This window comes from Chenopodium quinoa, unplaced genomic scaffold (assembly GCF_001683475.1).
Source record: "Chenopodium quinoa cultivar QQ74 unplaced genomic scaffold, ASM168347v1, whole genome shotgun sequence".
Lineage (NCBI taxonomy): Eukaryota > Viridiplantae > Streptophyta > Magnoliopsida > Caryophyllales > Amaranthaceae > Chenopodium > Chenopodium quinoa.
In genome coordinates this window covers 706,855-760,074 of record NW_018744290.1, presented here as the reverse complement: position 1 = coordinate 760,074, position 53,220 = coordinate 706,855, and the positions used below count along the sequence as shown (strand labels likewise).

Here is a 53,220-nt window from a genome sequence, read left to right as displayed (position 1 = left end):
AGGTCCCTTTGGGAACCTAGGAAGCACCTTTAATCTTGTCGAGTCCAAAATTACTCTCCGAAAGCCAAATTTAAAGGCTACAATAATTAAAATCGGACCAGTTTCGGAGGTTTCGGAACCTAATGTCGAAAACTCACAAATTCATAAGGGGCACATTTCATGGTCATATAATATTGTTTTGAACCATACACAACCATAAGTCGATCACATTTAAGCTCGTGGTGGCCTTTAGCCAATGAAAGGAGAGGCATACCATATACATTTGAGAGAAAAATAACCATACCATATTAACCGCTCACTAGAGCATGTAAGTTTCCTTTTCTTAATCATCTCTCCGTGCTTTCTCATGTGCTAGGCACCAAGGGCCATTTTCAACTTATTAGAGAGAATAATCAACCAAATAGGGAGAGCTAGTACATTATACACTTAGACATACTAAACATAAGTGAATTTACAACTAAAACTTAAAACTCTTGTGTATCTTCTTAAATATAAAATCATTAACTCTGTCTTCAAGAACAAAAACTTATAGTGTAAGTTCACCGAGGTTTGTAAAAAACCAGTGCGTGTCTCGGTTGTTACTTTGAACAATTGTATTTGGATAGTTAGATTCATTCTTTTTTCTTTGTTTTTTTTTTTCCCCTATTTATTTTTATAGTAATTTTTCACAACACCTATAGCTACATTTGAATTGCTAAACAACGCTCCCATTTTACAGGACATCGCTCCCTTTTGACATGGAAGGACGATATTGCCCTTTGTGTAAGTTGTAGTATATAATGGTATAATATCATTCCCGACCCCTCCACTTCTACCACGTGGTAAAAAAAAAAAATCCCGACCCCACCACATTTGATCCAACACTAAAAATCCGATTTTTTTTAAAAAAAGTTTATTAAGCTTTAGCGATGGGTTTAGGACGATGGACGACGACAACGATCGTACATTGGAGGCATCGTCGGAGTATTGTGTAAGTCCTCATACTTTTTTTATTTTTTTTTAAATAAAAACATCCGCCTAAAATACGCTTAAAATTTCCGGAACCACCAAGGTAGATCCGGAAATTTAAGGCAGATCTCCACATCCGCCTAGAATTTCCGAATCTTCCTAGGTGGATCTAGAAATTTTAAGCGGATCCACCTAGGTGGATCCGGATCTTCCTAGGTGGTTCCAGAAATTTTAAACAGCTCCACCTGATCTTTTATTTTTTTGAATTGATTAATTAATCAAATTTATTAATGTAATCTTTGTATTATTATTATTATTTTTATTGTGATTATTATTAATTTTGTGATAAATTGAGTAATTAGTATTATTATTGTTGTTGTGATCAATGTTGTAATTATTTGCTTATGTTGTTATTATTTGTGGACATTATTTGCTCATTTAATCTCTCTAAAAAAAAAAAATCAAATTAAGTAAAATCTGGAAAAAAAAAATTAAAAAAAAAAAACAAAAAGTAGAGTTCCGCCTGAAAATTCCGGAAGTACCAAAGAGGATCCGGAATTTTCAGGCGGATCCACCACCGAACATCCGGAAATTTAAGGCGGATGGGTAGATCCACCTAAAAGTTTCGGATCCTCCTTGGTACTTCCGGAATTTTCAGGCGGAACTCCAATTTTTTTTTTTTTTCCAGATTTTACATAATTTGATTTTTTTTTTAGAGAGATGAAATGAGAGTGAAGTGAGTTGTGATTTCAGAAATGAGTGTTGTGAGTATTTATTTACGAGGGGTAAATACGGAAGTTCATAAAAAAAATACGAGCGGTGCCTAGTAAAATGGGAGCGACGTTTAACAACCCCCTAGTTTAATTGCTTGTGAATCGTATGGTTTTGAGTAATTTTACTCTTATACTTATCCTTTTTTTTTTTGTTGTTGTTGTTGCAGTTTTAGGCCTAATTATGTCATAATTCAAGTACGTTCAAGTTTCAATAACTATTGAGTATAGTCTAACTACTGATAAACATGCTATATTTTATATTGATATATTCAAACCAAAGACATAATCATCAAAATAATTAAACAACTAAAGTTATTTTATAACAATATGTTATCTGCCTTGTAATTTATTATCTCAATGAGTATTAGCTAATATAGTAATAGAATTGATTTTATAAATTAGTAGTAATCGAATTCTCTCCAATCCATGCATAAAAGTGTATACATATTGCTCTCGAATCAAAATGGGCCATTTGATTTCCAGATCAAATAATTTTTTTTTGAAACACCAGATCAAATAAATTGGGTAAGTTCCGTTGTCGAATGTTTTATTTTCCTTATTATATTTTAGGATAATTTGTCAGGAAAAATCTAATAAAAGACACTTTTTGTCAGGAAAAACCTAATAAAGCGTTTTTGGCTCAAAAAAACATAATAAAAATCTTTTTTTGTTCAAGAAAACCAGACTCCCTATTCCGACGTTGACTGAACGTTTTCCGGCGTTGACCGTTACATGTGCCATGCACATGACCCTAAATTGACTATTTTACCCTCATTTGTTATTTACCCCTTTCCCTAATAACCTTTCTACCCAAATTAAATTCCCCCCTTTTTTATTCACTGTCTTCATCTCTCTCCTCACTCAATCTCTGTCGTCCGTCATTGTCTGCCATGATTAATATATTCATTGCCTTACACAGATTGAGTGAGGAGAGAGATGAAGACAGTGAATAAAAAAGGGGGAAATTTAATTTGGGTAGAAAAGTTATTAGGGAAAGGGATAAATAACAAATTAGGGTAAAATAGTCAATTTAGGGTCATGTGCATGGCACATGTAACGGTCAACGCCGGAAAACGTTCAGTCAGCGTCGGAATAGGGAGTCTGGTTTTCTTGAACAAAAAAAAAATAGTAGGTTTTTTTGAGCAAAAAACGCTTTATTAGGTTTTTCCTGACAAAAAGTGTCTTTTGTTAGGTTTTTCCTAACAAATTATCCTATTTTCTATTATTTTTAAAGGAAATTGTGTTTTCCATATGAATAAAGCTTTATTTATTTTTTGTAAGGATAAAATCAATGAAATAAATTTCCTAATAAGAATAAGAAAGAATATAAAACTAAAAAAACAAAGATGAAATTAGGAAAGTTTATTAAGGAAAGTTTATGGTGTGCGTGGATCAATCTTATTGGCTCACACACGTCTTCGCTTCCTACTTGACTTAGAATTACGAGAACTAAAATTTCACTACATAAACCGTAAAAACGCAACGCAGCTGCAAAACATTAATCCTTCTCACAGATCTATAATTCTCCAAAAAAATCCCTCTTTTTTGAGTTTCAATTTTCTCTCTCCTCAATTTCATCTTCATCAATGGATGCCCTAGATCAAGTTTTCGATCCTTTGAGAGATTTCGCTAAGGACAGCGTTCGTCTTGTTAAGCGTTGCCACAAACCCGATCAAAAAGGTATTTTGATTTAATTTTCTCTCTCTTCGGTTTTTTTAGGGTTTTTTTGTTTTGGATCTTTTGATTGTAATTTTGATTTTTGAATTTGGGAATTGTAGAGTTTACGAAGGTGGCTTTCCGTACTGCTGTTGGATTCGTTGTAATGGGTTTCGTGGGTTTCTTCGTCAAGCTCATCTTTATCCCGATCAACAACATTATCGTTGGATCTACTTAGATTGATTGGTAATTTTACTTTTCTTTTGTCAAAATTAGATTTGAATTCAATTTTATTTTCTTGTTAAATGTGGTTGAATTTGATCGATTTCTATATAATCTGGTATTTGCATGGATTTTGCAAGAGGATTTGGGTTAAATTATGTGTTCTAGTTTTATATTGATGCTGTTGATTGTGAGAAATTAAATGAGAATTGGGAAAATTTGGAAATTTAGTTGTAACGAATAATGATGTTTGTGTTAAATCATTGACTTATTGTATATTATGGATTTGTTTGATCGTGTTAGAACGTGGGTTTTGAGACGGATTAAGGCTGTTCTAGGAAAAAATTACTGACCGAAAGCTTCCAAGATTTGTGATTAAGCTATTGATAGATGTTTGGAAGTTGGAATAATATGGTTTCAAAAGCGGAATTGTATTTTAAAAAGCTTTATCTTAACATGCATCAAGCTTGAATGTTTGGCGGTAGCAAAGTAAACCATTGGGGTGTACTATTTCATCTACTCGTTCAAGAAACTAGGGTGAACTATGGCATCTACCCCATCAAAGAAATTGCATTGAATAATGTCATCTACCTATTAAAAATATTGGTGTCTTAGCTTGTGAGTTGAATTAGAAGTTCCAAGGTATCTTGGATGTTATTGCTTTAATACTCGCAGACTAGCTTCTAATTTGGGTCGGAATGGATTTTGTTGATGTTTTGGTTAGAGATGGATCCTTAAGAAAGCAGTAATGTTGTTTGTTTTGTGCTATATTATCTTTTATGAAGGTTTTTGTTGGTACATTATTTGAATTTGGTTGATGATTTTCTCCCCTATTTTCTTTTCAATTATACAGAATGCTAGTTTCTGGGAGGCCATTGACTTTGAAATATAACATTAAGAATTGAATCCATCTTAGGGTAGTTGAACATACAATCTCTTTTATCTTATTGGTGATTTTGACAAAATCAGATGGGAACCAGAATGCCATAGGACAAAAATTGTAACTTTTGCATGTAGAAAAGGATTGAGCCTGATTTCAACGAAGTGAAATATACTAGGAAAGAGCTTTCCAATTATGCTTCTTTTATCCCCAGTGTTAATGTATTATTCGCATGCCAGGGAAACTGTACCTGGTTCATTTAACTGCTTTTCATGAAAGCAATATATATTATAAATAGCTGAGGTAAGTGTTTAAAAGATGTTGAATATTACTCAACTTCACCAGATGATTCTTCCCACTCCATGCAATACTTGTACTGCTTTTTATAAATCCAATATGAAAAAGATCTTCGAGCCCAGGTAGCTCTACTGTCCTTTTATATAGAAGAATGATGCGACTTTCCCCTTATATCCCATCTCAGTATTTTAAAGCTTCTGTCAAGAATTTCATTGGTGTGACCTGGTTACATCTGAGTAAATTCTATGACCTGGGTGTGAAGAGTCTTTGTACCAATGAATTTTTTTTGTTGATGTTCATGTTCGAATTAGCTAAAATAGATCTACATGCATAAATACTAATTTTTTCTATGTGCTTATACTCTGTATTATACTGGTTTTAAGTCTTTTAACTCACCCGAGGTGTCTCTTCTACTTGTTCTATGCACCATACAGCTCTCTACTTTGCTGATTATTCCTTTGTAAATTAACCCCTTTCTCTTGTGCAGGTCATCTTGCTGCAATTTTGTCTGTTAGAGAGCAACAAATGAAGAGAGAATGGACATCAAATGCTTCAAGATTTATTTTGACGTATATGTTAATGTAGAGTAAACAATTTCATTAAGTAGAACTCGTTTTACAGTAAGGATATATTATGTACTTTTGCCAGGCTATTCAGTTCCTCAATGCCAGTTCAACTTTTATGACCTACTTCGTATGCTGTTACTCTGTTAGTATCTGACTTTTGTGTGCCTGGAATGCCCAGTTTCCTCCTTTGCTCAAGTTTGCATTACAATGCTGTTACTCTGTTAGTATCAGACTTTTGTGTGCCTGGAATGCCCAGTTTCCTCCTTTGCTCAAGTTTGCATTACATGTTATTAACTCGGCTAAATTTTCTGGTGGGATCCTAAATTCTCAAAATTAAACTAAAATCATGGTTGTAAATTGCCACTTCTGCCATATGCAGGGCAAACTGAAGATTAGTGCCATATCAATGTATGGTAAAGTGTTAAACTTGGCTGGGGAATTATCTTCAACAGTTCTAACTTCAATAGTATCAATACATTGTGAGTTGAGAAGTCTTCAAGAACTTGCAGAATAAATGTAAAACTGAAATCATTGTAATGTGATACAATAAAAGTGCTATACATTTCAGTAATTAAGATCCAATGTTCCAAAAACCTCTTAATTGTCAGCTGCCTTTCCATTTAGAATTGGCAAATACTAAATTCTAACAGCTTTATGTCAAAGTAGTACATATCTGCATTTGTGCAAAAGATCTACAATACATTGGAGGGTAAACTTTTGATGTGGTGACAAACTTAGTTACAACAACTAATTGAAAAACCATGCCAAAAAGAGGGAAATAGGATGCAAAACCAAGTTTTAAACCGACTAAGTAGGTCATCAGCAGACTGGATTTTCATCAGCATTTTCAGCGGCAGCAGATGCCAGAATTAGCTGTGGTTCAATAGAATATCCTTCCCTTCTTGCCTTCTTCTTCTCACGCTGAAGCCTGAAAGCCTCTCTTTTCCTTGCTCTGTAACTGTTGGGGTTTTCAGGCTGTACTTCTCGTGGGTAAACACTCACCTGGCACAACCTTGATGTCAATTGTGTGAACTGTGAATGTTACAGATCATACTGAAAATTGCTAAAAACTAACCTTTTTCTTGTCAGGACCAAACTTCTCAAACTTCACTAATCCATCGATTAGAGCAAAGATTGTATGGTCCTTGCCGAGTCCAACATTCTTTCCCGGATGGAACTACAAATAAAATCAATATTGTGGCATACAAAAAGTCTATAGTCAGCATATAAAGAATTACAGTCGCACTCAATGACAGTATTGCTCTTATGATTAGTTACTGTCTTACTATTCATAAGGATTCATCTTTGTGTTGTTTAATTGGTGCGCTAAAGAGTTTAAAAATGCTAGCTGGGTAGACACTGTGCAAGATAGGATACATTGCAATAAACATAGCACCGTGAAAGCAATTTCACAATGCTTCCCTAACTAAGATCCTACAAATCAACAATAAGAAAGTGTTATTCACCTCACAACAGGACACCACCTACACAGCAATTTTTTTTATGGGCAAATCACTTAAATTTTACACGTCGGTTCTTAACAGACTATTCCTACAATTACGAATAACTAATTAACTCCAAATTATAGTTATTCATAGTTCAAACCAGCAAAAGAAGTGCCAAACCTCCTAATGAATTGGTATTTTCCCTCAATCTCTCAGGTTGTAAACTCAGAGGTGTGTGAACTCTCATGAAGTTCTTGCAGAAAGATATCCAGAACCATCTTCCAAATTCTTATGTATAGAATCTGCCTTGTGCTCAGTGATTACAATACTCAGAAATGCTATAAGTTATGCCTATATGGAGTACATGAAATGTACTATAAGAACCTATGGAAAGACAATAAACTACTACTCATCTTCACAAAGACAACATACCCATAGAAAGAAGCAAAAGCGATAACAAAATTTTACTGCAGGACGATTCGTGAATTTAGCATCATAGAAGCTATGGCAAGATAATAATCCACTCATCTACACCGAAACAATTCTGCAAAGCTAAGTTCTGCACTATCCAATAATCTCTCCCATTTTCGCCTCCACAGACTCGCATACAAAATATGCAGTAAATTATTTGATGGGAAAGTCTTTAAAAACTATCTCCTCTTTTCACAGCAACTTGAATTAGATCAAACAATACAAATAACTCAATAAACCATCACAAATTCACAATCTCATCAAGAGCTATCCTATTTCCAGATATTTTGATACTAAGCAAGAACAACAATTATATATTACTCCATCTCACTACTATACCATAATTGCTACTAAAAACTTACAAAGTACTAACCTAATCATTATAATTTCCAGAACAATTCAATTGCCAAATCAATAAACCAATCAATATAAATAGCAGGAAAATTTACAGGTTAACAAATTCAGTTTAAATATGAAAAATTGCAATATAATTGAACTCAGATAAATTGATTAGCTATATATCGCATCAAAATTTACACAAAAACAACTCGCAGTATCATAATTGAGCAATTTCAATGATAATTCAACAAATTTATTCCTCCATTATTAATTATTCAACAAAATTAGGTCAAAACAATTCACCTTAGTTCCTCGCTGACGAATAATAATGGCGCCAGGTTTAGCAACTTGGTCACCATAAATCTTGACACCAAGCCTCTGACCTTTAGAATCTCGACCATTCTTAGTACTTCCAGCTCCTTTTTTGTGAGCAGATTCAATCGTCAGTGGAAATGGCGAAACTGAGAGAGGAGATTTTTTAGGAAGAGAAAGAGAAGAAGCTCCGAATTCGCCTTTAAGGAAGGATGATGAAGAGCTTGAAGTCAATGAAATTCCTCTGAAAGAAGCGATTAGATTGAAGCTCATTGCAGTAGTGACCGCCATTGTTGAGGTGTTTGAAGCTCAAAAATTGAGGTTAATTTGGAGTGAATTTCATCAAAGAAGATGAATGAACAGATGATGAGAGAGAAAGCGTTACCTTATCTTTGTGGCCCTTATTAAGGGATTGTAGTTTTGAGGAAGGCCCGTTTATTTGTGGGCTAATATTGGGCATTGGCACCATTTTGAGGTAATCAAGCTCATTGATCAAACATTTAAACATAAATTCAAAGCTTACAAAGTTACAAATTATTATTTTCTCCTCTATCCCTTATTTTTTGTCCCATTTGACTTTTCACGGTTTGAGATGATTCTAACAAGACCCCACATGAATATATTATAACTTATAGATTATCGAGAATTTATGGTCAAAGTTTTATAAGTTTGACCCATAAAATTACAATGGGGCAAAAACTAAGGAACGGAGGAAGTATGTATTAATAAAAATTTATACATTGAAACGAATTTAGCAACATCTAACATGATTTAATGAGAATTTTTGGTCAAAATTACTTTTTTTTTATTTTTTTATTTTATTTTTTATTTTTTTATTTTATTTTTTATTTTTTATCTTTTACTCTTTCAATTTTGTGCTACATCATACGTAAAGATAACTTTTTTTCTATAAACCATAAAAATTCAATCATGTAACATACAACTAAAGACACGAGAAAACAATAATTTTATTGATACTCCGTATTAATTAGTTTAGGGTTAAAATTCTCGTAACTCTTTTGATTAATCACTCTATCTCTCTAAATAACTAAGGTTTTGATATGGATTAACGTCACGAGATTTTGTTGGCTTATTCCATAATAGGAGTATGTTATACTAAAGTTGTGATATCATCTTTATAGATAGATTTGACACCTAAAAATAGGATAAAATTTCAATTATATCATTTTTGTGTATTCTGTTTGACCTGATAAAAGCATATCAATTTGAGTCTCAGAGGATCACGGTGAAGATTCAGCCATGTAAAGATCAGAAAACCCAACCTTATAATTTGCTCACTATCATAGCTTCTTCAAAGATGCGGAAAATTGGAAATATTCTTAGTATATACTATATAGCATGACATAAGTTTTAAGATATGGAAAAAACTCCTTAGCATATCGAATTAATATATATATTAACCTCAATAGTACTAATTAAATATAAAAATGGCTGCTTAATGATCAACAATAAATAATCATACCAACTTAAAAACCTCCAAATAAAAAAACAAAGAAACGCTTGAACTTCCACACAAAAAACTTAACAATTAAAATGTCAATAGTTGCTTCTAACTTCATTCCCACAAAACCACAATTAAACAAAAACTCTCCCAATTATAAAATAACCCTTTCTAGTTATCTTTACAACTATAATTATATCACAGTTTCTTTAGCTAACCCCAAACCAAAGCCTTTTAAGGCCCACTAAAACGTCTATTTCCCCCATTACCATAGCACCACATCACCCCCTTGCCCCAAGTGAGTCCCGAAAGGCGGCCGAGGTTCTTATCGAAGCACTCGAATGGGAGGGGGTGACCCATGTGTTTGCCTACCCGGGTGTGGCGTCAATAGAAATCCATCAAGCATTGACAAAATCCAAGTCCATCAAGACAATCCTCCCTCGCCACGAGCAAGCCGGGATCCTAGCAAGTGTAGGCTATGCACGTGCCTCCGGTAGGCCAGGCGTGTGCATAGCCACGTCTGGCCCCAGGGCGACTAATCTCGTGACTGGACTAGCTGACGCAATGGTGGACAGTGTCCCTATTGTTGCTATCGCTGGTCAAGTGCCTCGTAAATTGTAAGGCACCGATGCTTTTCAAGAGGTAGCAATGATAGATATTGCGAAAAGTATTACTAAGCACGTTTACCTTGTTCTTGACTCGAATGACATACCTCGAGTCGTTAAAGAAGCCTTTGTTATTGCCACTACGGGCCGCCCTGGACCCGTTTTGATCGACATTCTTAAGGATGTTCAACAAGAGATGATAGTCCCTCGATGGCTAGACCATAACATGCTCCAAGGGTACATTTCTCGATTACCAAAAACACCTAAAATTGAGGTGGTGCAGAGAATAGTAGACATGATTTTTGAGGCTAAGAAGCCGGTGTTGTACATAGGAGGGGGTTGTGTAAATGCATGCGAGGAGCTAAGGAGGTTTGTTGAATTAACCAGTATACCCGTTGCAAGTACATTGATAGGTTTAGGCGTTTTTTCGTCGTATAATAATAATAATAATAATAATAATAATAATAATAATAATAATAATAATAATAATCGTGAAATGTCATTAGGAATGCTAGGCATGCATGGTACAACGTATGCTAATTATGCTGTTGATAACTCGGATTTGTTGTTGGCTTTTGGAGTAAGGTTTGATGATCGAGTGACAGGCAAAATCGAGGCGTTTGCAAGCCGAGCTAAAGATAGTTCACATCGATATCGATGCTTGTGAGCTAGGAAAGAACAAGCAGCCCCATGTCTCAGTGCACAGTGACATTAAAGTAGCATTGCAAGCAACCAACACCATCTTGGCACAAAGACAAAAAGCCGCGAAAAAGGACAATTTCTTAGAGTGGAGGAATGAGCTACAAAAACTAAAACTAATTAACCATCCTAGCTCATACAACACAAACAATGATAATGTATACGAGACACAATACTACGACCTCAATATGCCATTGAGGTCCTAGATGAATTGACCAAAGGGAACGCAGTAATAACCACAGGAGTCAGGCAACACCAAATGTTTGTCGCGCAATATTACAAATTTAAGTCCCCTCACCAATTGCTAACCTCGGGTGGAATGGGTACCATTGGGTACGGCCTTCCAGCAGCAATAGGAGCCGTGATTGCACAACCAAGGAGCTGAGCCTAGTCATAGACGTCGATGGGGATGGTAGTTTCTTTGTGAACTGTAAGGATTAAAGTGTTCAACTAACTTGCAATCAACCCACAATAGCAATGAACAAACAAGCATAACAATCAAGAACAACTTTGAAGGAATTAAAGCAAGTAAAAGGAAGACAATGTTACCGTGGGAAAACCCGAGAACCGGGAGAAAAAACCCACCCTTGCACTATGGAGTAATATTGATGATGAATGAACTCAAGAATTACAAGCATGAATTGTATAGAATTCAAATGCTCCTCACAAACCCTCTCAAAACCTCTCTATGTGTTTAAATGTTTGTGAATCATCAACAAAGAGGCTTAGAAAAGGTATATATAGTCTAGGTAGAAAATACAATCCAACGGCTAAGATTAAAGCAAATCGCACAAGCCGAAAACGAAGCGACGAAATAGGGAGCATGGAGGTTCGGCCGAACCTACCCAGAGTTCGGTCGAACCTGGGGTGGTTCGGTCGAACCTCCTTGGGTTTGGTCACTCCTCCTCTAGAAATGAAAACTAGTGCACCTACTGACTTAAAACCGGGTTCGACCGAACTTTTCACAAGTTTGGTCGAACCTTAACAATAAGGCAGCTTCTATGCAATCTCCTTATGTCTCCATGTATTTATCTATCTCCACACTAATCCTAACATGAACATCCAAGAGTTAGCTACAATACATGCTGAAAACTTACCCGTTAAAATTATGATCCTTAACAATCAACAATTAGGCTTGGTGGTTCAACAAGAAGATGTGTTTTACGAAGGGAATCGGACACTGACTTTTTTAGGGAACCCGAGAAACGAGGGTTACTTGTTCCCTGACATGTTTAAATAAATTTGCTGAGGCGTGTGATATTCCGGGTGAGAGGGTGAGCAAGAAGAGCGAGCTACGCGAAGCAATCAAAAGAATGGTGACAACTAAGGACCATACTTGCTTGATGTTGCTATTCCATACCATGAACATGTATTACCTACGATTCCTAGTGGTGCAACGTTCGTAGATACCATTACCAAAAGGGTAAGAGCCTAGGAGGAGCTTCATATACTTGAAGAATGGTTACTAGCTAGTCAACCTCAATTTTTTAAAGCTCGACTTATTAACATGTGAGATCTTATTTAATTTGTTTCAATGTAAACTTATTATAATTTGAACTTATTATAATTTTTCACTCATATCATTATACGTGTTGAAGACATTACTTTTGATGTTTTTTTTTTTAATACAACACTTTAATCTGACCGAACTTTAATAAGCAATTAAAAAAGCATTTTTAGAGAGTAAATAACACCAAAACTTAATTAGAGAAGGAAAAAAAAAAAAAAAAAAAAAACCTAACGTGTTGATCTGATTCAAGTTTATTGTAATGAGCCATATGCCTAAGATTAGACAACTCAACTTCAATAAATAAAAATGATTTTTCTTAATTTTAAGATCAATGTAATTATCAATCAGTAATTGTAATCTGTTACAACCTCTGTTACTTTTTAGTTGCAACAAAGGGGTAGTTTTTGTGAGATATAAAAAATTCCTTGGTTGCAACTAAAAAGTAACGAAGGTAATATAATGATTAATAAATTAGAGACTTAAATTAGAAAGTAAGGATTATTTAGAGGATAACGATAATGCTTTCACTTAGTATAAAGGTTGGCAACTAACTCTCACATCGTGCAGTGGTGATGATCCAAGCCTCTAACGTTATTATTTATGACCAACTGACCTAGTGCATCTGTGCATGTTCGTAGGATTGTTGAGTTTACAATAAGCTTATTATGCACCTATCGTCCATGCATCAGACACTCAATATTATTTAAAGGGACAAATTAATGTTAAGGCTGTTAACATGATCGAATTTGCTCGTTGGAAATAATGAGTCTAACAGTTTTGCATAATAAGGGAAGAGTGCATGTACGTGATGATCTGAAGAACTTAGTGCCATAACTCTTACATAGCATTTGTTTTATATAGTAATTCGTACTACTACGTATATTTTTAATGATGTTGTTGGAAAATCGACACATATATGATCGAATACTTGGTCACTCAATATAAATAATGAAATTATTTTATTATTTAGAAATTTGTACGGGTCATCTAGGGTGTATGTACTGCCTTCATCTGAATTTGTCTGAACTTTATTTAATAAAGTTAATTTTCACCACCACAAATTTTTATGTGGCTGGCCACACCATGTGGCCAGCAATAATGGGGGTTACTTCATTAGTATTTTAGGGGTTACTCGGTCAGTATAATTGGGGTTATTTGGTCAGTGGTACAGGGGTTACTTTGTCAGTGGTATAGGAGTTACTTTGTTATTTTACAACCGGTCACACGGTGTGGCCAGCCGCACACAAAACGAGTTGTTTTACCATATGTTTGATAGAGCTTAATAATTAATTAATTAATTAATTAATTACCTCTGTTAGTTTTTAGTTGCAACAAAGGAATTTTTTATATCTCAAAAAAATACCCTTTTGTTGCATCTAAAAAGTAACAGAGGTAGTAACAGTTGTAAGGTGCCGATGGAATGCACCCCTGGTCACCTAAATTATATATGAGGCTATGTAGCTATATATGATCCAATATCAAGAAAGTGTACTTTAATTAGTATACCGATATGAATTACTACACATATTTAAACTACACATCTAAGATAACAAGAACTCAAAAAAAAAAAAAAATTAAATAAACATATTCTAATTGATAATATAGTAATAGTTGAAGATTTATATATATATATATATATATAATATACTCTTATTTCAAATTAACCGCAATACTCTGACTTTCACATTTGTCAATACACAATAGTTTTTATCAGTATTATTATAAATATCTTTAATAATCTTCTTAAGTAAAAATTAAGTATTAAAAATATCAATTGAAATTAATCCAGTAGCATTTTACATAATTACATTTGTGTTTTGAAGCTCTAATCGAGTACTTAAGCAGAAAAAAAAAAAAAAGTTATGCAAATTTATGGTTTATTATAAATATCAGGAGGTCATTTATTGCATGTTATCATGTTATGGTTGTTAGCACGAATTGCACGTTTGATATAATGAATTTGAGAGTTTTTCATAATGAGTGTTGAGTGTACCTGATGAAGAAATTACTAGTAATGAGTTTATGTTATTAGGAACTTGCACGTTGTTGGGTGCATTCTATTCACGTATATTTGTTGAACTTAACTTACACTACAAGAATTTATCTTAAAAGAAAAATTTTGTTCTAACAAAGGGGGCAAGTTAAATGTTTAATTATCAACTATGAATAATCATACCAATTAGAAATTGTTGTTTAATTATCAACTATAAACAATCATACCAAATAGCAAACATCCTAAAAAATAAAGAAAAGCTCGAACTTCCACACACACAAAAAACAACACCAAAAATGACAATTGCTGCTTCTAATCTCCTCCTCTCAAAACCACTCTTAACTACTAATTCCTCATTAACCCTTAATAGTTATCTTTCCAACTATAATTATACTACATGTTCTTTGAATAACCCCAAACCAAAGCCATTTAAGGCCACTGCAACCTCTAATTCCCCCATTACCATATCTCCACAAAACCCCATTACTCCTCCATTTGACCCTAATGAGCCTCGTAAGGCGGCCGACGTGCTAATTGAAGCCCTCGAGCGTGAAGGGGTGACCGATGTGTTTGCCTACCCAGGTGGGGCATCATTACTAATCCATCAAGCTTTGATTAAATCCAATTCCATCAAGACAATCCTCCCTCGCCACGAGCAGGGAGGGATCTTATCTAGTGTAGGCTATGCACGCGCCTCGAATATGCCAGGCGTGTGCATAGCCACGTCTGGCCCCGGAGTAACTAATCTCGTCACCGGACTAGCTGATGCAATGGCGGACAGTGTCCCCGTTGTTGCTATCACGGGTCAAGTGCCCCGTAAATTGATGGGCACTAATGCTTTCCAAGAGGTTCCAATAACGGATATTGCAAAAAGTATTACTAAGCATGTTTACCTTGTACTTGACTCGAATGACATACCTCGGGTTGTCAAAGAAGCCTTTATTATTGCCACTACGGGCCGCCCTGGACCCGTGTTGATCGACATTCCTAAGGATGTTCAACAAGAGATGATAGTCCCTCGATGGTTAGACCATTCTATTCCCCAAGGGTATATTCCTCGCTTACCAAATCCGCCTAAAATCGAGGGGCTACAAAAAATCGTGGAAATGATTTTTGAGGCTAAGAAGCCGGTGTTGTACATAGGAGGGGGTTGTGTAAATGCGAGTGAGGAGCTAAGGAGGTTTGTTGAATTAACTGGTATACCCGTTGCGAGTACATTGATGGGTTTAGGAGTTTTTTCGTCGTATAATAATAATAATAATAATAATAATAATAAACGTGAAATGTCATTAGGAATGCTAGGGATGCATGGTACAACGTATGCTAATTATGCAATTGATAAATCAGATTTGTTGTTGGCTTTTGGGGTAAGGTTCGATGACCGAGTGACGGGCAAAATCGAGGCATTTGCAAGCCGAGCTAAGATTGTCCACATCAATATCGATGCTTGTGAGCTAGGAAAGAACAAGCAGCCCCATGTCTCGATGCACAACGACATTAAGGTAGCATTACAAGTAATCAACTATATCTTGGCAAAAAGACAAGAAGCCGCGAAAAAGGACCATTTCTTAGAGTGGAGGAATGAGCTTCGAAAACTAAAACTAATTAACCATCTCACAAACAATAATGTTGTCTACGATGACACGATACAATCTCAGTATGCCATCGAGGTCCTAGACGAATTAACCAAAGGTAGCGCGATTATCACCACAGGAGTCGGACAACACCAAATGTTTGTCGCGCAATACTACAAATTTAAGTCCCCTCGCCAATTGCTAACCTCAGGAGGGATAGGCACCATGGGGTACGGCCTTCCAGCAGCAATGGGAGTCGCGGTTGCAAAACCAGGGAGCCTAGTCATAGACGTCGATGGGGATGGGAGGCGGTGGTGGTGGTGCCATTGAAGGAGTTGGGAGGTGAGAGGTAGGAAGAAGGAGATATAAGAATTTAAAAAAAAAAAAAAAATAGTCTCATTTGAGCAGATGGGGGTCAAAGGTGGGATTGTTTTAAGATTTCGAAAAGGTGGGATTGTTTTGAGCAGAAAAACCAAAGGTGGGATTATTAATTTCCATTTTTCCTTTACAATTTTACAATGCAATGTCGACAATTAGAGATATTAATCGTTAAAATAGTGCATTGACAAGCGTGATATAAGAAAGGTGTCAACTAAAAATCGAAGATAGTAACATTTATTCTTTGTACTTGTACATTGGTAAATAAATAAAGTCAAACCACTAAATAAGTTTAGAGCAAAAGGTTTATTAAAGTGTTGCACTTAAATAAATCAAAGAAATAATGGTCAAAGATTGCATTTAAAATTGCACAAAAGTCAAATGAGTTAAACGTTTAGGAATGGACATGGTTTGTAGTACTAATAACAATAGATACATGTTTTGTACTTATATATTTTGATTGAAAATTAAGGATCCAAACAAACAAATTTCATTGAGTAGTTTACTACACGATATGAACATACACTTGCAATTGCAAAAATAACTACAAATGAGGTTTATTACATGAATCTCTCTATCTAAATCCACGTGAATGGTATTGTTCAATCTCGAATTAAAACATTATTACTCCAATAATCTCCATTATTGGGAAGTAAAAAATCATCATAATGTTTAAGGATGATGACATAGGTTGAAGATGAAGTTTAATTTTAATGTAAAAGATGATTTAAGGTTGAAGATGATATTCTTAAAATTTGATTTTTTTTTTTTTTCGATTTTAGTTAAAAGTATAGGAAAGATAAAATGATTGTATTGTATTTTTCTTAAATATTGGCAGACAATGTACAGAGTATTTATAACATTACAAGAGTAAGAGGATAACAACAAAGACTACAAACTAGGAAGATAAGAACAGTAAGTTAGCTAACAAAATTGAGCAAGTCAACTCGTATAATTATGGAAGACGTTGAGCATCGCAAGGAATATCTGTTATTCTGTAACACGCCCCCTCAAAACGGGTAGTAATGACAGTCCGATTTTGTGAATAAACGTGGAGAATTGCAGTCGTGGAAGTGGCTTGGTAAGTGCATCAGCCAATTGGTCGTTTGTAGAAATGTAGGAGACACGTAATTTGCCAGCTTGCACATTCTCACGAACGAAGTGATAGTCTAGAGCTAGGTGTTTCATTCTTGAGTGAAACACTGGATTGGCACTTACATATGTGGCACCAGCATTGTCACAGTAGATTACCGAGGTAGGAGCTAGGGGATGCCGAAGTTCATGTAGAAGATTCTGTACCCAGAGTAGCTCGGCTGTAGCAGCTGCAATAGCCCTGTATTCAGCCTCTGTGGAGGATCGTGCTCTAGTCTTTTGCTTCTTTGAAGACTAAGAAATGGGGTTCTTGCCAAGATAAATGATGTAAGCTGTCGTGGAAATGAAATCATCGGTGTCCCGAGCCCAATCAGCGTTCGAAAAGGCATGGAGATTCGAGGGGGAATCTTTGTGGATTGTGAGACCCATGGTAGAGGTGTCGTTGAGATAACGAAGCAAACGGTGCAAGCATTGCATGTGGGTTTCGGTGGGTCGTTGTTGCATGTACTGGGCTAGTTTGTTGACGTCAAAGGCAACATCGGGACGGGTAAGACTTAAGTATTGAAGACTACCAATCAATGCCCGATAAAGAGAGGGGTCAGGGAGTGGTTTACTGGTGTATGTTAGGGGAGGATGAACCACAAGAGGGTTGGGCGTAGGTTTTGAGTTTTCCATGTTGGCTTTAGCTAGAATGTCTTGTATGTAACATGTTTGGCATAGGAATAACCCATTTGGTTGTTGTGTGACTTCCACTCCCAAAAAGTAGGAGAGGTTGCCTAGGTCTTTGAGAGAGAAGCGTGATGCAAGTTTGATGATGAAAGACTCAAGAAACGTGGTGTCATTGCAGGTGATGATAATGCCGTCAACGTACACTAAAGATATACGGTGACATTGTTAAGGAATAGAGTGAATAGGGGTGGGTCAGAAATGGCATTGTGGAATCCTAGTTGAAGTAAGTGATGTCGGAGTTCGGTATACCAAGCACGGGGTGCTTGTTTAAGACCGTAGAGGGCTTTATGAAGTTTGCAGACATAATTGGGGTATTCGGGATTGACAAAACCGGGGGGTTGGATTGAGTAGACATCATCCGTTAGGGTGCCTTGGAGGAAGGCGTTATTTATGTCGAGTTGACGGAGTGGCCAACCGTGAGTGACAGCGAGTGACAAAACTAGCCGCACCATTGTAGGTTTGATCACGGGGCTGAATGTTTCCCCATAATCGATACCTACTCATTGCGTGAACCCTTTAGCCACAAACCGTGCTTTGTGTTGGGTTATGTTGCCAGCCTTGTCTCTTTTGATACGGAAGACCCACTTGCAACCTATAAAATTTTGTGAGGGGGACGGAGGAACGAGAGACCAGGTATTGTTTTTCAGGAGAGCATTTACTTCGGCCTCCATGGCTTTACGCCACACAGGGCTTTTCAATGCTTGAGTGATGTTTTTAGGAAGAGATGTGTCATGTAATTCAGCATTTAGGTTTAGTTTGTTGATGGGTTTTGTAATGCCATGTTGCAAGCGAGTGACTATGGTGGACTTAGAGGTGGGCTGCTGTTGTGACGGAGGCGAGGAAGAGGGTGAAGGAGATGAGGAGGGTGTCGAGGAGGTAGAGGATATGGGCTCCGTGAGGGAGGGAGTGGGCGAGGATGAAGGGGTCGTGGAAGTTTCAGAAGGTGAATTAGGAGGAGATTGAGAGGAATTTGATGATTGTGTATTGGACGTTGGGGAAATAATGGTTGATATGGTGAGGGGAGCCCACTGGTTAAGCAAGTTAGTGAGGTGGAGAGGCTTTTTGTTAAGTGAGGTGAAGGGAAACACGGATTCATTAAAGTGAACGTGACAAGATACATATATACGAGATGTTTTTGGATCGAGACAATAGTATGCACTTTGTGTAGGTGAGTAACCAATGAAAATGCAGGGAATAGATTTGGGTTCAAGTTTATGGGACGTGTATGGTTTTAGCCAGGGATAGCAGAGACATCCGAAACTACGGAGTTTAGCATAATTTGGGTGTTGACCGAATAATTTAAAGAATGGAGAGACATTGTTTAGAGTTGGTGTGGGAAGCCTATTTATTAAATAGGCAGCAGTGGACGCAGCATGTGACCAATATTCAAGCGGCATATTTGCATAAGATGAAAGAGAGAGAAATGTTTCTACAATGTGTCTGTGACGGCGTTCAGAGTAGCCATTGTGTTAAGGAGTGTGAGGAGGAGTGGTGAGATGAGAGATGCCATCAATTGTGAGATAGTTTTTGAGAGTTAGGTATTCTCCACCGTTGTCAGAATAAAGAGTTTTAAGAAGGAGTTGGAAATATTTTTCAACTAAAGCATTGAATCGGATAAATATTTGTTTTGTATCCGATTTTTGTTTTAAGTTGTAGAGCCAAATATATTTGGAGTAGTGATCGATAAATATGAGATAGTATTTGAAGGTGTCATGAGAATAAACCGGTGATGACCATAAATCGGTATAGACATATTCAAGTGGTGCGTGTGAGACAATGGAAGAAATGGAGAAGGGAAGTTAGTGACTTTTATTACAAGCACAAGAGTTACAATCTAAAGTAGAGATGCAAGGAACATTAATTTTATTTGCAGAAATAATAAGCCTAAAGATATTTCTAGATGGATGCCCTAGACGATGATGCCAGATGAGAAATGAAGTTGTGCTTGTGTAGACCCTAGGAGAAGTGGAGTGGAGTTCATAGATGCCTTGACTAGACGTCCCTTGAAACAGGATGTTCTCCATTGAAGGGTCCTTTATAAGAAAGGAGTTAGATGAAAAAGATATTGAAATATTATTGTCAATGCATAGTTGGGAAAGAGAGATAATATTTTTAGAAATAGAGGGGACAACTAAGACATTGTTAAGCTTAAGAGAGGACAAGTAGCAAGAACCAAAATGAGTTATTTTAATAAGACCCTTACTATCACCTACAATAAGTTCCTCGGTTCCATCATAAGGGGCATGAAGGGACAAGTTTTAAGGTCATTTGTGACGTGGTGAGAAGCCCCACTGTCAAGAAGCCAGGAGCTGGACGTATTTGCGGGTGCAAGTTGAGTTGTGTTTGCTTGGGGTTTGTGTTGGTTATGGGGTGTTGTTGTTGGGCGTGATGGCGGGGGAGCTGCGATGGGGAATTGCTGGGTGAACAAGGGGCAATGGGCCACAACATGGCCTTGTTCACGGCACCATTGGCACTTGCCAAGGAAGGGCCGAGGCTGTTTTGGAGATGTTATAGGAGTGGGCAGAATACCGTGGGTGGGTTGACGGTTTGGTGGACGGCTGGAAGCCTTGGAGGTGGCAGCGAAGGCGGTTGCGGGAAGGGAAGAGGCAGTGGTGGTTTGTGTTTGTAGGATGGAAAGTTATTTGTTTATGAGCTTTTCGTGAAGCTCTTCGAAGGAAATGGTTGTGTCTCGGGCATTGACAGAGTCAACAACGGACTTGTAAGAATCATCAAGACCAGCGAGGACCCGGTCTATAAAGTCCTCATGATCAATGGGTCGTTTACCGAGAGCGGCAAGGTGGTCAACGCACTCCTTAAGAGAGCGCATATAGTCAAAGATGGAGGATGTGCCTTTAACAATGCGGTGAAATTTGTCACGTAACTGTTTTATATGGCCACGGGAAGGGAGGGCATATGTTTGATGGAGTTTCTCCCATAGTTGGGCAGAGGTTTTAGCTTGGGAGATGAGAGGCACAAGTTTGGGAGAGATGGTGCCGATTAGGGAGCCAAAGAGTAGGCGGTCTTGGCGAGTCCAGTAGGTGTGGTCAGGGTTAGGGGTGTCAACACCGTTGGTGGTGGTTATGGGAGATGGACAAGGTGTACTGCCATCAAAGAAATGGAAAACGTCATGGCCGACGAGCAGAGCCTCGACTTGGAGTTTCCAGGAAAGGTAGTTGGTCGGGGTGAGCTTAATGACGTTGTGCATGTTTACAACGATGAAGGGTTGTGAGGGGTTGGTGGGGTTGGAAAGTTGGTAGAAGGTTTCGGGTGTAATGGCCATGGTGATGCAGCGGAAGAGGGTGAATGGTGTGCAGATCAAAAATCTAATACCATATAGGAAAGATAAAATGATTGTAATGTATTTTTCTTAAATATTGGCAAACAATGTACAGAGTATTTATAGCATTACAAGAGTAAGAGGATAACAACAAAGATTACAAACTAGGAAGATAAGAACAGTTTGTTAGGTAACAAAATTGAGCAAGTCAACTCCTATAATTATGTAAGACGTTGAGCATCGCAAGAAATATCTGTTATTCCGTAACAAAAAGAAATTCCCGAAATTCCATGTGGTAAAAAAAATTATCTTCTAACCAAACAATCATTTGATGTCTGTGTATCATATGTGTTGGATTAGACGGCGAGGATTAAATAAATAAATATCAACGGTTGAGATTTAGTCTCCTATTGTAGTCGACCATAGTCGTTCGTAGTCGACAACTACTCTAGAATTTTTACCATTATTATTGAGAAAATTATAAATCAACATTATTATTCCATAATACTTAGAGATGAGAGTCTTTCAACGAAGAGGTTGAAGCTGTGATCATCTCCCACCATACTAACTCTTACATATCTTCTAGAGACGCTAACGCCGAACTTAGAGCCATTTCTTGCTTGGATCTTCAGCTTCCTCGTCAGCTGTTCAGCATCTTCACCCGTTTTACACTCCAACAACGCAAATGCTACCATAAATTGGATCATCAGCTTAATATCCTTGTACATCAAAGTAAATAGAGTATTGATACACCTCTCCCACCAATGCAAGTATAGGAGGCGTATCAATAATTTAATATTATTAGAGGTTAACTTAGAAGTGTATAAAAAAATCGTACGAGTACATTTAAAGCTCACAATAGCGGGATTTAATTTGAACCTAAAACCTAATATACCTAAGGTAGTTTAGAGTTTCTATGACAATTTCCTTTCAAAAAAACAAATTCTTTGACAATAATATTATTGAATTTATTAATTTAGATACCTGGAGTAGGATAAGTGAGCTTTCCCTTGAAGTTACGAATTCCGGAGAAAAGTCTCGGAGGATAACTACTTCACTGCGTTGGGCAATAGCTCTAAGCCTCTTCCAACGCAGCGCCAAGATACGGTGGCCGTAATCGAAGAGCCCCTCGGCTTCAAATAGTACAGGCACCTTTGGAGGCTTCACATGCATATAATCCACATCATGCTCATAACTATCCGCCACAAATTGGATGATCTTTGTAGCTCGAAAAAACCCTTCTTGGCAACTTCCAATGCTCATCAAAAATAAGTGTTTGTGCATCTTTTTGGCAATCTCTTTGTCCTTTACAATAGCCCACCTTTTAACACAAAATAATAACACCCTAATAATAGGCTTTTATATATTCACTCACCTAAAATTTGCTAAACTGAAATTATTTTTACAGATTCTCTATTATTTACAGAATTAGACGTATTAAAATTTATTTTTACTAATTAAACTTATTTTATTGAATTGGAATTATTTTTATTGAATACTCCCCCCCCCCTATCCCATGATAATTGATAAATTTGAGTTATTTAACTATTCACATACGAAGTATTAAACTTTGACAACAGTTTAATCTATTAAACATAGCCTTACTCCTCTGTTTCACAATAATTCATATTTTAGAGCAGCTTATGCTCAATGAGTCAACGATCCTTTATTAATCCGGAATCCGGAAGCTTATTAGCAATGAAATGACTTACCCTACTCGCGATCCAGCATGGCCGGTAGCCTTAGACAATGTAAAGAGCATAACATCATAGTCAGCTGGAGATGTTATGGGTGTATAGTGTGGCCAGTAGTAAGCAAGGTCATGTATCACCATCCCTTCTTCTCTCTTAAGTACCGGCTTTCGAGTAGTACCATCAGGGTTATTTGGAGATGTCACCACTTCAATGTATGGACCAGATTCCTCTTGGAAAGTATTAGCATCTCCTTTCCATTGATAGAGTTCTGATCTCTCTTGCTCTATTACCTCTTTGTAAAACTGTCCCCAAAAAATGAGATAGGTCATCAACAATTCACTAATTTCGTCATTTGGGATGTTGTTTAATGTGCAAATTAATTGTATGGGTAATAGAGCTAATTAGATAATTAATCAATTTGGATCTACTGATCGTTGTCAAACATAAGCCATAGGCCCATAACCTTAATTTACAAAATCCATATTTAGCCGTCTGATTAATTAAACGTATAGGGATGGCTTGTTACTTTTTTCAGGTAACTTTTAACTGTATGTCAGTTTTTCATATATAATAATTGCTCGCTTTAATATATGATTGTAACTAAGAGTAACACTTGAATTATTTTACGAGAAAAAGACAAATCAATGCAACCTTTTATTTTTGGATGGAGAAAATAAAACAATACTAGCATGCATGTTGATTCAAGATTTTTAAACAATAAAAGTGCACAATAAAAAAAATTACCGAGTAATAGGGCTCAGCACAAACAACGGGTACGTGCTTCTTGTTAATAGTAGTCTCCTTGGCAGTACAAGCCAGGGCACGAAGCGCAGCGATGAACAGTTGAGATGATCCTGTCCCTCCGATTATATACCGGCCCTCGGTCTCTGCATTTCCGACTACACGATGCACCCTATGGATGGCGTCTATGAACTCCGGCATCTGGCACAAAAAGTCAGCATCTTTAGGGTTTGGGAAATAGCTTATTAGCTCTGATGCTTTGATATTCACCGAGCATTCATTGTCCACTTTCTTCCAAAATGTATAGAACATCTTAGGGTCACCACTGTATCAATTGAGACATATATATACCTTATATTAGATTACTCAACTTCAATAAATAATTATTTTTTAAATTGATTTTTCATATTTTAAAATATACAGTAATTACCAATCTTTCTATAATTCATTTAAATATACGGAGTAATTTGCTATATAATATATGACATGACCTCATTGCGGCTCATATTTTAATTCGTTATAATGATTTTCAAATTCATGTAACAACCGTAGCAATAAATGACACGACCTCATCGACTCAAAGTTTTAGGGCACGCACTGATCATGTACTTAAGCAACAAAATGAAATATTATGCAAATATGAGTTGTTGAGGTCATGTCATCAATTGTTGTGGCTGTTACATGAATTTTCACGCTTGAAATATGAGTTTGATAGTTAAGCCTAATAACTAATGATTGATTAGTAATCGTAGTGATAAGATCGATAGCTGATAAGAAATTTATTATTATGGTTGTAACATGAATTTGCATGACTAATAATTGATTAGTGATAAGAAATTTATTATTATGGCTGTTATATATATGAATTTGCATGATTACTATTGATTGATTAGAGGTGATCATTTACGGGCTTGGGTGGGAAACGAGTCGGGCTTATAGTTCTTACTTTGTCTAACGGGCTTAATCTAGCAAACCCCCAAGCCCTTTTTGCGGGCTTGACAATTGGTCCATACCTGCCCCATTAAACGGGTAGAGCTTGTCTACGGACTAATAGGCTTAAAATCTTTGTTCTAATTTTATTATTTTTAGGACTTTCTTCTTATCATACCACTAATAAATAAAGCCGGTCTCGCAGCCAGGCCACGAGACAGCGACACTTGGCATTCCAGTTTTTCGCCAAGTGTCGTGTCACGTGGGAGATAAACAGGTATTATTGTGACACATATGATGCTAAGTAAGCGCTTTTTGGATAGATATTTTAAGATAAAATTGTTGCACAGAGTTTTATTATCGATAAAATTCTAATATTTCATATATACAAAATTAATCATAACTTTTAATAAATATCCTATAACTCAATTCTATTTCCATCATCAAATTCGTTTTAAAAAGTTCTTTAAAATAAGATCCATTTATAATATATTTAATCACAAACTTTTATACGTAGCTGGCCAAACCGTGTCACTAACTATTACAATGCAAGATCAGAGGTACTTCGTTAGTGCTATAGGGGTTACTTCATCAGTGTTATAGATAGGGGTTATTTAGTCAGTGTTAGAGGTTACTCAGTTAGTATTACACGGGTTACTCGATCAGTTTTATAGGGATTACTTTGTCCGGTCAGATGGTGTGGTTAGCCGCATATAAAATGCATTGTTTTTTAATTTATTTTAAAAAAATATTAGAGAATCAGTAAAAATAAGTTTTAATTAGTAAAAATAATATTAGTTTGGTAAAAATACTTTCACTTTAGTGAAAATAATTGAAGTTCAATAAAAATAATTTCAAGTCAATAATAACATAGATAGATATCTATTTACAAACAAAACTATACAAAGTACACTCCATATGATATCGTATGTCCAAATATCCTACATATATTATCAGAACGAATTATTTGACCGTATTTAACATTCACGTAAAAATGTTATCTTAAAATTTTATCAACCATCTAGGCATCGCCCGGACACAAAACTAGTTATTATATAAACGCTAACTAATCTTTTTATTATTTATTTAGTTTACAATTATTTTGATTAATTTATTTTGAAAATTTCTTGATCACAAATGATAAAGAAATTTTAAAAAATTAAAATCGTGACATATGTTAGTAAAAATTATGAAAAGACATATAAAAATGAGAAAAAAAATAGTTATTGTAGCTGATAAAAACTTAGAGTTCAATATACTTTCTTTGTATTTTTTTTTTCTATAATATAATGTATACAATTTAACTAACTAAAAATTTTTATTAAATTAGTTTTTATTAAACGGGTCAGACAGGCTAGCCCGCGATATAAATTGTCTTGTTCATGTTCGCCCATATATATCAGTGGGTCGGGCCTAGCCCCATCTAAATATTCATTTTTTTCAAAATTGTTGTCCAAGCTCGTCCCTTTTTACGGGCCGGGTAGAACGGGCTTAGCGGGTTGTCTCGTCCATGAACAGCTCTAAGATTGATTAGGGTACGGAGTAGATAGTAATAATAGAAACTTTACATCTCAACTAGGGAATAGGGTGCGTTCTCTTTACAAAGATCATGTACTATAGTTTTTTTTTTCATGTTTAAAGAGCCACAAGGGTGGGGGTGAAAATCTATCCCAGAATTTCCCGGAAGGAAAGCTCTAACCACTTGAGTTATCCCTCACTCTCAGATCATGTATTATATAGTATGTAGATGAATTTCAAATAAACATCGTCAAGTAAAATAGCAATCATGGGCTTACCGGTCAAGATCGATAACAGCATCGCCGCCATTGGACAAGTTGTGATCTTTGGTTGGCACCATTATTTGCTTTGCTCCATTTAATAACTTTTTTGACTCCATAGGTATGGTGATTGCTTGCTCTATAAACAATCTCTTTCCCTCTCTTCTTTCTCTCTCTCGATGCCTTGAGTTGGAGCTCATAATACTGACTGCACTCTTTCTATTTATTTATTTATACTACGTATAATTTGTGACTAATAAATCAAAGAAAATTGTCATCCCGATGATTCAGCATACCCACCCATGCATGATTACAATTGCCATCCCAATCAGAGGGGCACCTTCCACTGGGCCGAGTAATTAATTACTAAACTTTAATAACCCTATTGACTTATAAATATTGCTACATAATTATTAATTAATTTTGACCAAGTGTGCTAAGAGACATAAATTCCGACCCCTCTAATTTTTTAGACCAAGATCAACCACTAATTATAATGACCCATCATGCATGATTGCAAAAAAATTTTAATCTACATGTGTGTCAATGTAAAATTGTATTGTAAATACGAAGTACAGAGAATATCTGTTGTACAATTGTAAAGATTATTTCGTACAAAATGTTACTCCCTTAAGTCCCTCATCTTGAATTCCTCCTCATGCATGATTGCAAAACATTTTTAATCTACACGTATGTCAATGTAAAATTGTACTGTAAATACGAAGTACGGAGTATATCTGTTGTACAATTGTAAAGATTATTTCGTACAAAATGTTACTCCCTTAAGTTCCTCATCTTGAATTCTTCCCTATTCAAATACACCACTTTAAGGAATGTTAATATTTTATGTATAATACTTCAATTAAACATAGTCATGTGGATACTAGTTAAAATCTTCTCAACTCTTAATGTCTAGTTTTTCAACATCAACAAATTATTAGAGATATTTTAGTCGAAGTTATGCATTGATAAATTATCACATATATTACATGCATATAAAACTAGTATTAAATACCTAGTAAATATTAAAAGTTGTCTGAGTGGTGCACGAAAGAATTATCAACACTACAACGTATATCGAGTAATACCCTAGCAGGCTAACACAAGTCATGTTCCCAATATCAGATTATCAGATCGTCATTTAATTTGTTGTGTCGGTAACAAGCAAACACATAATCAAAATTTCATAACGTTGAATGGATTCACGTTGAATCAATATTTTTTTTGTAAATTACACCATTATTCACGTTTGTCGTTGACGTATGACATAGTAGGTTCAAATTCCAGCACGTCGAAGGATCTAGACACCAATTACTATCACACGATTATATAGCCATTGATTAGATAAGAGTATTAGACTATGCATTTATCTATCGATACTCCCTTCATGTTTTAATAAATATTACACTTTGACCGACACATAGTTTTAGGCAATTTAATTGACTTAAATAAAATAAGAAGTAAGTGGGGTAGTTGGAGTATTAAGAAATTATAAAAGAAAGATAGTGGGGTTAATAGTTTATTGAAAAGTAATGAATGTGAGAGGAGAGAAATAATAAAAAAAAGTAGTAGTGGCCGGGTTTATGGGGACCATGAGAAGAGAGAGATATAATATTAAAATGTAGCTTTTTGTCAAAAAAGGAAGTGTAACACTTATTTAAACACGGTCGCATTTCAATTAGTATTATGTAATCCTGGAGTACCATCTTCATGGTAGTCCACTTATTATAACATATTAAAGCGAAATAACATATGTTTAAAACAAAATAACATGTACATGTGAGACTATATAATGAAATTGAGCCAAAAAAATTCAGAATTTAAAATACATTCTCTCTCCACTTTCTATCTCCACTTTTTCTCTCTCCAAATTCTCAAACCTCCATTTTTACCTTATTGAAACCTTCTTTCATTCAACAAAAACTCCTAAATTTCATCCAAAATTTGCATTAGCTAGCATAAAATTGTGCAATTGACTGAGAATTTTCAATATCACATCATCGTGCATATAATGGGTTGATATTCATGAATTCATAGAAAAATGAACAAATTAAGCACAACAAGAAAGGTTGAAACAAAATAGGTAAGTATATTTGAATTTGAATAAAGTTATTAATATTTTTTTAACAAATATATTCAATTACAACTTTGGTACTTATAATTACAATTTATATTTTCACAAAAATTTAACATCAAAAAATGAAGTGAATTGTGATGAGATAATGTTATTTTAAGTTAAACATGTGTTATTTGAAAGTTATTGAAACTTGTTATTCTAAAATGTGCCTATGTTATTTTAAAATGTTTATTTGAATTGAATCCATTATTTTCTGTACTTGTATTATTATGAGTTGAACTTGCGTTATTTTAAATTAAGCTTGTATTTTTAATCTTGTGTTATTTTGTTAAAACCATGTGTTATTATACAAAACCCTTGAGTAATTTTGATCAAACCTTGTATTATATTACTAAAATCGTGTTATGTTTTGTATTTTATATTTAACCTTATGTTATTCTTTCAATAATCTAATGTTATTCTACTTAACAATATTGTTATTTTTATATTGTGTAATCGTGAAGAAAATTTTCGTCTAATTCATCTAATTGTAATTGAAGGATTAACCTCTTTTTCGATCCCGCACAAATCTTTACCCATGAAACAACTTGTATCATACTAAACTCATAATACAAAAACAAAACTAAAACAAAGCACACCATAGGGGAACTTACTACACTCAAACCCACCATTAGGGGTACTTAGAACATTCAAAGAGTGTAGTTTTATTAAATTCAATTACAAAAGCATAATTTCTGGAGAAATTTAGCTGTTTCCGACGTCTGAAACACTTTTTTTGAAGAACCCTAGAGAGAAAAAAGAGAGGAAACGACTAGGTTATTATTATATATTTGTCCTGTTGTTATTTTGTTTAAACGTGTTGTTATTTTGTTTCAACATGTTGTTATTTTAAATTATACCATATGATATTTTGCTAAAATATTATGTTATTATTTTGCTTAAAAAAATAAAAATAAAAATCCATAAAATAAAATACTCCCATTGTACAATTATAAAAGTAGCAACTCGGGGCAACGCACGGGCTACTCACTAGTTATATACTAAAAAGCGTTCCGAAAAACGTTTATGTGCCACGTCATTCCCTCCTTAACAAGCATTGTGTCACATCATCACTTAACAACACGTCATCACCACTTAACAAAGCAAGACTGTACTACCATTATTGACAAATTAATTATAATATAAAAAAGCCTATCATGGGTTTTGAACACTAAACCTTAGGGAAGCAATATCAAACTCCTTACCATCTTAGCCAATAATGAATCATGTCATTTTTTTAAATAAATACAACTATAAATGACAGTCTCAAAATAAAAAGGAAAAACTAACTAGATATGCAACTTGATAAAAAAATTTAAGAGGAATATAATCGACATTTTCGAAATAATGGAGAGTTAAAAACTATGTTCCTATACTTTTTGTTAATTAATAGCATTTTTTAAAAAAATGTTAATTAGTAACATTATGTTTAACATTTGTGCACAACATACTCAAACATCCTATGCTTTATCAATTTATAAATCATAATACCACAATTATAAAACATATTTGAAAAAAGGGAAAAAAAAAAAAGAAAAAAAAAACATGATGATAGAAAAAATTTCATAAAAATAAAAATAAAAAAAGTTTAATCAAAATGGCAACCCGATGCAACGCCCGGGCCGCACACTAGTTGAGTATTATACTACGCTACAAAAGCGCATGAAATTTGAGCCATGAATTAAATTAAATCCAAACAAAAAATTACAACAAAACTAACAACAATTATAAAACAATTAATTAATCATGACAATTATACGTGTTACCTAACCAAGGACCTTCCAACTCCGAACATCTAGGCAAATGTAAATCTCGTTAACTAACAATCAAAAACATCTCCTTAGACATGAATGAATTACACCAAAATATTACAAACACCAACAAATCAACAATCACTAATTATTCACTTCACTTTCATTTCATACTGTAAAATTTCTCATCTTCATTGTAAATAATTTATTTATTTATCCTTCAACATAGATCACAAAAATTAAAATCTTAGAAATAAAAATGAAGCCACGGCGATTACCACTAGACAGGCCCTGGCTAGCGGTACCATTAGTGGTGGCAGTGATGATCGCCGTGGCATTTTTAGTGGTAAACTTCAAGGTGGTCACGATGAAGGCCGGGTTAATTTGTGGGACGACATCGGTGGTTGAGAGAAACGTTATACCAATACAACTTCATGCCGTGCTACATTACGCTACTACCCGTGACATACCACAACAGTCTACTGCTGAGATCCGGGTTAGCTTTGATGTGTTATTCTCTCTTTACCCTTGTAATTTCTTGGTTTTTGGGCTGGGCCATGATTCGTTGATGTGGGCCTCATTTAACCCAAATGGGTTCACCATGTTCCTAGAAGAGGACCCTAATTGGATCAAGACGGTTCTAACCAAGGCCCCAAATATAAGGGTCTATCCAGTGGGCTATAAGACCCATCTTTACGATGCTAAGAATTTGTTGGCCCATTATAAGGCTGAGCCCAATTGTTTGCCCCCTAAGTTGCATCTTCAAGGTAACACCAAATGCAGGTTTGTCAATCTTATTAATCCTTAATCTTCATTAATTAATGCATGTTAATATTACAATGTGATGATAGATATACATATGGATTTTGATTAATAATTGAAATGATTTAAATTATCGGAAAAGTTTGATTTGATGAAATATATTCTGATTTACAATATATTAAAGTAAAAGTAGTGTTAAAAATGTTTGATTCAATGATGTATTTTCTAATTTAATGAATATAGATCTATTGTTACTACATAAATCAAATCAAGAGTAAAACTAAGGGTTGGTTGACCGCGGTTATGGTTCCTATTTAACAAATATTATATTTTTTAATTAGTACGGAGTATTAAAAAGCATGCAGATTATTTATTAGTGTATGGCCCCACCTCTTCATCAATAGTTTGTTTTTAATGAATTTATGGATGCATGATCAGGTTAGTCCTAAGTGATCTACCAAATGAAGTGTATGACAAAGAGTGGGATGTGATAATGATAGATGGACCAAAGGGGTATCTACCGGACTTGCCGGGGCGGATGGCAGCCATCTACACGGTGGCAGTGATGGCGAGGATGAGGACGAGGCCAGGGGTAACCCATGTAATATTGCATGATGTTAATAGGAAAGTAGAGAGGGTTTATGCTCAAAGGTTTCTTTGTAGAAAGTATTTGGTAAAGGCTGTAGGTAGGCTTTGGCATTTTGTTATACCTCCTGCTTCTAAAGACCAGAATCTAACGCCTGATACATTTTTCTGTTGATCAGATTTTTTTTATGTATCAATTAATGCATACTCAATGGAAAAAATTTCATCTCTTCTGAATTGATTAATCTTTGTAACATCTTCAAGACTTCAATTATAGGCCCTCTTAAGTTATAGGTCCCGAGTTATCGCCTTTTTAAACTAAACTCGTGAGTCGTGATTAGCTCTGTTTGTACAAGCTAAGCAGTTTGTAAGCAAATGTAAACATCCTCTCTCAAGTATGTAGCAGATGTGAACAAAGTGACAAAGGATAGAATAAGGAAGAGTTAAAAGTGTGGAAAAAAAAAAGAAAAAGAAAATTGTTGTGAGTGGGATTGAACCCACGCCCTTTCGGACTAGAACCTTAAACTGGGGCCTCAGACCAACTCGGCCATCTCTACTTTGTTGTACTTTTACCGAAAACATAGAATATATTCTGTTTTCCTTTTCCAAACAACATTCTTTCCCCTTTTTTTAATTCTAAAAAAACCATCCTCTTTTTTTTCAAAAAAAAAAAAAAAAGCAAATAAAGTTAAAAAAAAAAAAACATCCCTCTTCTAGAAGGTTAATTTGGTCCTTTCTTATCGCAAAATGAATAGATGTAATGCGAGATACTGAATCGAAGTATAAATTGGCTAATAAATTAAGAAATTAAATAGACATAAGGAGTAAGAAAAAAAATACTATTCAAGCAAAAGAGCATCTTATTAACATTTTGTTTTAAGTCCCTTCATTTGCAGCTAAAGAGATTTTTTTTACTAATACGAATATACAAAGTGCAAGTTCCCAGTTCAGCTGAAAAAGAGTTGATGAGATGGTAAATTCTCAAGCAACTATTAGTTTGGTCTTGCTATTGGCACATTTCTCTTTCTAACGACCTCCAGAATTTGTTCCGCGGGCATCACAGACGCCCAGTTATCGAAAGCTGAATTTTGCAGTTGCTCGTGCAACTGCAAACAAATTACACAGTAAGGAGAACACTTTAGAAAACGGTTGACATGGAAAAAAAAGGGGGGGGGGGGGGGAAGGGCGGGAGGTGCTCTAGCATACACAGCATGTGTGGAGACACCGAGACAAGGATATCAAATGATAAAGATATACTCCTCATCACAAACCTTCAGAACTCACATTAGTGGGTACGAAACACCAAAAGCCCAAGCCTACACGTTCTATAATTATGAGCTTACCTTCTAAAAGGAAACGCTAATAAAAGTACAGTGAGAAAGAGAACTGAAAAAGATCTCTACTTCAAACATTGATCAGTTGAATTATGCGACTTGGTACCTTCTAAAAGAGAATTGCAGCTATTGTCAAAAACAGATTAGCCACAACACAACCAAGGTGAAAAGAAAGTAAACCTTTTCAAGAATAGCTGATTGGTCATCTGTGTGAAATTTACGCATATGCTTTAACATCTCTAGTTGCTGCAAGAAAAATCACCTGACACCTTTCAGCAATAATTCCTCACAACCATCAAAAGTGTTAAGTGAACTCTACCTGTGCTTGTAGATCATGCTGGTTATGCATTTTTTTGGCAAATTCATCTGTTCCAAGCTCAGCTTCATCACAGGCTATCTCTTCCCTGCAATTTACACCTTATCAGATCTCCAAAATCAGATTCATGGTACATAGATATTGTCACTGTCAGTAGGATGAGCACTAGCATAGAAGAAACAGCAAGGCGAGGAATAAAAAATTGCCAAGCAGAGAATTGTGTATTGTCCCTGACTTTGTTACATACATCAGCCACCACGGGAACAACAATAATGGCATGTAGGAAAAAAAAAAAAAAAAAAAGGGGGGGGGGGTTAGATTCCTATGAGCTAGCAAGCAAAAGAAACAACAAAGAGGCAGATATGCAAGATTTTTTCGTTTTTCCCCTTTTCATCCTGCAGCATAAAGACCCTAGCCCCTAGATCCTCACTCCAAGTAATTTCAAATAAAGAATAAAACAGCTTGCGCAAAGAACAGAAAGGGGAACAAAACAACTTAAAGAAAACTTACTTAGCCACAAATCCATAGAAGCGAATCATCAAGTCTCGGTCATTCTCATATGCCATATTCACTTTTCCCAGGCAGCCAATTCCAAAGCTAGGATCTGCAATATTGCCCAAAAGTCATGTCAAAGTACTTTTTAAAAATTGGTTACTTAGCATCATATGTGTCACAATAATACCTATTTGTCGTCTACATGACTCGACACTTGGCAAAAAACTGGAATGCCAAGTGTCGATGTCTCGTGGCCTGGCTGCGAGACCGAATTTATATATTAGTGGTTAGTTTTGTGCCTGGGCGATGCCCAAATGGTTGATAAAATTTTAAGATAATATTTTTACTTGAATGTTCAATACAGTCAAATAATTCGTTCTGATAATGTAGGATATTTAGACAAACAATATCATATGGAGTATACTTTGTGTAGTTTTGTTTTTAAATAGATATTTATGTTATTATTGACTTGAAAGTATTTTTATTGAACTTAAATTATTTTCACTGAACTGAAAGTATTTTTACCAAACTAAAATTAAATTTACTGATTAAAACTTATTTTACCGATTCTCTAATATTTTTTTAAATATATTAAATAACAATGCATTTTGTATGCGGCTAACTACACCATTTGGCCGGACAAAGTAACCCCTATAAAACTGATCGAGTAACTCCTGTAATACTAACTGAGTAACCTCCAACACTGACTAAGTAACCCCTGTCTATAATACATTAATACTGATTGAGTAACCACTACAACACTGACCAAGTAACCCCTATAGCATTAACGAAGTAACTCTGATCCTGTAATAGTTGGTGACACGATTTGACCAGCTACGTATAAAAGTTTGTGATTAAATATATTATAAATGGATCTTATTTTTAAAAAAAAATTAAAACGAATTTGATTATGGAAATAGAATTGAGTTATACATTATTTATTAAAAGTTATGATTAATTTTGTATATATGAAATATTAGAATTCTATCGTTAAAAATGATATATACGAAGTAATTCACAAGCGACAGACTACTTCTGAGAGAAAGAGGGCAGGCATAAGTAATAAGCATGTACTTTCCTAAGAACACATGACTGCTTGCATATTGTGGTCGCCAGATATGATACAGCATAGAAGACAGATGCACATCAATCAAGGAGTTTGACAAATCAAAAGAATTTGGGGATATTGGAGAGTGAGCTGACATATAAAAATGTTTGATTCTCATGTAGTGGCCCAGCAGACTGAACCAGGTCGATCAAGAAGTTTGATAGTCCAAAAAGAATTTGGGGAAAAACATTTTATAGTAGTGCAATGAATCTGCTATGTTATGCTATGAGATGGATGACCATAGTCAATTCCAATAAATTCAATTTTGCAGCTGATATGGATATCAAGAGTAACCCAGCCCTTACCCTTGATCTGAAGGGCATAGATAAGTCTATTGTTAATCCACAAACTGCAAGAAATGAGGCTCAATTAGGTTTCTTTCCAAAAAAAAAAGCTTCAATGATAATCCTATGCAAAAAAGAGCCTAACACTAGCAATAATAAATTGTGGAAGCTCAAAGCAAATAGCTTATTTAAAAAATGGCTAAGTGAAACAGCATACAGAAATCATAGCAATAGACCATTCTGATTATCTAATATTAACATTTATGGCTTATTTAAATCCTTTCTCCTAACAGATCACAGCCAAGGTCAATGTATAGAACTAGCACAACTGCACAAGAGTGCAGATTTATTGACATAGTTAGTTCACCCCTCATAGGTTAATATCACAAATATGTGGGAAGAATGCAAAAAGCTGGTGAAACCAACAGAGTAAATGATTATAAAAAAACTAACCAACACCCATTTCTAAGAATATCTCCTCTTGGATTGCAGTTGTCACAGCAACAGCTTCCTGCAGTATTTCAAATTAGATTATAGTTACAATCTATCAAGGGCCATGTAAACAACAGGATCTGTATCTAGAAAAGGAGTTTTTTAACAGAAAAAAGGAAGTTGTTATACAACCAACTTATCATTGTCAATAAAACTTACCATTTAGCACAGCATGGGCATCAATTCAAAGTCCAGCAATGCTTAGGCAATGCCCAAGATAAAAATCAAATTGAATTCACAAAGAAGGAAAACATCATAAGCAAATGACAAGACTCCAGCCATGTTAAAGCAACCTCCTATTTAAAAGATACAAATCACCATCTAGAAGACCCTACAACGTCTTGAGCACAAAGCTTTCCAGAATTACAGATCCAAGTAATGGTTCGTTTTCTATTATGACACTAGGTGTATACATTAACACTACACTGAGTCACTGATGTCTCAAAAGCTCTCCACACAGGGTACAAAGGGCGTCTTATGACACTAGACTTGAGGTTTTAAAATGACCTTAATGGATCTTATTATGAAGGATACAGATCTCAGCCATAAATTTCAACTAAAAATAAGTGAAAGCCTTTGAAAATTGGCACATGACAGAGAATGCCCTTATATGGACAGTAATAAGGTTTTAATGCTCCCAATAAACTTACAAGTTATGCTGAAGGGGTCCTGTTCATTATTCACATGTTATGATGTTAACAGAACCTACACACACCCAAGCCGCCTATTAGGTGCAGATGAACCACATGATCATCCGGATCATAATTGGCATCAAACATAATATAGCCACAATAGACCCAAATTTTCAGTAAATCACACCCAAGAAGCTTTATCAGGGTGGAAATTTTGCAACTATATTGTTGTCGATCTCTATAGGATACAAGGGGAACGATTACTTGCCAACAGAACCAAGAATTCATACCCTACAAAAACGAATAGATATAGCTCAACTTCCTAATAGTCTTAAAAGGTCATTGGCAACTTGGCAGTATAATGCTGACATAAACCATGGGTGACAAAATGCTGAAAAATGTCACAGTAAACTCCATTCGGATGCTATAAATCCCCCCTATGAAAATTGGGGGATTTTTGTGACCACAAAAATTACTGTCATATTCATCACCATGCAAGCTTCTTCAAATATTATAAAGTCAAATCAACAATAGTTAGACAACTATAAATACCTTCAAGTTAATCTCATAAAGAAACAAAATTGTTCAAATAAATGATACTTATGGTGTACATGACCTTGAAGCTATAAATCCCAAATGAAGACCCTTTAAAGGATGGAAGATGAATGTAGGTGAAAGCTGATAAGAAGCTTTGAGTTGATGAAAAACATACTGGCAAAGGCATACTGTTCATTTGTTGATAATTGAGGTTTAAAATGGGGAAGAATCCTAAAAAAAAGAGGAATTCCTTGAGCAGCCTCTGAGACTCTACTGGTAATAAGTGATCGTAATTACAATAAATATGTATGTAAATTTCCAAGGGATGTTCTATTTCAATACTCATGGTAATCTTAGTTTATCCCGAAGTATCTCTTTTTCGTCACAACATACATTACCACTTGGCAGATGTATTGAATGGTGATGGAAACATATGTGATATGTCTGGGTATGGGAATATGGAGTTGCACTACCATGGACATTGGCATGATATCTTCCTTGCAAATATACATCTAAATCCGTTCTTACTACTTCCTTTCATTACCACCTACCATATGTGCTATAAAAGTCACCAAGAGGCCATGCTGTCAATGCGTCATAATCACGCATGATCCAGAACGGCTTGGATAAACCCTATATCTAATGCTATAACCAATAAATCACACCAAATTGACCCTTATCTACATCGTTACAAATTATAGACCAAAATTGACAAAAAGCTCGTGCAGTAGCCGAATGTTCATATAGTTCTTAGACAACCCAAAAATCAAAGTCTAATACTTCTGACAATAAACCTAAGCCATGCCAAGAAGTCCCATTTCGAACATCATGCAGTGAAAAGCCTTAACACCCTCGACCAAAACATAACACATGCCAATGGAAACTCCCAATTCTCAAGCAACTTCTAAATTTGCAGTCGTAAATTACATGCAGTACTTCAATAGAGATTATCAATCACAAATAAGATATTCTTGTCCCAATAATTAAACAACTTCATCCCAATGTAACAATAATCAGACCGTTATATGACATTAAACCTGAAATTCATTGCCAAACATTCCCAGAAAAAACAAGTCATAGACCACAAACTCTTCAAAAGATCAATGTAAGGTATTCATGATTCAGAAACCTCTAATTTCTGCGATGGAACTACAATTATTGCATAAAATCAACAATACCCATGATGCAAAAACCTCCAATTTCGTCTTTAATACTACAGTTAATGCATAAAATGAAAAAGAGAAAGTACCTGATTATCTAAAACAGCATCAGCTATGCGTTTCTTGACATCTGAGCATCATCAAATTTAAAAAGTCTGGAATTAGGGAAAAAAAAAACAAAAAAAAAAAAGGAGAGAGAGAGATAAATGTTGGGGATAAATTAAATTACCAGGTAGAGAAGTGAGATAATCGAATCGATCGAAAAGGTAGAGTAATTGATCTCTGGATAACATTCCTGTGTTCTGCGCCATTCTTTCTTACTCCCGATTTTCCTTTCTCTCTTGTTTGCTTGGGTTCACCAATGTCACACAGTTTTTTTTTTTTTTTTTTTTTTTTTTTTTTTGCCCTTTTCAATGGTGAGGGGTATTATGGTCAATGCATTTATTGTAAGGTTATTTCAAGCTATACAATCAAAACTTTAGGTCGGACAGGGCCTTAACATCAAATCCTATGCCCAAACCCGTAAAAAAATAACGGGCCAAAACGGCCTTTTTAGGCTTTTTAAATCGAGTTTGGCTTTTTAACTAAAAAAAAACGTTTTTTTGGCTTGTCCAAACCCACTCTTTTGTCGGGTCAGATCGAGTGGGGTCGTAATGATCACCTCTAAAACATACATTGTGTTTTTTGTTTAATACCATATCAGCAATATCATGAGAGTGCGAGAGATAGCTCAAGTGGTTAAAGCTTCCCTCCCGATTTCAGGAGATCCTGAGATCGATTCTCACTCCCGCCCTTGTGGCTCTCTAAACACCAAAAAAAAAATACCAATATCATAAAATCTTTTATAATAGTCATACTGTACACAACACGTTTTCTGTGTGGATGATTGACACACAAAAACACTAACCGAGTAAACCCTGACCGATTAAGTAACCCCTAACTGAATCACCGCTAACCGACTGAGCAACCCCTAAACAACCAAGCAACCCCTGACCGACCGAGTAACCCCTGACCAACCGAGTAACCTCTGACCGACCGAGTAACCTTTGACCAAATAACCCCAGCCATATGGTGTGAACTTTGTGTAGCATTCTAGCATCACAATAATTATCAGGTTTTGTGAAAGACGTATGTATATTATTAACTCAATTTTCATAATCAACACAATTATTTTTTAGAATACTAAAGCACAATTAGCTCTCACTCAAGCACAATTATTTTCAAGTTGGTCATGAACAAGATGAAAGGCAATACAAAGTTGAAAATACAAGCAAATAACAACCCAACTACAATTATAATGTATTATTATTATTATTATTATGCTATTATTTTTATTGATCAAAATATAAATATTTTTAGTATCCATTAATCATATTTTAAGACAATATACAAGTTGTGAATATTTAAACATGTCGACCAATTCATAAAATAAAAAAAAATAAAAAAAATATATCGATCAATAATACGATGTGTTTCATGTGCCATGTCACATGCCTCATGCGAGTACTTTTTTCCACTTTTTCTCTCTAACTTTTGTCTATAATTCTACTTTTCACTTTTATTAATATACTTCATTCACTTTTTCTTCCCATTTCTTAAATGCTGTGAAAAAACACAAACAAAAACTATATTTTAGAACGGAGGGAGCACTACTAATAATGATATTCAGTAAATTTAATGGCCAAATCTATTTTCAGTCATCCATTAATCATAATTTAAGACGATGTAAATGAATTAAGGATATTTAAATCATACGATATTTCGACCAATGACCCAACCCATGTGTCAGATGTGCCATGTCATAATTCACACGACCTAAACCTCATACGAACACAATCCATTCTCGCGTCATCCCATGCTAGCCTAATAGCAAGCACAATTGCATAATCCAAGAATCCACTAGACCACTACCACCTTAATTGTAAAAAAAATTGCTGAAAAAAACCAAAAAAGGCTGTAAAACTTTTAATTTTTTTTATTTTCAAACCCTAAAAAAAAGCGCTAAAAACAATATCCCGCCTTCCAATAAAAATCAAACCAAACGCAATTAATTACTTCCCTCCTTTTATTTTAAAAATACCCCCCAATTTTTAAATTAATTTCGTAAACTTTCTTCAAGCTTCTAATGTACGCTTCCAATTTCCCAAAATTTTAAAAGGATAAAATCGGAATTTCAAATATCCAACCAACAACCCCTTCAAATTCTTACACGTCACCAGAATATCACCTACCTTTATATGAAATATCTAAAATACCCTCATCTTCTTCCCTCAGATTTATTCTCGCGCAAGCTTCCCACTCAAAATTTCAAAACTCCCCCCAAAATTTCAAACCCCTAATTTCCTCAATTTTTCCTATAAAAACCACTCTAAAATCCCCATTATTCTACATTCCCAAATCTCAAAACCCTAAAAAATCCCTCCAATTTCTCAATCAATCTTCCATTCTTCCCCAATTTCGTCAAATTATTCTTCAAAAAAACCCTAAAAATGCCGGCGAAAATCGAAGAAACCGACCCACTTCTCACAGAAAACCCAGATAGATTCTGTATGTTCCCAATTGAATACCCACAAATCTGGGAAATGTACAAAAAAGCTGAAGCTTCATTCTGGACTGCCGAAGAAGTCGATCTTTCGCAAGATGTTCGTCACTGGGAAACCGTCTTAACCTCCGACGAACAGCATTTCATCACCCACATCCTCGCCTTCTTCGCCGCATCTGACGGCATAGTTCTCGAGAATCTCGCCGGAAGATTCATGAAAGAGGTCCAGGTTGCTGAAGCTCGCGCTTTCTATGGCTTCCAAATCGCCATTGAAAACATTCACTCTGAAATGTACTCTCTTCTTTTAGAAACTTATATCAAAGATTCTAACCTTAAAACCCATCTTTTTCGTGCAATTGAAACTATCCCTTGTGTTAAGAAGAAGGCTGATTGGGCTCTTCGTTGGATTGATGGTGCTGAATCGTTTGCTGAGAGGTTAATTGCTTTTGCTTGTGTTGAAGGGATTTTCTTCTCCGGGAGTTTTTGCTCCATCTTCTGGCTTAAAAAGCGTGGGCTAATGCCGGGTTTAACCTTCTCGAACGAGCTGATATCGCGAGACGAAGGGCTTCATTGTGACTTTGCTTGTCTGTTGTACAGCTTACTGAAGAAGAAGCTGAGTGTGGAGAAGGTTCAGGGGATAGTGAAGGATGCAGTCGATATCGAGCGAGAGTTCGTAACTGATGCGCTTCCGGTGAAGCTGGTTGGGATGAACTGTGAGCTGATGAGTCAGTACATTGAGTTTGTTGCAGACAGACTGTTGGCTGCGCTCGGGTGCGAAAAGGTTTACGGAGTTCAGAACCCATTCGATTGGATGGAGTTGATCTCTCTTCAAGGGAAGACTAATTTCTTTGAGAAGAGAGTTGGGGAGTATCAGAAAGCTTCTGTTATGTCAAGCTTGAATGGTGCTAATGGTGGAACTCATGTGTTCAAGATGGATGAAGATTTTTAGGTTTAATGATGGGATTTAATTATTATGTGATGTTTAGGTTAATCTTATGATATTTTTTAGAGTATGGTAATTCTACTACTGCTACTAATTGGTGCTTTCCAATATATGTAAAATATTATCAGTATTACAATGTTTGTAATTTTACTTGTTCTCTTGTATTAATTTTGATGCCTACTGAAATAAAATGATGTTTAGCTATGATCAATTGGTTTGATTTGGTTTATTTATTTAGCTGACTGCAAATCTGATGAGGAAATTCTATTTGTGTATTGATTTTATGAGTAATAAGTTAAACGATGTTAGAGTGATGATTAATGGAGTAATTTGAACATATTGCACAAAGGAACGTATTTTGCTACCTTGTATGGAAGTATCAAAGGATTGCAATAATTAATTAATGTGTCTTTTAGACATTGACAAACAACCAGTTGAAGTTGAAGATAGAAAGATTGACTCTCTGCAGTAGGCGGTGTATGAAAATGAGAAAGCAATACTGCAAAGTGCAAAAATGGCAGGGATCGGATAGGACCCATATAAGTACCAAGAAAATTTTAGACCAAATTGGCTAAGGAAATTTACTTTTGCATATGCAAAAATCTGATGAAGTGAAGTTGCTGTATTCATAAGATAGATCCTCACTTTACAGAATACAGGCATGTACAGATTTATATTCAGCTGATGGAATTAGCTAACGCCTAAAATCACATAGTAGCATGTCATTATAACCATTGAGAACAGGTTTTTTTTACACAAAAAAACAGTTTACTTATGAATCTGTACAGAAGTTGTGAACATTTCAGACACTTCAAGAGGCAGTAGACGTGAAAGAGCCTCCAAGGACCTCCTCGTCTTCAGATACCATCCAAGGTTGTGGTGGTCCCTGCGATCCATTAAACCAGTATACAGGTATGTACAGAGTTATATTCAGCTGATGGAATTAGCTAATGCCTAAAATCATAGAGTAGTCCGTATATCATTATAACCACGGAGAACTAAATTTTTACACAAAAAACAGTTTACTTCTGAATCTGTACAAAAGTTGTGAGCATTAATATGTTCAGACGCTTCAAGTAGCACTGTCAGCCTCCAAGCACCTCCTCGTCTTCAGATATCATCCAAGGTTGTGGTGGTCCCTGTGATCCATTAAACCAGTAAGTCTAGACCTTGATGAAAGGAAAATACAACTTTTTGCCCCCAACTACAAGAATGCTTATGTGCTTTGGCTAATGGTGTAATAGGGTTCTAGTAGGTTTGACTCCCCAAAGCAACCTTAACATTCACAAGCATGCAGCAATTGACATAAACAGAAAATACAAGCACTGATATACACACATGGTTATGTCCATGCCCCATGAAACCAGAGGCAAGTGCAATAACCAAAGCTTGCAGCATTTAGAAGGTTAATCTTCAAAAAGCCGTACATGTAATCCAGTAACAGAAAATAAATCTAACTTAAACAAGTATCAAGTGGAATTTATAGAAATTATAACCACTGACATCAAGAGCTTTGATCTACATGTCCTGAAAATTGAGAAGGTTCCCCTGAGTTCATTATGTACCCATTTTTATTGTTAAAGATATGTCCTGATAAATAAAATATTGCTTAATCTTTTTCTTCTAGGTGCGGAAATGCAGACGTGTCCAAAAATTATATAAATTGTATCCCTAGGCATCAACAAAAAGGGAAACACAGGGTCACAAAATTAGTAAATAAAATTCCCTGGAAACCTGAATCAAATCAACTGATGCAAAGATTCCACTACAAATTCGAAGATATGCTTGTTTAACAAATGAAAGTATGTAGCTTGTTGCCACAAATTTCACATACCTTTCCCAAACGGATGATTTTTGGAAAGCTGCCAGTCATGTCAACCACAGTAGATGGCTCAGCTATTCTAAGACCAGCATCAACAATAAAATCAAGGCCCTAGAGAAAGCACAAACAAAGGAGCTATTAGCGACACACGATATGACGGAACTAATAGTGGCTCTTTTATTGCTGCTTCATCAAACGTACTGCTATATGTGTTTATCATATAGCCACTTCAGGACCCGGAAAAAGATTCTTGCTACTTTTACTACAGCCTTTATGAGTTTAATTAACTATACTTCGTATGTGAAATTATACCTCTTTTCCATACACCTCTGCAATCACAACGGGATCTAAAATCCACTGATCTTCTTTTGGGGCCTTAACACTGCAACAGGCATAATATGAGAACACAGACAGAGAGACTAACAAGGTCAAGGAAATCAAGATGCAGGTAGCCATTCATGTGCCTCGTTAGTATGGGTACACCAAAATCATCAGCACTCGTAATTCCGAAAGAGAAGAAATTTCAGAGGTCCAAACAAACCTGGTAGATATCAGAGGTGAATCTGTTTTCTCAAGAATAGCCTTAGTTACAGGATCATCAGGTATACGAACACCTATGCTCTTCTTTGGTGTATATTTTACATTTCCCGGCTCATGATTGAGACATAGCTTCGGTAAACTTTTGCTTGCAGTTAAGATGAAAGTGTACTGCCACATGGAACATATCAGCCAAAAATGCAAACCATTATGCAGCAGAAGTCGAGGATGTTCAGAAAGTGTTGGGCCAAAAGGGAAAGGATTTGAAACATAAGAACAACTAAAACTTAATTGACATACGTATGGCAACCCTCTGCTGTTCACATATCATAAAGAGCAAACTTTCAAATTTAGCATCTTAAGAACAATGCATAAGCGTCATATAGTAATAATTATAGTAGTTCATTTCTTTTGGTTGCTTTTGAATCTCATACTTTTGGGTGTTTCATAAAGCCCTTCTCCAATGAGCTATCCTCAACAGTTCACTCCAATGGCACAGACGGATAAAAAGGGGGAAAAAATGAAAAGAAAAAGAATGCTGATTGAGAGAGATGGATGAATATGAATCAGCAATATGCTTCAAAATAGTATGATCTCCTGTAAGTCCTGTGCCAACAACTTTCTCACATATGCGTGCTATATAGACCAATGTAGCCAAAAATTGCAACATACTGCACAAAGGCAATTGATATGTAATATCAATGAGAGGGCTAAGTTGTTGGTGACCTTAGTCACCTTACTCTCTCATCAGTCTCATGTTCAAAAGTAAGTAAAGCAACTGAAACAGGGCATCCATAAAGTACCGAGTCATCAAACTGCAACCTTCAGGACGCTTTCTTAGGTTCACCCCGTACTCTAGCCACTAAAGGAAAGATAATTTATGGAAAGAGGAAAAGCACCCAATAAAAGAATTAGTAAGTGAAATCATACTTACAGGTCCAGGCAGGCATTGCTTCACAGCTCGAAAAATGTTAGGATGACCTAGGCTATCACCACGAGGGAAGCCCATTGTATATACATCAATGTCATGGAATGAACGACATAAAATGCTAAGCGGCTGCACAGACAACATGAAGACATAAAGGTAAGTATCTTACAATCAAAATAACACACACGTAGGTATATCAATCCCAATTCTATAAAGCAACATTCAGCCCGAATGCCAATTAGCTAATTACTGGACAGAGGACGAAAAACCATCACTATAAGAGGTCTCACCTTGGAAGTTTCAATATTCTTAATCCTGCAAAAGAAGCCAAATGAAGTCAACCAAAGTGGAAGAGATGTTGAGAAATTATCAACATTCATACATAGAGGGGCAATGACATACCTCCTAAGACGCTCAATTGCAGAGGGATTATTCATATCACAGACAATTGCATACCTGGAATGTTTGTAAAGCACAAGACATATTAATGTAGAAGAAAAATAGGTACGTGCCATCAAATTCCAAACCGACATCACCTCTAGAACTACTACATCTTTAGAAGCACATGCACGATAACAGTAAACCATCATTCTCGAAACACAAAAGAGAAGAAGAGCAGCATACACTGTGTCTGTGGGGATGACACCAACGGCTCCTTCCTTCAGCTGCTGAATAACTGGTTCCAGCTTCCAACTGTCTATTCCTGATGGATCAACTTCAACATAGAGCACGCCACCATCCTGGAAATTAGACACCATCCTGGAAATTAGAATTTTTTTTCTTAATAAACATTTTAGTGGGAAGTATATCTAGGATTTGGCAATCTACCTAGAACAACATGGGGATCAGGGAGAATAAAGATATACTTCTCTCTTAAGACTTAACTGCTACTGTCTAACAAATCGTTCATATGCACAAGTCATACAATTTGACACATATATCGTAGTGTAAAGACACTGAGAGAGTGTTTATTAGGAGGAAAATATTTTCATTTTGTAGGGAAGGGAAGTCATATTTTCCTCCTATTCCTTAATCCTTTCTTCTTCTTTCTCTTCTCTCACCCACCCTCCATTTCCATTACATTTTAAATCTGTACTTCCCTCTCTAACTATTCTTGCAGGGAACCAAACAGAGGAAAAGTAATTTACAAGTGTTTTTTCATGACAATTTGTTTCCATTGTAAATAATTCTTGTTCAAACCAAATGGAGCCTAACATTAAACTTTAGCTTTAATATATAATGAGAACTTTAGACAATTATCTCACCTTTTGCCAAAATTTCATTTACTAGCGTCGTAGAGTTAATCTCCTAGATTATGGTATTCAAAAGTTCAAAGCATATCAAGATATAGATTTTGCATTGTGCATTTAGCAACTACAGTATGACTATATATCCACAATTCAACTACAAATTTTATCAATAAACATAATCAAAACACAAACATCAAGACTATAAATTCAATCATTACAACCGTATATTTCTTCAATTTAATTATGCAATTGTCACTTGATAAACATTTCATCACTATCATGGAGATAATTAAGAATTTTTCTTCAAATTTAATGTAAATTCATAGACATTTCCAGATTTCCTAATTTTCGGAATTGCAACAAACTCATTGTTATCTGGTACCACTCTCCTCAGCTACAACACACAATTCGCTAAATTTCGAGCATATATCTCCAAATTCAACACTAAACCAAAAATGCGAGCAAATTACAAAGACAATTAGAATTGAACTCCATAATAAAAACCTATGAGAAGGTAGAGAAAAGAAGAACCTTCGAGAAGCGAGGAGTAGCGTATTTAAGACGCTTAGGGCTTCGTTTGACAGCTCTAACTTGGAAGCGGCAAGGAAGAGGTTGAAGTCGCCGGAAAGAGACATTTCTACAGCGGAAGGGAGAAAGAGATCGACGGAAGGAGAGACAAAGTGGTTGAGTAGAAGTGTAATCTCTTGAGAAATTAGCGCCGACTTTCATGGCGACTGCCGCCATTTTTGAGCTATCTCGAGCTCCTTGCGCCACGAAGTTAGTGAGAAAGAAAGGGGCAAAAAGTGGTAATTTTGGATTTGTTCCAGTAGGAGAAGGAGAACAATAGAATATACTCTTGTAAATTCAATTGTAACGATAATAGACCACCCCTAAATGATAGTAGTAGTATGTTCCTCCTTTTATTTAAGTTGCTAACGAAAATTGCTCTCTTCGTCTTTGAATAAAAGTTTATCTCTAGCGAATTATTTGTTCATCATAAATTATTTGATTATTGCTGATTAAAATTAAGGTTTGAATAACCACTTCTTACTACTTTATGAAGTCTGAATAATCAAGGCGATGCTTTGTATAAGGATGACCCTATATCATTAGTTCCATACTCCGTATGATTTAGGTGGAAAACTTACCCTTCACAACGATTAATATTCACTTGGTTGAGGATATATGATAGGAAAAAATTTATAATTTCTGCAAAACTCACAATTGTTTCAACAAAATATCATGACATTGGCATTTTAATTAGCACAGTCACTAGATACACAAACCATGTCCTTTATACTTGAATAAATTATCTTGTTTTCCTTCTTTTTCACTACTCCGTAAGTATTTAAATAAACCATGTCTCTCTTCCTCTCCCATATACTTTCATTCTACAATTGGGTAGACAATGGATGAGTGTGAGGTTGAGAGGAAACGTTCGAGCATGCTCATGCAAAAACATGAGGGTGGGTTCTTCGACAAACATTACTAGAGTACCAGCATTTTAATTCTTTATCACTGTAGTTTACAAAGTAATTATTTAGCAAGCAAATAAGTTGGTAAGCAAGCTGATTAAACATTCAATAACACTGTAATCAAACAAACTGTTGAAGCAGGTACTTATTTTGTATACTGATTAATGAAACATCGTACAATTTAGAATGGTCCGTACAACCAGTATAAATCAATGAAAATTCGACCTTGTAAGAAAACTCCAGTCACAAATAATTTTGAACTAAAGCTAACAAATATAGCTAAACTACAGCTAGACAATATATTTAATGACGACAAATGAACTGCAACCCTGAAAACTCAGGTGTATTCCACGCAAAAATCCGATCAATCTCAGCTGTCGGCCCCCAACTTCTTGACAAAACTTAGGCCACGCTAAAAAAAAACAGATTACCTTGGCTGAGGAGGAACTTGGTTCTTCGCAAACCCTAACCACACCACAATACCAGCTGCAAGAATAACCCACCCCGCCACATCATATAAGAAATCATTGGATTTCTTCTTTTTGGTGGCACTCTGAGAAAAGAGAAATATCCTTTAACAATTGGAAGATTAATACAGCAATAGTAAACATCCAAAAACACAAAAAAAAATTACCTTGGTGGAAGCAGAAGATGAAGCTCCGCCACCCATAGATTGTTGGCGTTGGCTAAAGGCTTGTTGCTTGTGGATCTCTGCATGTAGCTCCGGAGCCTAAAAAAATGTTGCGCAATCCCATCAACAACATAATTTACAATAACTACTTAACATAACAACCAACATAATACAGATACACTTCTGTAGTTCTGTTCAACTAGATTATCAGAAAATAAACGCAGAAAGGTACTCCCTGTTTTCTTCAACCGGTCATTAATGAGCTTACATTATTTTTACCAAACCTCAAAATTATTCAATCTCAGTTGCATTAGTTCTATTAATTTACTGATTTAATCCATTTTTTTAAACAGTTCAGATGAGATAAGGTTTCACGTCAGAGTACTACTTTAGAAAAGTAAAATTCAAGTGAATAGAACACATCCCAGAAATAAAGCTGTGAAATTGCAGCATGCCCACAATTAAAGACAGCAGCTTTAAGAAACAGGCCACAATATCTCCTAAGCCGGTCAAAACATAACTTCGATTGTACCTTCATGTTTTCCGTACTTTTCCTCAAGGTAGCAAAAACACGATACTACATTGAATTAGTCTCCCCACTTCACATCAACCATTTTTTTTTTTTTTTTTTACATCAACAGAGCAGAAATTCCCACCATTAAAGTGGTCTCCATATCATTACTCTCATCCTTTTATTATGTCTCTACCCATTCTCAGTTATAAGTTCTATGTTATTACCTTTTTAGTTATACTCAAATTTGTGAAATTCTTCTGATTGTACAACATTTATATCAAATAAATGCACAAGACACCTGGCCATTTGTTTCTCAATGAAAATATGATGGATTTGCAATTCTACATGGATTTGGTTTTCTCTTCATTGTGAATTGTGATAAACTTATAATCAAGGCTTCAACGGACAAGCTAAAAGTTCCAGGAGATTACAAAAAATATAGTACATAAAACAAACGCGACTTTTTTACTAGTTTCTTATAGAAAGATTTTCAATAAATTACATTGAGAGGAAAACAAAAATATTAATAACAGGAACAAAAATATTAATAACAGGACAACATCAACTTCAACATTAACCCAATGCCTCTGAAAGTCTCCTGTCAGGGTGGCAGTAAGGAGCTAAACGAGACAAGACATTTGGGAGATTTTGGAAATAGACATTAAGAGCCTTAAAACAAGATTTTGGAAATAGACATTAAGTGCCTTAAAACAGAAAAGGAAGTAGGTTCCAGTTGAACCATGGAAAGCAACTTAATAGGATAAACCGATAAAATGTTGAGACACAGACTACATTTAGTCAAGAGCAAGCACGAAATATTCAAATTACCAAAAAAATAGTCCAAAATATATACGTCCTCCATTTCTTTTAGTTGACACGTTTTAACTTTGTGCACTATTCACATTTACAGGATCTTGTTAGATCCGTCACAACATCTTTGCAAATATCAAATTTTTATAATTTTTGTAATATGTAGCTTAAGATATTAACATTTAAAAGTAAAGTACTCCGTATGTGTTAGCAAACATGCCTAAATGAAATGTTTCAACTAATTTGAAACGGAGGAAGTATAGGATTTTTAAAAAAAAACAACTATAGAATATTGAACTTGATAAAATCAGCTCTAAAACCTAACACTCTATTAGATAAGAATGTGAATATTAAAAAATTTAAGGATTTAACAAAGCCCCAACTCAAAATTTATCAACTTTGATATAATCAGAGGGTCAAAGTCACAAACACCAACAGTTTATAAACACTAATAGGAAGAAGATCATTGTAAAAAAAAAGTCAACTGGACAGGCCTTCTATTAAAAGTACTAATGGTGATAGAAAATAACTTCAGCGAGGCTATACGCATGAATGCAAAATTTTGCAGAAATTAAAAGATATTCCAGTAAATTTAACGTAGCCATCAAGGTCTTAGGAATTAAATGGCACCAATTTATGTCCCTTGATTTTGCATACACTAACTAATTGCTTCACAATTAAAAATACAAGGACTTAAACAAGGTCACATACACAACCTAAACCAAACAATCAAAGATTCAAAGGGATTTTAATTATCAGCCAAACCCTCAATCAAGCATGTATTACAAATTAGTAACACTTTGCCAATACGATTCTTTACACATACAGCAGAAAAAACCATGTAATATACATGTGCCAAGTTGAGATTCATATTGTTCAATTATATGTAAGAGAAACTGTCATCCAAAACAGATATTGGTTTACATGGAAAGGGAAAAAAAAAAAAAAAAAAACACATCATCTCAAAACAAACACATTCCAAAATCCAACAGGGAGGAAGCAATCTCACATTTATAAGGATGGCATTCACCAAAATGAGGCAGACAGCTTCAAATAAATAAAGCCCAAATAAGTAATACCAGAATAAAATCATTATAAATACTAACTATTTATTGTGATTTGTGATATATACATAGAACTAAAAGCTACAAAATTACTCTACTTTCTAATTTCTATGGAATCCACATTTTCAAAAATAAATATGGAAAGGTATCTAATACCTAAGCAAAAAGACCTTGAAGTTCAGAAATGAGAGTTCAATCACCTAACATCCATGCAAGTTCATACTACACTGCTTCAAAGAAGATTTGCTCGTCATCAAATAAAGCTCATTTTCCCTCAAATAAACTTCTCATTTCTCATTTAGAGTTGGTCCACAAAATAAAAATTAAGAAAAAAAACATTAATTAACCCAAAAAATTCTCATTTTTTTCCCTTTTAATCAGCAAAACCCCACTCTCACCATGTGATAAGAAATCATAAAACTATACCCACTAATTTTATTTATTCACCTTTAATTCACAAAAACTCTACCAAAATTTCTCTTCTATATACTTGTGCTAAAGATAAGGAGAACATTATTAGCAGAGAGAGGTAATAGATGATAGTGCAGAGACAGTTTAACTATAAATATAACATAAAATAAAAAACGTTAGTGTTTGTGTGGTTGGACCAGGCCAGAAAAAAAAAAGTTGCTCAAACCCAAAAAAAATTGCAATTGAACACTTCCATCTCATATATGTCAAATTTTGTTTAATTGATTATGAATATTCTACTTACTTGGAATGAATAAGGTGAGCAATTTCTTGTGTTTTGTAAAAACTAGCACAACCAATGTTCCAACCAAACAATAGTTCATAAGAATTTGCTGTTTATTATTATGTCAATCGAAGTACCACTTAATTCAACAAACCCTTAAATAAAGGAGCCTTGGCTTCATAAATAGTGATAACTGAAAAACTAGAATTCTAGTCACCATACATGAGACATTGGCCCTTGATGTTGGTACTTCCCGTGCCCCTAAAAGATTGCTCCACTTTCCCTTTTAGAATGTCCCTTGGTGTATCCATAAATATAGCCACCGTAACTTCTCTAGTACCAACCCGATCAATACAACTTTTAGAAATGCAATAGAAAGGGAATGGGTACTAACTACTAAGCAAGTATCACAGGCCTAAAATTTTATTATTTCAAGTTACACACGTCATTTTCGGGTTGAAATTTGTAACATTAACCAAACCCATTTAATTTAAGGCCGGGTTTGTGTCGACCCATCAATAAATCAAGTTGAACAACTCAAACCCAAAACCACTATCTTTGGTTTGGATTCGGGTAACTCGGGTTGGATTAGCTTAACCAGTCAAATATAACACAACAAATAATTTCAATGGGCAAGAAAAGAATAGTGTACCTTTGCAGAAACTTCCAAGGATTTCCTATACAAATCATTAGTAGGATCCTAACAAAAAAAAAAAATCTTTAGTGAATAAATCTCACACCCAAGTTCCAAAATTATAGAAACGAACCCATATCGAGTTGACGATAGTAAAATGATATACCTCATCAACAGCTTGTTGAAAGAAGTCAGCAGCCTTCTCAAAGTAAGGTCGAGCCTCATCAATGTCAGGAACCATAAATGCATGTGTAGTATGAGCATTTGCCAAACACCACATTGTGTCATGTTTTTTAGGATTAATTTCCAGAGCTTCCTCTAACCTCAACACCGCATCTACAATTCACCCAAAATCATCATAAAAATTTACCCTTTTTTAGGAAAACACTAAATTTAATCCTTCATAACAGCTCAAAAAATAAAAATAAAAACAAATTAATCCAATAAACTATACAATAAGTTTAAATTTATATTATTTCAAACTAAATTCATTGCCACATCCTAAATACTCATGAAAAAAACCCACAAACTCCAAAATCCCTCAGAAATTAATGAAAAAAAATTAATATATATATATATATATATATATATATATATATATATATATATATATATAATTCTGAAGAAAGTTTAAAAATCTGAAGAAAATCTAAAAACCTGAAAGCATCTGCTTGGAGTCATCGGGAGTCTGAAATTGAGACAGCTCAATCAAAGCTCCTCCCCATCTCGTCAAATTCTGCAACAAAATAATTCAAAAATAAAAACATAAACAAATTCAGCTAAGAATAAAGATCTCAAAAATATATTACTCGTATATAATAATTAAAATTAAAGAAAAAATAGATTGAGAAGGGAAAAATTGAATACATCAGCATCGAGAGGATTTTTAGTGTAAGCTGCTTCAGCGGATTTGCGAGCATGCTCGAAGAAGAGGAGACGATCGAAATCACTACCCATATCCATGGATTTAGTTTGGTAATGGAGGTTTTATTTTCTCTCTCCTGTTTTAGGGTTTGCGACTTCGAAGATTGGAAGAAACGAGAAGAGAGAAGAAGAAAAAGGGAAAAACTTTAGTCGTAACTCGCAAGGGTTTTGTTGAGGGTTTTTGTTAAGTGGGTTTGGGAATTGGGACTTTGCTTTTGTTATTAAAAATTGACAAAAGCTGGCAAACGTCTTGAGGTCGGATAAAAATATAAAATGATTGAAAATACTTTAAAGATATTAAATTAAAATAAAAATAAATTACCCCAATTAAAATGCGATTTTGTCATGTATTATGAGGTTATAATTATTTTAGAAAATTATTATAAGAAAATACACATCAATACAAATTTAATGAAATCTTATTTGATTACTTTTTATCTAACAAATTAATCATATCATATCATATATCACTAATAAATAAAGTCGGTTTCGCAGTCAAGCCACAAGAT

At 35.1% G+C, this 53,220-nt stretch overlaps 8 protein-coding genes and 2 pseudogenes across 8 annotated transcripts; 5 read left to right on the top strand and 5 right to left on the bottom strand.

Moving 5' to 3' along the window:
- Positions 1-3,173: 3,173 nt before the first annotated feature.
- On the top strand, positions 3,174-5,496 carry LOC110695097 (protein transport protein Sec61 subunit gamma-1-like). Its single transcript, XM_021872307.1, has 3 exons — positions 3,174-3,401; positions 3,500-3,623; positions 5,264-5,496. Exons 1-2 carry the CDS (start codon positions 3,308-3,310, stop codon positions 3,613-3,615), a joined length of 210 nt encoding a protein of 69 aa, XP_021727999.1. The 5' UTR covers positions 3,174-3,307; the 3' UTR covers positions 3,616-3,623; positions 5,264-5,496.
- A 349-nt stretch (positions 5,497-5,845) lies between these two features.
- LOC110695096 (50S ribosomal protein L27, chloroplastic) lies at positions 5,846-8,336 on the bottom strand. The gene is made up of 3 exons (XM_021872305.1): positions 7,901-8,336; positions 6,418-6,519; positions 5,846-6,344 (listed from the first exon to the last, which is right to left on the bottom strand). The coding sequence occupies exons 1-3, from the start codon at positions 8,198-8,200 to the stop codon at positions 6,162-6,164; spliced, it is 585 nt and encodes a 194-aa protein (XP_021727997.1). The 5' UTR covers positions 8,201-8,336; the 3' UTR covers positions 5,846-6,161.
- A 260-nt stretch (positions 8,337-8,596) lies between these two features.
- LOC110695317 lies at positions 8,597-12,110 on the top strand (annotated as a pseudogene).
- A 2,029-nt stretch (positions 12,111-14,139) lies between these two features.
- LOC110695356 (acetolactate synthase 1, chloroplastic-like) lies at positions 14,140-16,273 on the top strand. The gene has a single exon (XM_021872601.1). The coding sequence runs from the start codon at positions 14,475-14,477 to the stop codon at positions 16,080-16,082; it is 1,608 nt and encodes a 535-aa protein (XP_021728293.1). The 5' UTR covers positions 14,140-14,474; the 3' UTR covers positions 16,083-16,273.
- A 4,982-nt stretch (positions 16,274-21,255) lies between these two features.
- Positions 21,256-26,544, bottom strand: LOC110695354 (annotated as a pseudogene).
- Positions 26,545-30,497: 3,953 nt separating this feature from the next.
- On the top strand, positions 30,498-31,760 carry LOC110695316 (probable methyltransferase At1g27930). The gene is made up of 2 exons (XM_021872573.1): positions 30,498-31,021; positions 31,439-31,760. The coding sequence occupies exons 1-2, from the start codon at positions 30,498-30,500 to the stop codon at positions 31,758-31,760; spliced, it is 846 nt and encodes a 281-aa protein (XP_021728265.1).
- Positions 31,761-32,410: 650 nt separating this feature from the next.
- LOC110695095 lies at positions 32,411-38,489 on the bottom strand. The gene is made up of 7 exons (XM_021872304.1): positions 38,173-38,489; positions 38,033-38,073; positions 35,576-35,633; positions 33,746-33,839; positions 33,239-33,323; positions 33,100-33,165; positions 32,411-32,691 (listed from the first exon to the last, which is right to left on the bottom strand). The coding sequence occupies exons 1-7, from the start codon at positions 38,252-38,254 to the stop codon at positions 32,578-32,580; spliced, it is 540 nt and encodes a 179-aa protein (XP_021727996.1). The 5' UTR covers positions 38,255-38,489; the 3' UTR covers positions 32,411-32,577.
- A 1,540-nt stretch (positions 38,490-40,029) lies between these two features.
- LOC110695094 (ribonucleoside-diphosphate reductase small chain-like) lies at positions 40,030-41,639 on the top strand. Its single transcript, XM_021872303.1, has one exon. It carries the CDS (start codon positions 40,433-40,435, stop codon positions 41,432-41,434), a length of 1,002 nt encoding a protein of 333 aa, XP_021727995.1. The 5' UTR covers positions 40,030-40,432; the 3' UTR covers positions 41,435-41,639.
- A 768-nt stretch (positions 41,640-42,407) lies between these two features.
- On the bottom strand, positions 42,408-46,967 carry LOC110695092 (uncharacterized protein YciO-like). Its single transcript, XM_021872302.1, has 9 exons — positions 46,497-46,967; positions 45,340-45,455; positions 45,118-45,171; positions 45,006-45,030; positions 44,722-44,844; positions 43,792-43,958; positions 43,563-43,632; positions 43,263-43,361; positions 42,408-42,567 (listed from the first exon to the last, which is right to left on the bottom strand). The coding sequence occupies exons 1-9, from the start codon at positions 46,707-46,709 to the stop codon at positions 42,514-42,516; spliced, it is 921 nt and encodes a 306-aa protein (XP_021727994.1). The 5' UTR covers positions 46,710-46,967; the 3' UTR covers positions 42,408-42,513.
- Positions 46,968-47,549: 582 nt separating this feature from the next.
- Positions 47,550-52,913, bottom strand: LOC110695091 (mitochondrial import receptor subunit TOM20-like). The gene is made up of 6 exons (XM_021872301.1): positions 52,655-52,913; positions 52,445-52,523; positions 51,954-52,123; positions 51,806-51,853; positions 48,075-48,170; positions 47,550-47,993 (listed from the first exon to the last, which is right to left on the bottom strand). The coding sequence occupies exons 1-6, from the start codon at positions 52,748-52,750 to the stop codon at positions 47,868-47,870; spliced, it is 615 nt and encodes a 204-aa protein (XP_021727993.1). The 5' UTR covers positions 52,751-52,913; the 3' UTR covers positions 47,550-47,867.
- Between the last annotated feature and the right edge of the window lie 307 nt (positions 52,914-53,220).

Excerpts from the sequence above, each read along its gene's own strand:
- LOC110695097 (XM_021872307.1), top strand. The coding sequence starts at position 3,308 with ATGGATGCCCTAGATCAAGTTTTCGATCCTTTGAGAGATTTCGCTAAG. Across the intron at positions 3,402-3,499 it reads CCACAAACCCGATCAAAAAG|AGTTTACGAAGGTGGCTTTC; the intron begins GTATTTTGATTT and ends TGGGAATTGTAG.
- LOC110695096 (XM_021872305.1), bottom strand. The coding sequence starts at position 8,200 with ATGGCGGTCACTACTGCAATGAGCTTCAATCTAATCGCTTCTTTCAGA. Across the intron at positions 6,520-7,900 it reads TTCGTCAGCGAGGAACTAAG|TTCCATCCGGGAAAGAATGT; the intron begins GTGAATTGTTTT and ends TTTTATTTGTAG. Across the intron at positions 6,345-6,417 it reads TTGGTCCTGACAAGAAAAAG|GTGAGTGTTTACCCACGAGA; the intron begins GTTAGTTTTTAG and ends AGGTTGTGCCAG.
- LOC110695356 (XM_021872601.1), top strand. The coding sequence starts at position 14,475 with ATGACAATTGCTGCTTCTAATCTCCTCCTCTCAAAACCACTCTTAACT.
- LOC110695316 (XM_021872573.1), top strand. The coding sequence starts at position 30,498 with ATGAAGCCACGGCGATTACCACTAGACAGGCCCTGGCTAGCGGTACCA. Across the intron at positions 31,022-31,438 it reads CAAGGTAACACCAAATGCAG|GTTAGTCCTAAGTGATCTAC; the intron begins GTTTGTCAATCT and ends ATGCATGATCAG.
- LOC110695095 (XM_021872304.1), bottom strand. The coding sequence starts at position 38,254 with ATGGCGCAGAACACAGGAATGTTATCCAGAGATCAATTACTCTACCTT. Across the intron at positions 38,074-38,172 it reads TTATCTCACTTCTCTACCTG|ATGTCAAGAAACGCATAGCT; the intron begins GTAATTTAATTT and ends GATGATGCTCAG. Across the intron at positions 33,324-33,745 it reads TTCTATGGATTTGTGGCTAA|GGAAGAGATAGCCTGTGATG; the intron begins GTAAGTTTTCTT and ends TGTAAATTGCAG.
- LOC110695094 (XM_021872303.1), top strand. The coding sequence starts at position 40,433 with ATGCCGGCGAAAATCGAAGAAACCGACCCACTTCTCACAGAAAACCCA.
- LOC110695092 (XM_021872302.1), bottom strand. The coding sequence starts at position 46,709 with ATGGCGGCAGTCGCCATGAAAGTCGGCGCTAATTTCTCAAGAGATTAC. Across the intron at positions 44,845-45,005 it reads AGAATATTGAAACTTCCAAG|CCGCTTAGCATTTTATGTCG; the intron begins GTGAGACCTCTT and ends TTGTCTGTGCAG. Across the intron at positions 43,633-43,791 it reads TCACCTCTGATATCTACCAG|TGTTAAGGCCCCAAAAGAAG; the intron begins GTTTGTTTGGAC and ends TGCCTGTTGCAG.
- LOC110695091 (XM_021872301.1), bottom strand. The coding sequence starts at position 52,750 with ATGGATATGGGTAGTGATTTCGATCGTCTCCTCTTCTTCGAGCATGCT. Across the intron at positions 52,124-52,444 it reads CTCCAAGCAGATGCTTTCAG|ATGCGGTGTTGAGGTTAGAG; the intron begins GTTTTTAGATTT and ends GGTGAATTGTAG. Across the intron at positions 51,854-51,953 it reads TTCAACAAGCTGTTGATGAG|GATCCTACTAATGATTTGTA; the intron begins GTATATCATTTT and ends TTTTTTTGTTAG.